We start from the raw sequence: 72089 nt of genomic DNA on the forward strand, positions 1-72089 counted from the left end.
ATGGTTTCCAGGTGTCCATTGATTGATGTTATAAGATCTTCTTCGATGAAGCTATTGTTTAAACTTTCTGCTGCACTTTCCCTTGACATGTCAGGAGAGGTAATTTACTCAGCAGGTTAGGTTGTATAGCACAAATAAAACGATACCCGGCAAGGACCGGCTTTGCAATAAGAGTTATGATCAGGGCTAAAACTTGCCACAGCAGCGGCTTAAGCAACTAGTGTGACGTCTGAGGTAGTTGAGAGGCGCTGAACGGCGACCTCACGCCGAATGGCTAGGACTTCCACGTGGCTGAGAACAATGCTCTTTGTTCGGTGCGGGATTTTGAGCGGCAATGATGTGGCTCTTAATTAATGGATTACCACGATATTTGCATGGTATATTAACTTCATATCAGAGCATACAATATCAGTCGTAGAAGAATGTAATCCAGTACGATCACGCGTAACGGCGACAAAGTCCAAAGACGCGTGCGACGATGGCCACTCAGTGCAACGTTCGATTCGAAGAGAAAAATAATAAGACAAGTGTACTCACAGAAACCAGGCTTTTTACACGTCCCAATGATATATAATTTATCGGTGTCTACCTCACCAATTATCCAAGTTTTCGATCAAAACACGGAGCACGTTAATCCAACACCACGGAACGACGAAGACTTTATTATTTATATTCAGCATTTATATAATATAATTAATATCTCGAATAATAATTCTGCATAATTTGAATTGCATTCCTATCTTTAATACGAATTATCTTTTCATTTAATCTACTTGTCGTTCGAATAGAAAAGAAGATAATTTACAAAAAGTTGAAGATCAGAGCATTATAACTAGGCTTAGAGTGGTTTCTTTTATTTTATTTTATTTTTTTCCTTTGAAATTTTACACAAGCGATAGAAGATTGTCAAAATCCGTAACTTTTTTTTATGCCAGTACATTTATTACCGTAAAGTCTTATCAAAATATAGTTCTATAATCTGGGTATTATACAAAACCGAAATATCCGTTTCCTTGCTGTTTATACGAAGAAAAGTATTTAAAATAGACGAAAAGTTCCTTACACTATTATACCTGGGTTTAGGGAGGAGTGCATTACGCCTTAGTAACATTACAGCTGATGAACTAATCCATTAGAAAGGAGGCTCGCTCCAGTTTTTTACACGCTCCGGTTCCTCAGGTTTTTCTTGAAGTATGTTGGACTGAGGTACTTGTTTGGCAAAGAAGCTTGTCCAGAAATCCATTTTCTCTGCAGCTATGAACTCCATCTGCTTCTGAAGACAATTTAGTGATAAAATGTCATTTAGAAAATTCAACATTTAATAATTCTTGGATCCCGAAGAGTTCTATGATATTCATAAAGACGTTCCATTTAATCGCGCTTTATGAGGATGACACTCTTGGAAGGAAAACGATATATAGAGGTTTGACTGTATGTAAATCCTTAAAAGAGTGCGGAAATGAATTATACAAGCTATTTAAATTACGATTTTTATCTAAATACTTAAAGGATTAATTTAAACATAAATTTCCTAGAATAATTTGTAATTAATAAAATTTTTTAACAACGTTAATTTAAAATATCTAAAATAAGAGAGAAAACTCAGCCTCTGCCGACTTCAGAATTGATAATAAACAACATTGAAACAACACTTAAATCAGGAAAAAACTATTTTAAATATCATACTTCATCATACAATTATAAGTTACCTATCAGATTTATTTCGTCAAAGTGACGATGCTTCGACCTCTTCAGTGACAATACAATTCAATCTCGTGCAGTGTATTTATAGTGTGCAAATCTATCCCAACAGGCATCGTTTAAATTGATATTACTTTTTAATTTAAATGATTGTATTAGGGTTGATGCAGGGGCCGAAGCATCGTCACTCTGACGAAATGAATTTGATAGGTAACTTATAATTGTATGATGAAGTATGAGATTTAAAATAGTTTTTTCCTGATTTAAGTGTTGTTTAAATGTCATCATCACCTCTGAAGTCGGAAGAGGCTGAGAGTATATATACTTTAAATTTAAGAATTTCCGATCATATTGAATGGTTTTTGAACTTTTATCATTTTATTATAATTAACGTTATTTATACAAGAATTTTTTTTAAAATAAAGAAAAATTGTGTTATATGTAATTAGGACTACAGGAAATAATCGTAAATTATTATAATTATTTATTTTAATTACATCTAATATAATATTTCAAAAAATTTATTCATTATGTATATTACTAATTTAACCGTCTGTATAGACGGTCAAAGACCTTTTGCGAGGAAGGCTCCACGTTGTGATAACTTACGGCAGTTATGTAATTATTTCAAGGAACATTTTATAAATCTTACCTACTTCATACACAAACATCATTATTACCGAAACACCTTCAAGCATTTAGATGGAAGATTTCACAGGGTAACTCTTTGCTTTTTATTTTTGTAAATTTAAAATAATCTGAAAATTTCTATGGTATATAAATTTTCTTTAGAGAAGAATCAGAAGATTTGGCTTATACTTTGTACGGTGACGAAGATAACAGTGGAAGTTCTCTTAACACACCAATTGTGATTTTTCACGGTTTATTCGACAATAAAGAAAATTGGAAAGAAATTGCTATCTCTCTAGCAAATACTTTATCCACTAAGGTAAACGAATTTTGTTTTATTTGGACTTCTTGGAAACTAAAAGAACTTTTTAAATCATATCAGTTCGGTCAAACTCACAATGGTATGGGGTGGCTCGACATACCCGGAGAGTCCATTCTCATAAAGTTGCTGGGTTATTTGACTTATTAATCGCTTCGGCCATCTGAAATTATCTAGAATGGAATGTTTTACACCTCAAAATAATTTTCTGAATGTTGAGAAAGTAATATTTTGCAATTAAGATCCGTTTCTTTAGGTAAATGTATAATTAGATAAAAATAAGAGCATTTTAGGACGAAGTAGTACTCTTTAATTACAAAGTAGAAGATTAAAGTATATTAAAGTATCATTTTCTCTTCATAATGGATTTCTGAATTCAAAAAATAAAAATGAATTTGTTTTATATAGGTCTATGCTGTTGACATGCGAAATCACGGAGATAGCCCGAAAATGTCGACGATTAACCACGAGGATAATATCGAAGACTTGAATAATTTTCTGCAGAAAATTGGCCAACAAGTTATCTTAATTGGACATAATTTTGGAGGAACGGCAGCTATTGATTTGGCTTTCAAGAGAGTGCGTACAAATATCAATTGTAATTTTTTAACTCTTTCCATTAATTTACTCTGAAGTGATTGAAGTTTAATATAACATAGGGTAAAAAATTAATATTTTGATATTAAATAATGTTATAATTTTAAATACTGTGTAAGTAATAATGTGCTTACAATCAGAGCCAATCAATGCATTTGTCCGCATTTGCATAAATGTTTGCGCCTCTTGAAAACATTTATGCGCTGTGGACTAGAAAACGAAAAATATCAGAAGTCCTTTGCCATCTCCTTTGTGCCTCCCGAATGTGTCACTGTTGCGATTTCCTGTCAGTCCCCTTTTAAACCAATAGTTAAAATGGCGATGCGCATCGGTTTGATGAACGAATCCAAGAACTGGACTGGGAATCTTTATTTTCTTATGAATATTTAATTATATAATTGTGGCTTCATCTATATCTGAATATAGGAGTTGCAGGCTCATCCTGTGTATATTGAATATTTTATTTTTAATTTATGTTTTTTTCTTCTATAATAAGTTCTTATTTGTAATAAAATTATTTTTTATAATACATATATTCATAATTTTGCTAACTAAAATAAGTTTGAAAAAAGCTGCATTTATGTATTTGCCAAGGGCGACAAAAGCATTGTTACGTCTCTGCTTTCAACAATAGTTGAGTATATTAGTAGGTAATCAGCACTAAAGTGTAATTTGTTGCATAAATTTTAGTATGACAAATATTGCTTCGACGTTTCATTATTTGCAAATTTATTAATTTAATTTTTTATTGTATTTAGTCGCAACTGATTAAACAATTGATACTGATTGAGGCATCTCCATTGAGATATCCAGAAAACGAAATTAATAGAGTCGGCCTTATTATATGTCATATGTATCGAGTTATGCTTTTCGTTCGAAAAACTAACTCTTTTAGAAAGGCTAGAGAGATATTTGAAGAATATTTTCAAGAAAAAATAGAGGTAAGGTTTATTCTCTAAGATATACAGTACTTGGAGAATGCAATTTTTCGTTTTAAAAATCGAATTATTTGAATAAATGATAGAATTTACAGATTATTCTTAATGCACATTTTTTATTATGCAGAAGAGCGGAAGGTAGACTTCCTTTTTGTCCTTTATAGGGCTCTTTTTTCCATTTTTTCCAACAAATAAATTATATATAATGATTCTTTATTAAAGAAAGACAATTTTAAAGCTTTTATTTTCAACATTAATTTACGGAAACAAGAATCACTACGAGTTCCTGAGTTTTTTCTAGATCTGGAAAAAATGTCCTAGCTCTCATCTCTCAACGAACCTGTTATAGTGTATTAATATATACTGCATTATATATATATATTCTTACTTGTTCATTAATTATCACCTGTCTTATATGAAAGTTTATGAACATAATTCGTGAAAATACTTATTTAAAAAACACTTTAATATACTTTATGTAAATCGAGTGTATACACAAATATTTTGACGCTCTTAAGGGATCTAATCATACAACGAGTTACTCACTGTTTAAGAAGTTTCTTTAGTGTTCTGTGGTTTTGTAAAGATGCATTTCGGGCTTAAGCCCCTCATCACTTTGTCAGATTATAGACAGGTAAAGTAATTAACCAGTAATGTTACGGTGTGATTGGATGACATACAAAATGACATGAATAGTGAAATCTTTAAAAATATAAGCGTGTATATAATCATTGGATTCAACGAGTGAGATGACGAAAATGGAAAAGTGGTAAAGATGTTTGTTGGTTAGTTATTAATGTCACTTTAAATTAATATGTTAACGAGTCAAAAAATAAACATTTTGTAAAATATTATGAATGTCTCTTTCGTTTTCTAATTTTAGATTCCAGCACTTCGTGATATAATCCTGTCGAATCTACGAGAAGATACTTTTGGGATAAACTGGAAAGTAAATTTGAAGGTGGTGGAAATGTCTGTAATTCTGGATAAAATTTTTGAAAAAATCTATCCTTTACACGGCGTTTATCACGGTAGAACTTTAGTGATTCACACCTCTTCCTCTGAATCAATCGCGTAAGTATTCTTCTTGTTTTACTCATGTAATAATGATTAATTTATTCCAGTATGATCACGAATTATGTCATTGCATTTGATTTATTGTTATATTTATTCCGTATCACTTTTAAGCAATTTAATAACACAAAGGTATTTTTTTCTGACATAAAAGTAACAAAAGAAATACAATACTAATTCAATGAATGAAGAAAGAAGACGAAAGAAAGTCATTTTCAAATCTAGTGAAACTCTGCATGGGCAACCGCAAAAAATTTTTCACGGTTGAAAGTTTGTTGACAAATAATTGTATGAATAAATTTTAATATATTCGATTTTATCACAAGTAGATAATACAGGAAAATTCAGTATTGATCAAAACTCGCATAATCAACGGTGTAAAGTTACATATTTCAATAACTTTTACGATTATAATTTGTGGAACACTTCACTCGATCCCAGCAGAGGACAAGTGCTACGTTTGCTCTTTCTTCAGAAGCTCATAAAACCCCGATTATCCGAGGTAATGGGAACAGATGCTACTTAAGATAACAGAAAACGCGAACGCCACAGAAATTTCGCATTCAAAATTAAGATTACTGTATGAAAGATATATAAGATCACTTTCAAGCTCTGTTCATACGTTAATGATGATATAAAAATAGTTATTTTTATATCATCATTAACGTATGAACAGAGCTTGATAAGTTAATGATGATATAATTATTTTTATATCATCATTAGTTATATAGTTGATGATTACGTTAGCTTTAGTAATAAAAATTAGTATTATTATAGTTACATTTCAATATGACTTGTTTGATTCACTTAGAAGTTAAATGATACAAGTTGATCGAAACGGTCTGACCCGGATATTCCTCAATAGACTTAGAAAAATGTTTTCGTAGTACCTGCAGGGCTGAAAGAGTAAAAAAAGATCAGAAATATACAATTTTTATTAATAATAATCCAATAATAATTAGTAAAAAATGCGCGAAATCTCTAAAAAATTTTGTATATTGAAATATTTGTTACTGATTATGTATTAGCGATATCAGCCAGTCGATTAGCTCGTATTTATCGAATGAAAATATTGTTAATAACATAATTATCACTCAAAAGTATAACCCTTTGAACAGACATAAATAGACAGGGTTAATGTTACCTATGCACATGGCAGCTCGTCTCTGAAACAGTGGGGACGCAAGTTCTAACCTAACTTAACCTAACCTATTTTAATAAATTACCATAATTATTGCCAGCCAAATTATTACAATAGGGGTAATTTATTAAAATAGGTTAGGTTAGGTTTGGATTTCTAAAAAATCAGATTCGTTAGTCTTACTGTCGCATTGTGTTACAGGTGAGCAAATTGTTTCTTCCGACAATATTCGTTTTTGTTTTTAATGGGTCCTCTGGCCATATTTTTGGATGATATAGTTAAATTTTATAACTAGTTATGTTTAAATCTACTAACTATTCGTATTTCTTGAATTTAACAATTAACATGGTTAATTTATATTTATTTTTCAGATCGGATGATTATGGAAGTTTGAAAAAACACTTTCCCAATGCTTCTTTTAAATGCATAGAAAATTGCAGCAATTGGATTCACATGGACAAACCGGATGAACTCAGAAATATTATTTCTGAATACACATGTATTTAGTGGTCTATGGAAGCTATAAAATTGGGGCATTGACATGTGAAAGGTAGCAAGTGCCAAAATTGAAACTTTTTCGGGAAAGAAAAAAGGATTTGCTATCACCTTGTCCGTAAGAAAGTGATCGCAAACACTAGCAAATTGAAACCTTACACTCTATGTTCAAAATTTAATTTTAAATATTAGGAACCATTTTTTACTGTAAATATCTTCATCATAGGAAATCCAATACGGAAACAAGTAGCGGCAACATGTTCAATTTTTTCTGTATTACTGCTAGACTAACTACTTTTATCAGCGCTACTAGCATTGTCATTTACTATTTTTTTCACACAAAAAAAGTGAAAAGTAGAATTTCATCGCTACTTTCCAATGTCAACACCTCAGTTATTTATAGAAATACAATGTATAGATTTTACTCAAGAAATTTATATAAATATGTAAACTTTAAAATTAAAATAAAGTATTATTTTTATTTTATAAGATATGAGAAAAATCGTATAAATTCTTATCCCAATTCTAAAATATTTTGAGACACACCATGGCCGAATGGATAACGCCACTGAACACTTAGTAGCACCTGACTAACGCACTCTAGTTCGGGATCTCAAAAAATGCAAGACCCATTATTTATCAATTTTTAATTAAACAAATATCAAATTTAGTTTTAAACTGACGACTTTATGAATGTACTTCATAGTTTGTACTTAAACAAGTCGATCTGCGAAGAGAATAAATGTGGCGAAGCGTTAAAAAACCGAAATTCTAGTGAAAAAGAAGTAATTTTCAAAATCCACTTTTAATGAATCAGATAAGTGATTTCACTTTAAGTGCCGCACTCGTCACTTTCACTTTAAACTTGATTCTTGTTGCGGAAGCGATGCAATTTTCGAATAAACCACGATCTCCTCCCAACAAATACAAGCTTCCTTGTGATGTATGGAATTGAAATCACCAAGAGTCTGTGAAGATCTCTATTCGTTTACTTTCGAAATATTTTTTTAGTTAAAATCTCGCGATATTTTTGAAATTTGTATTTGCTTCTTTTGAAAGATGGCCGATAAGAAACTATGTATGCTCCATGACTAAATAACCGCGAAATAAGATATAGTGGATTATCATGACATATGAAACCAGTGTTAAAAATTTCCTTCGTCATATTTTCCCAAAAACTTCAAATACTTGACTGATAACATTTCGAATAATGCTATTTCTGCCTTTATTAAATTTCAAAAATATCTCCGAAAGTTAGTACAAAAATGGTAGATTCTAATAGAAAAAATAATGACAATAAAACAAGAATAAACATAATACATTAAAAACGAAACCTTTGAATAAAGTAATATGCAACGGAAACGTAAAAACCTTTTATTTGAATTTGGATGATAAAAAATCCAGCAACGAGTTGCTCAATTTCAAAGCTTAATTTTTAGGTTAGGGATGGGGTTTATAAAAAAATTGTAAATGCTGATAACGAGTAAAATCGTCATTAATCCGACCTTATTCGAGATGTGACACATGACCCCCTTTATCTCTCCACCCGGTCGATCTTTAATCAGCAGTATTTAACATCAATCCCCTAATAAACAAACCTCCCTGAAAAAGTTTAGAAGTTTTTGATAAAAAGCACAAGAGTTATTAAGCTTTAAAGAGGGTGAACAAAATCGTGCCACACGAACACACAACACACGTGTACACACTAACATTCATACATACAGAAAAAATCCTGGAATATTTTTGCACTTTCGACGTTTCACGGTTCTCCGAATCCAAAAATGTAAAAATCTTTGGAGGTCATTTTTTAGTCGATCTTATACTTTTTCTCTGTTATATATAACGGCCAGGAAAGTAAAAATGAAATATCTATATATGAATTCTTGTTAGTTTTTTGGTTTGTCCTTTATACAGATCTTTATTCTTAAACCGATTTGGACCAAAATTTGTGTAGGAATTACTTAGACCCTACAGTCGACATTATGCCATATACTACTCCAATATAGTATAGTAATATATATCTTCCGCATCCGACTTTTTGCCTTTATATGTAGCACTATCTGTTGGCAAAAATCTATATATGTATATAAAAGATTATTATTGGTTTGTTGAATAATAGATATATATAGATTTAGTAATAATCTATTAATGACTGAATTTTAACCGATTTTAAAAATGCTCTCAAAATAACGAGAATTAATTCTCCAAAGGAGTGCAAAAGCGAAAAAATAGGTCATTAAGAAATAGTGAAAGTATTGAAGATTTGAAGCCCGTCTTGAACAAAACTGCTTGAGAATGTCTCAATTGAGGGTAAATCAGATATTCTCAAGCGATTAATGTAACCGGGGGAGTTTTTAAATTCTTTGGAACCAGCTGGATTACCACCTCATAATCAAGAGATAAAGGTTGAAGCATTAGACAACCAGTAATACTTTTGGGAAATTTGCACCCACCAAAGTTATGTAATGGGACGAGAATAACCGCATAAAATTGATGCCGAATATCATCGAGGCAAAAATATTAACAGGAAGTGCAGCGGGAAGTATATTAATTAAATCCAAGAATACCATTAATTTGCATGGAAATGCCATTTCAGTTTAAGCGGATGCAATTTTCAATCGAATTAGCCTTTGTGATGACTATAAACAAAGCACAAGGACAAGCATTAAACTGGTTAGTGTAAACTTGGAAAGTCCATGTTTTTGTCTTGGCCAGTTATACGTTATTAACAATGATAATGGAAGAGATTTATAATAATAATTCCTGTAGAAAGGAGCTTTCAGATATATTTGATTTGTTCTTAAGAAATAATTATCCAAGATCTATACACTTAAATTAAATATTACTTAAAGAACCGACAAAATTTACATTTTTGTTAATTTTGAACTGCTGTGTATATAACATAGGCCTACATAAAATATTCTATAACATTCTGAACAAAATATTAATACAATATAAAAAGTGTTATTTTTTCTTGAGAAGGTAAGTGTTCAGGCACCTAATGTCTCTGGTCCTATTGCACTGCACTGCTAATAGGTACTAAGAAATGTGAATTAGCTTAATTTAAAAAATTCTATGATAAAGTTTGCTCCCAGAGATGTTTAATATTAACAATTTATTAGTATTATAAATTTATAGTATGAAAATTTCGAATTTTGATATTTATTAAATTGATTTTCATCTTTTAATGTTTATATTTATTAACTCGTTAAGAATATTTACGTATAAGTAGAGTGAAATTTTATTATGCAATCATTCGTAATTCACAAAATAATATCCACATGTTCATTTAACATATTGATACAGTCCTGCCACTCATAGGCTTGTGTTTTATGTAGTGTGATTGAAAGATGTACACCGCTAAATGGTTCGTGTTTTGTATCTTCATCTGGTATGTTATGACCTTTGAGTCTCCAGAAATAAAAATCAAATGAAGACTTGAGTCCAGAGAGCTAAAAAACCATTTTATGATACCATCACAGTCATTATTGCAACCTTTGACTCATATTCATATAATTGTTAATAACAATGTAGAATCTGTATTGTTATAAATTTATTATTGCTGTTTGTATATTTTACTGGAAAAGCCACATTTTTAAAATAATTTTAGACTTTCACATTTATCCAGTTAAACAGAAGAAATCTGACATTAGTAAAATGGAAAAAAGAAAAGGAAAACATTTCAACCGAAATAATGAAAGTGAAAGGAAAAATAAATATCTAAAGTAAGTTAAATGATAGACCATTTAAATTCACAAATAAAAACTATATAAACATAGATCAATAAACTACATTTGCACTTAACAAAAATACGATATTTATCTAGAAAAAGGGATGTGCAAGTATCCCTTGATTGATGTGTGAAATTAATTGCGGCAATCCCTTTATATATGTGGCGAAGTTTTAATTAACGCGGCTTTATCAGCTGTTTTTACTTAACATGGATACCGTATTTGATTAACGCGGATTTTGATATACGCGGTAGCATCGAAGGCTTATTTAACCGTTAAACACTGGATACCCGTACCTGTAATGAGCTTTTTACATCTGGTCTCGATTTTCATGTGCCTAACTCCGTTCTCGAGAAAATTTTGCATTGAAATCATATAACCTTTGGTCCAAATGGAAAATTCATATATAGTTAGTCGGAGACTCCGTCTGAATTTTCCACATCTGATCTTGAGTGTCATCCACCTAACTCAGTTCTCGAGATTAACAAAGGACAAACGGATAGACAGACGACAGCGGAAATGTATAGGCCTGCAATTTGAAAATTTCAGCTCAATTAGTATTGTTAATTATTCAGTTTGGCAACGGTAGTTTTTGCTGAACACACTGATTCTTGTCAGCTCACTTACATTAAGTAGCAAACAGTTCAGACAATACTTGAAGACACTGTAGAATTGCCAGATTCTGATTTCTAACACCCACTTTTAAACTTGGTGACTATGGTCACACCTGTCAAAAAAAAAAAAAAAAAAAAAAAAAAAAATCAGTTGGCCAATAGTTGCACACTTGTGATTTTGGCAATTGTACTTGATACTTCCAAATTAATTTCACGGCACTATCAGATCGTAAGGCAGAAATTTCTATACTTGTGTTATTTACGTGGTATTTTAGTTTTATGATAATGGGCTATTTTTCGCAGGTGCCATGTTCTGTTTTATGGTAGTCGGCACCTAATTCAATTATGCTTCAAAGAAAACAATTTCTTTCTTACTTAAGTGCGTTACTACGAATTTATACTTCATTCGTATACAGGTACTCCTCACTTTACGACCGAGTTCCGTTCCGACGACTATGTTGTTAAGCAAATTGGTCGATAAGCGAGGAGCTTGTGCCGGGAATATAGGATCGTTGTAAAATTATACAAATTATGCAACAAACTTCAAATTTATTCATAAAAAGATTATTATAGTACGTTATTAGCCTATTATAGTACGCTTAGTGCGCATGTCACCATTCGCCACTGACCGACACTCAAGCTGAGAAAGGAGATTCCCCGAATTGCAGGTCGAAACTCGATTGGTCGTAAGTGCGAGTGGTCGTTAAGCAGATAGGTCGTAAAGTGAGGAGTACCTGTATTGAATTCACCTTCGACACGCACGTAATGATTGTTCTGCTTACTGCAATAGAACATGAATAATTTTGCTAAACTGTGTTTGGATTATTATATTAATTTTAATTACAGTGAGTAACAGTTAGTTGATTAACTTGGAAGTGTCCAATGCTTGCTGTAATATGCTCGATTCTGACCTGTAAATTTTTATGCGTGTTTTAAATTAAAATTTTACCTTTTGTGAAATACACATTTTTGTGTATCCGTGAAATTAAATCTCCAAATGAAAAACTACGCAAAAAAACGAAAACGTCGTTTTTCACTCGTTGCTATGGCCAAAGTTTTCGTTTTCTAACGAATAACGAAAGTAACAAGGCCTTGGATTAGCATTATCGACGTCGGTTTCATTCTTCTCGATCTTAAGAAAAGAAAAAAGCCAGCAGAGTTGCTTAACTTTCCCGACAACATTTGGTGGCTCCATCTGTTATTTCATTTTTTAAAACTTTTTATATTTTTAACTATTAAAATATGGCAAAACACTTAATTTTCAAGCTAGAAATTTTATAAAAAATTGTAAATGCTAATAACGCCTATAATTGTAAATTGTAAATGCTAATAATTGTATAATGCTAATAAATCATTAAGTCCGATCCTATTCGAGATATGACACACGACCCCTTTTATCTCCCCACTCCTCGACTTTTAACTGCATCAGTTCTCCCTGAAAAATTTCAGAAATTTTCGACAGAAAGCCCAGGAGTTATTAAGTTTCAAACAGGGTGAACAAAATCGTGCTCCCACACACAGAAAAAAAACCCAATTTTTTTTTTTTTTCATTTTTCCACGTTTCAAGGTGTCCTGAGCCAAAGAAATGTAAAAATCTTGGAGAGATCGTTTTCTGGCCGATCGCCATGCTTTCCCTCTTATGTATAACATCCGGAAAAGTAATAAGAACCGTCTTGTTTAGAAAACGTTGTTATCATTGGTAACAATTGTCTCGATTATAAAAAAGGAATAACAGTATCCGTTTACTACTGCGTTTCCGGATTGAAATCTATGAAACGACAAAGTTAAATGAAAGGGAAAAAATTAAAACTTTAGCAGAGAGTGGTTTCGATCCACTGACCTCTGGGTTATGGGCCCAGCACGCTCCCACTGCGCCACTCTGCTTTCGTAAAAAAAAGAAGCTGTCGAGTTTTTATAGTTTCTATTTAAAGTACAGAAATTAATTCTCTTCTATTAATATAAATAATACCTGATGATGAATATCTTCGAAACGTTACACAACGAAATGACTGAAAGTAACAGCAGCTCTCAGTAGCATAACTCGATTTTTCTAATTTAAATTTTTTAAAACTTAGATGAAAAACAACGTGTAACTTTACTAATTTGTTCCTCATCATTCTGTCATACTGAAGCATTTACCTCACTTTCGTCTGCGCTATGAATGTTTGCTCTCATCTAACAAAAATTTATGAAAAATTCAAGCGCAAATAAGAAAATCATACAAAATGAAACATTGAAACTAAAAAAAAATCGAAATTATACAAACTGAGTATTGCAACATTACAGATATAATGTAAGGAAAAGGTTATATTAAAAATTCTGTGAGTGTTTAATTTAAAAAAAAAAAAAATTAAAATTAAACATCTTATGAAATGATACCGCCATAAAAAGTTTTCAGAAAAGTGCAATGGTTCAGGTGTGGTGGAATGGCAAAGACACAATGGATGCGTTCAGCAGAGTCAACAGTTGTAACTGAGCAAAGGTGTTTCAATCGATAGCTGTTATGTAGTTTCATCTGTTGAACGATGAGTGCATTATTAGTTAAAAATGAAAATAAGTTAAATTTTCAGATAGACACCTTACTTATGAATGAATAATTTTTCAATAAATAAAAAATACAATAATGTTTAGAATGGAATGCTCTAACTCGTAAGATCATAAGGTGAAATTATGAATAAAATAAATAAAAAAAGACGACTTAAAAGTTGATATTTTCTCACTCTAAAAATGCTTCTGGAAATCTTTTCAGGCTACAAACTTCTACAATTCCAAAGTTATGCAAGTTATTCCAGTTTGATTTTAACAGCTTTATGGTGGCTCAGGTGTAATTTTTTAATAAATCATTTATTGAGAAAAAGCAAAAATGTTCGAAAAATAACTACACGATAACTACAAGGCAGACAAATCCCTATATCAATTTTTATTAGTCGCTTAGATCATAATTAATAGGCTTATAAATGCAAGAATATCGAACACATTTCCCATCCCTTGTAGTAGCTAGCAAATCGTCTTCGTAACTCGGCATTCGAACTCTGCTTAAACCGACCTTCACCCACTCTTCCGTTCATAACAAGTTTCATTTTTCTTTGTCGTTCTTCTGCCCACGTGGCTTTTTTTATGAATTAATCAATGTACGAGTATTTACGTTTTATCGTAATTTTTATATTTAAAAGTGTCTTGTCCAATCCGTTTGCTATTTAGAATTCAATTAACATGAGATTTTTACACCCGAAAAGATAAATAATATACTGTATATTCCCTGTATTTTAATTATATATGCTACGTATAATGTCTGATGGACATTAAGAAACTGTTCTCTTTTGTGATAGGTAGGTAAACACAACTTGCACTCAAATACTTTAATATTTTCTCGTCGCTGTCGTCGTCTTTTATGTACTTGCTTGCCTTAATATGCCTGTTTAAATTTTGTCTATGACTATATTTTAAACCACACTCCTTACATTCCATTTTATTTAACGTATAACGAATTCCTCAATGTTGACGGCATGATAAACAGCCCTCTAGTTTTACTCTTTGGATCGAACTAAAAAGCTGACGTTGGCCACCAGTTCCGTTCCCTGAACACTAGTGGTTCGGTCGTGGGTTCGCGCCTCGCCTCGACGGACTGGCAACGTAGAGTTTTTCGGGTTTCTCCATGTCTCTAATGCCTAAATAGGGACCGTTATCCTTAACGCTCGCTCAGGGGCTAGACGTTTGTCATAATGTCGGACAGCCATAAGAATGCTAAATTGTCACCCTGGGACCTGGATGCAAAATTGAAAGAAGCCATTGAGAGAGTTCCAATGGGAGTAAAACGGTACCAGAAAACAGGTAGACGCGAGTCACCTGAAAACACTTGATGCATTTATGATTTTTGTGTAAAACCAAATTTTAAATCTATTTGTATTTTATCAAATTTTAATTGAATAAAACGTTTGATTCTTGACAGGTTCCTGCTAGTTTTATTATTTTACTAGCAGATAGGCCCGGCGTTGCTGGGACAAAAAGTAACGATAGCCAAGATTAAGATTATTACGTTATAGTCAATCCTACCCGTTTTCACAGAATGCAAGAATTAGGTCTCCCTGTTTCCAGACTAATTAGAGAATTTTTAGATGGGTCTATAAATATGTTCGATTTCCCGCAAAAACGAAAAAAATTTCATTTGTGTCTGTAAACCTTGCACGTCGCCAGTGCCGTCTTTAGGGGAGGGCCTACGGGGCCCGGGCCCAGGACCCCGAGGTCGTAGGGGCCCCTGAATCCGAAAGTAATAAAGTTACAAAGAAAACAAATAGGTTACTTGAAATGAAGAAACCATTAATAATACGATTGAAATTACTCCTCCAACACGTAGTGTGAAGTGTTGAGTACAGGGTGAAAAATCTCACTGGCTAAAAAAGGTCAACAGAATTTTTGAGATATGTTAAAAGGGTGATAGCACGATATCCGTAACCGGTCTCGCCCGTGCTAGCTACACCAGCGACCCCTAGGTCTGTAATCTAGTATTGATTCTGTTTCTTCATGGGGACCCCCAACATTTTTCTGGCCCAGGGCCCCTTACGTTCTAAAGACGGCACTGCACGTCGCTTTTTCTTAACACTTCCATTGTTGACATTCCATTGTTGCTTAACACTTCCAAGCCTTAATCCTGCCCCTCTTCCCCGTGGGGGGAATTTCGAAAATCCTTTTTTAGTGTACGTTCTCGTGACGTACCCTAACTGTGTACCAAATTTCAACTTTCAACTCCTAACCGTTTGGGCTCTGCGTTGATTATTATCAACCCGTCTCAATTATATATGTAGATAAAACTAATTATAAATAATATTTTCAGAACTACTCAAGATAAAGCAATTTCGTTTGACAGTATTGATAAAGATCATTTCGATTTGTCTCAAGGAAAACCTGGAAATTCTTCAAATAATACTTCTGTTAGATCAGGACAGCAAACAAAGTAGGATATATATTTAAAATATAGAAATACTTATTCAGATATAATTTTGTTTTAAAATAAGTTATAGTCAAACCGCAATACAGCATGTACAGTACCATCTCGTAGAGCAGTGGTCTCCAAAGTGAGGTACGCGTACCCCAAGTGATACTTGGGGGTACGCGATCAAAAAAGTTTGAAGATCACTGTCGTAGAGCCCAATGAATACTCATGAATGGTTCTTCCTCATAAATAAGGTCAGTGCAGGTAATTGCGCCACTTCTACAGTGCTAATTATGCTACATAAGTATATTACGGTTAGTATATGAAATTGTTGATAGAGGCTGCTGTACCTTAAGGCATAGCTACTGAATTTCATCCATAGAAACAAATCATCTTGAAGTGTTTTGTTTAGTTTTGTAGCTATCAATGTCATTTTGTCCCGTCGAAACTTCCTCTGATATAATTTGCAGGTTTGTTTGACTGTGGGTTACATAGAATTCTTTTGGACTTTACGTCCGCTTTTTACATATATTCATTTTTAAGTAAAGTTAATGTACTGTACTTTAAAAGTTTATCATCAGTTCTTGTTGATAAATATTCCGAAAGAACAGAAAAATTGATTATTTATGAAATGAAAAACGTTGATTCAAATTACACAATGTTATCGATAAGTTTATTGATGTAAAAATTCTTTTCTTACTTATTTGTTTAATTTCTTAAAATATAGTGAATATTTTTTATGTTCTGTACTATCATAAATTAGGATAAACTCTTTAGCATGTTTTATTTAAACATTTTAAACAGTGGCCTTATTTGCACTTCTCAAAATTAATTGAAAATAATTTATTTAGCTGGAGTATTTGCCTGCAATGCTTGATAAGTACGACATATTGCCGAATTTTGGAAAAATATAAGATTGGAAAAAAGAATCAATTGCTGAAATATTTGTTTCTTATTGATAAAGCATACTTCTTGGTGGTACCCATTTTTATTTTCCCTAATCTCACAAAACTTTAAAAAAAATTCAGAAAGCTTATAGTGGCCTAATTATCTTCACTTACCTAATTTAACAGCGAATCTTTGGATATCTGTAGATTTCTAAATGTATAATTTTGCATCTTGCAAACAATATTGATATGTCTTAACTCTTAGTCTTATGTCTTATTAAACTTATGCATAAACTTTGTTATTACATATAAATCTTAAGTTACTTCAGTTTAATGTCACTTTCAGAGATATTTACAAATACATAGAAAAAATCCAAATACAGTCAAACCTCCATTTAGCACCACCATTTGATAGTGCTAAATGGAGGTTTGACTGTATTTGAAAGGATTGCGCAGTATTTTTGACCTTTGGCTTTACATATTCCAATATTAAAGATTTTAAAAACAAAATTAAATTTATAGATTCCTCTTTAAAGAAATGAGACATTAATTATTTATTTTAATTTCGAATTATCTATTAAATATTAATTAAAATAAAAGATAGTTTTTAATTTTTGAATACAGCAGAGCTCCTGATTAACCAAGGTTCCACATTATCCAACACAAATCTATATGTGAATACATTACTTTTCATATAGTGTAATTAATAAAAGTTTAAAGCGATAACACATATTACAAAATGATTTGTTTCCGTTACGATTTATTATTTAACTTCAATGTGAGACAAATGTAGCATACAATAAGAATAAAAATGTACATTGAATGTATTTGCTGTATAATAAATGCAAAAATTGTTTTTTACATACAGTGTGATTAAATTTACTAAGGTATAAAAATGTTTCAATCATTTTTTTTATAATTAAATTAGATACTTAATAATAGCATTTAGCAGATAATAATAACCTGAAAATACTAACAATTTATATATAAAATACAGAAGATACAAAAACGTCTTCACTTTCTCCCTTTACAACACCGGGAACTAATAGTCTTTCTTTGCAGAGACTAATTTTTATCGTAGGCTATGACACTGCTACAATATACAAAATAGTTTAAAATGTCTATTGATGATAAGCCATTGTGTTGGAAAAGGCAGAAATGAAGACGTTTTTGTATCTGTATTTTATATTGTAAATATAGTCTTCCATTTTAAAATTAAGTATACAAATTTTCAATATACTAAATTTGAATGTCAAATGTCATTCCAATTGAGTATATTCAGGATATATGCCATTGATAAAAATAAATAATCAAGTATATTTTTCTTCTTTTATGTCGAGTTATTGCATATTTTAATTTAAAAAAATACTTTACTGTTTTACTTTAATATTTTTAGTCAAATAACCAATGTGGTAGCGATGGATTGTGAAATGGTAGGGGTATACAAAGGTTCAATGCTTGCCAGAGTGTCAATAGTAAATTCTATGGGATGCTGTATATACGACAAATATGTGAAACCAAAGAAAACTATTACTGACTACAGAACTGCCGTTAGCGGAATCAGACCAAAAGATTTAATAAATGGTAAATTTCTTTTATAATGTTCTTACATTATCATACATCACTGAAAGTCGACAGATTAAAATTTATCTAATTGTGTGATCAAAATTTTTTGATTATGGAATTTAATATATTAGATTCCATAGACTCAAAGCATTATTAAAGTCCTCAAAAGACAGCAGTTATTAAAGTTTCATATGTCCAAAATTTGAATATTTGTCCAGAATAGATTTTAATTTGTGACTTTTCATTTGAACTATAAATATGTTGCCAGTTAAGTTCCATAGTTCTGACGTTACAGTAATTAAATATTGTTTTAAAATAGTATGCAGACTCTTAAATTATAAATTATATACTGTAATTAAATTTTAAATTGTATTTTGCAAATTCTGAATTGAGTTTGATTAGAACCTCGTAATTTATGGTTAGTATTGTTTGATTTGGTGTTTCCAGTAGTGGATCCAGAAGTCCTTAAGGAAAACTCAAAAATTAAAAATATTTGTATTAATAATAAGTATCTTTTTATCAACATGTGCTCAACAATTGGTTACAAATGGTCTGATATACTATATATATCCATTATATACACGTTGATGCATTATCTTGACAGTAGACTTCATTCAACAGTAGACTTTATTCAGTTGGAGTAGAATTTCCGAGTTTTAGTAAAAATACATATATATATATACAAGTCAAATGTCTGAAAGTATACAGTTGGACTTTCAGAATAAAATTTATTGGAGTAAAAACTTTTGTGTGTGTATGCAACTGTTAGTCAATTAGAATTTGTTAATTTTACAAAGGAAGCATTTAACTTCGTTTAATTATGCCCCTGTCATAGCAAAGCAGCGAATTGTCAAAGTGTAATGTGCAAGTTGTTTGAAAGTTAAGGACCACTTTATATATTCATTACAAAACAAACAGTTGCAATCAATTGTATTTATTTGCTATGTTATTTATGTAAGATATTTTTATGAACACTTCATAATATATATATATATAGGCCTATTAGTTTTGTTTCATAATAACATTTCATAATAATAATTATTTTATAATAATTTATTATTATTGAATTTTGAATGTACTAAATGTTTTGCAACAGGTGAAGAATTTGAAGTCGTACAGAAAGAAGTACGTGATATTTTAAAACAAAGGATTCTTGTTGGACATGCTATACATAATGATTTAAAGGTGAAACGATATAGTTGATTATAAAGAAAATTTCTGACAACATGATTTTAATTGGTTAACGTCTCAACTAACTGTTTAAATAACAATAATTACAGATTGTTAAATTTTTAACAAGCTATAATATTAATTATTTTCTTGAATTAATTTTTATGAAAGTTTTGTGTATAGTGTATTTGTAATGTATAATGCAACTATTATTAAGTGAATTATATTTTGTAATGTAAGTTTCAAAGAATTATATTATCATATTGTAATGCAGATTCTTCGTTTGAGCCATCCTAAAAACAAAATTCGAGACACAAGTAGATATGAGTATTTCTGTTCATTGACAAGAGGTAAGACGCCATCTTTAAAAACTTTGGCAATGAAAATATTAAAAATAAAAATTCAAGAAGGGGAACATGATTCTGTAAGTTTGATTTTAATTTTTTCTTTCTTTTATATCATTTTTATGAATAAAATATTGTGTATAGTTCTTACCGCTTTTGCTAAATACATTCGTCATGAAATTATTTGAATAAATATACATCAAATAGGTATTTATAATACATTATACAGGATAAGAAATTAATTTATGAATATAACGTTAATAAAATAAAAATGCATTCTATTCCTGAAAAATTATTTGAATCATGTAATTGGGCTGCAATGTACAATTTACTATACATTTACACTGTTATCTGTCTGTTTGTCTGGCCTTTGTTAATCTCGTGAACCGAGTTAGTAGCTGAAAATAGAGACCAGATATTAAAAGCTTAGGTACTCGAATAACTATATACGTGGTTTGGATTATTTGATTATTTGAGGACTTTCTGTGGGAAATTGACTCATATTTAGGTATTACTAACGTGAAGAAAACTCGGAAAACTCCACATCGCCAGCCCGTTGATGAGGCGCGACCAGTGTTCAATGATATTATCCACTCGGTCACAGGTGGGTCCCGGAAATCACGTGATATTTTTAATTAAAGATAATTAACAATTGCAGCGATGTCAGAATAAATAATTGCTCTTGCGAAATGTATTAATATCTATCTATATTCGGTTTATAGCGTCTGACGTTGCCTTCCGATCTAAATGTATTAGTATTGAGCACATAAATGATGAATGTTACTGTATTTTCTCACATAGAACAACATACCGGTTTACCTCAGGAGTTAACCGGCATAAGGGTTTCTAAGATAATCAATGCAGCATTTAATTTGCTCTTGATGATTTTTAGGCTGCTCTGTTGATAAACTTCCCGAGAAGTACGGTACATACATATACAAAAGATGTGACTTTTTCATATTTCTCCAGTATATTTCTATACCAATTTTGAACATAACTTATATTTATCTGAACACATTAAAATTTAAACAAATACGGGTGGAACAGATCAATTAAGACATATCTATGTGAATATATCTAAAATTACTTTAACACATGTCTATCTTAGGTATGTTTAAAAAACACATTCACATAGGTGAAGAGTTTGAAGCGACATAAAATGAAGTAAAGTGAGGCTAATATACATCAAACAAAGCAGTTTCGGGCCCAAATTCTGTTCGTAATACTGGTAACTAGCCAACAAAATGAATTAATTCTATATAAGAAAGGTTACAATATTACAACGCATAATTAATTTGTCGTTATAATATTCACTTAAACCTGCATGCCAACTTCCTAGGGATTATATACCGCACACTAACTAGGACAATCTTCACCCCCATTATCCGAGTTAGTGGGGTTTTACTATATTCTCATATTGATGAATTTTTTGTTAAGTAATCAATATATATGAAAAGTTAGGCTAAAATGCACATGATTAAATGAAATTCTTTCAAGTGCAAGAAAACTTAACTAAATTTTGAGGATGTATATAATGGACAAGATGAGGAAATAGTGGTTTAAATTATTGTATGTTTCTAAGACAGTTAAAAAAATTCATTTTTTATTAGGTACAGGATGCTCAGACGGCCATGCGACTCTATATCATGTACCGCGAGAAGTGGGAAGACGAACTAATTAAAACAAAAAAAGCTGTCAAGAAAGAGTTCGAACAAAGAAGATAAATAAGTTATAAATTAATTTATGCATATGTATTTCTTGTAATAAATGATTTCAATATACTTCTTGGGATTTTATTATGATAAAAATAAAAAATGACAAAAATACTAACATTTTTGAATTGTCATATATATTTCAGGAAAAGAACGAAATAAGCACTTTAAATTTAATTTTAACTATATAATATCATAAACTTTTAATTCTTGTCAGGATATGTAATAGTTAAGATTAAAATAGTTTAATAGATCAAAATTTAAATAGTTAAGTAATTAAATATGTTCCAAAAAAAGACAAAAATCTGTTTTTTGTATTGGAAGTTAGTTGATTAGATTAGTAAATTAAATGCTATTAAATATTATCTGATACTTAAGTGATGTTAATTCACACCCAATCCGTTTTGCAAATGTTAGAATTTTGTATATTCAGTTCTTTTGTAGAGAGAATAAAACTTTCTTCGGCTATTTAGATAAACATGTCAGCATTTTATTTACTTTCATGATAGAAGAATACATTAAGAAATATGTAAGTAAAGAAGACCAGTGCATGACCTGATGCAACAACTTTATTTAATTTATTAACAACTAAAGAAAGGTTTCCACGCATTTCTTTAAGCTTAAAATGATAATTGTATATTTTACCATTTCAAATATTTGAAGCAGAATAAAATCATAATAGTATACATTATGAATAAATGTAAATAAGCATTTTGTTAACATTTAGTGTGAAGGGAGAATAGACGAAAATTTTATCTTAAACTTTAATCACTCTAAATTTCAACCGTTTAAAATTCCATCATTTTATCAAAGAGCAAAGCTAAAATCCATAAAAATTAATTCCCACGGACTTGTTTCCTTGCTGAAGAAGACCCATCTAGTGTGTCACCCGGAACCTTCTATATAACTTCAACTATTGGAGACCAGACTCTTTACAACCCTCTCCTGACCTCATAGAAAAAACCCAAGAGAAGGTCCAAATAAAAAGGTGGCGATGACAAACCCAGGCAGTCGTCATCTAATCGTTCAAATCGTGTTCCTATCTGATAGGAAAAATTCATCGCGAAATCTCCGTAAAACTCAACCGTATTCCAGTTACCCACCTAGTGAGCCGTTGGATATTTCTCTGTGGACTATCCTGTGGACTACTCCATCGGACTATTAATCGGACTCGTCTGCCATACCTCCAATCAAGAAATCCAGTCTCTCCCCGTCAAATCTCTTAATCAGGCGATTCGTTTGTAAACTCTCTCTCGGAATGGTCTCGCTCACCGGTCTCGCTAAGACCATTGGAAACGGTCACCATGTTTAATACCACCTTTTGTATTTACTTTTGTTATTGATAATATTAAATCATTATTACTAGTTAAAAGGGATCCCGAGTGAATCACTTTCTCGTTTCTCTCTTCTCACCTCTACTCCGAATTTAACCGCTTACCCGCGACCGCTCGCGTGACGTAATAACTCGCCGTCTCGGTTTCCGGGTCATCGGAGACTCGGTGGTGTCACATCCTAACGTGGTGTCAACGAGACACCGATCCTAAAGTCACATTTAGTGCTATATTTATTATCTTTTGCAGATTTTAATTATATTAGCTAAAATGTAAACTGATATTTTAAGCTAACTTTTACAATAATTCCAATAGTTTTGAAAGTAATTTGATCTATTTTTAGAATGTGATAGAACTTTAGTGAATAAATTCTAGAGCAAATATCAGCTTTTCATGTTAGGCAATTAATCTAAAATCCATTAATAATGGTGATGTCCATATCGCGAAACACATTTCTGGCATTTTAATAAAGGATTTCGATTGCGTATTTGGGTCTCTTAGCGTTCATATTTATTGTTTAGAGCCGTCTATTAATTACGTGTACAATTTTTCAGCCGCTTCAAACCTTCTTCCTTCCTGTCGTGTACAATGATGTACTTTTCGCAACTCCCTTCCTTCCTTCCTTAAACTGTACACAGAGTGATTGCAATTATAGAACATTTTACATTATAGTAAATTATGCTTAATTATATAAAGTTTGACGATCAAATTCACATCGAAGCAACATTGCATTATAATACTTTCAAGGTATTCAGTAATCTATCATGTCTGATCCACTTCATTACAACATACCTCATAAATATATTCAACTTCTAACCGATATAAGACGAAAGAATAATCCTAAACATGTAAATATCGATTAAAATTAATTAAACTGCTCTACGAAAATGGAAAAAATTACAACTTCTTCAAGTAATGCTGGAATCAATTAAAATTCCATATACTGTATTATCAACTAAAAGCTACAAATATTTTAGGAAGAGCGACATTTTCACAGCTAAATAATGCTAACAATTTACAGTATTTGATACGTCATCTTACTTTATCCTATAATTAGTAAGCATTTTCCTGTAATTATTTTCAATAGAACGCATTAAACTTTCGGTGTCTTGTAGTCGCTTATAACTTGAGCACTTCTATTCTACGTAATAAAGTCAAGTTTAAATATGAAAATCATTTTAAAAGCCTTTCGAAACGATAATAAAGTCAATAATTAATAATTATTAAAACTTGTCCGAGCGAAATACTTTTAAAGTATATTTAAAACTCTGAGAAATAAGCTGGTTATTTCAATCAAGTATTCTTCCTCAGCAAATATGTAATAAAAATGGATATTGAAACTTACAATGGATGTCCCGTATGTTTGATGTACGCGAGTTTACAATCTTGCAAAGTTTTTGGAATTAATATTGTAGCGGATTGCAGATGTTTCAATGATTTTTATGGCCTGGAGAAAGAAAAGAAGAAAATTTCATTCCGTTTCTACCATGTCTACACGAATCTAATCGAAGTAGTTTGGTGTTTGGCTATCTTTAGATTCACTCTGGATATCTTCGAGACTGACGTAATTTGCAGCGATTGGTTGCTGCTATTCGGAGAAAACTTAATACTGAAATACATATTCTTCTTGTTCTTTCTGCACGCTGCTATTCAATTTAGCCTTTGTAAGAGAAAAAAACTCAATTTCTGTTACAAGGAGAGTAGTTACAACAATGAAATTAATTTATCAAAAACTCTTGAAATTATATCAATTGTTGCATTTTTTGTTTTAGCCTGTATGTTCTTTTTATTTATTACTATTGCAGACGTTTTCCTATTTCCTGTATTCAAAATTAGCGAATCAGACTCGGTTGCATTATTATGCACGGTATTAAGCTTGTGGGAAGCAATTGAAGGTGTAGTCATAGTTGCATTACTAATGGTTCAAATGTATTTGATCGGTACAATCCTTTATTACAGATTGGATTACTTGACAGGAATTGTTAGAGATGCAATTAAAAATTCTAGAAATAAAAAGTTTTTACTGGATGAAATAATAGTCAAGCATACAGAAATTTTGGACTGTTTTGATCAGATGAACGACACATGGGAATATGTTCTGCTATTTTTATACGCAATATTTATTTACCTACCATCTTTTTTTATGTATAGTATTTTATTTACGAACATGAAGATGAAAATTTTAGTCGCAGTGTTATGTTGGTTTTCCTTTTTAAATTTCATCGTGATTTGCTTTCTTTCTTCTCGACTGATAGCCAAGGTGAGTCATATTTGATATTTATTTTAATATTTATTTATTTTAATTTTGACTACTGATTTACTCTATTGTATCCTTTGTAAAGAGAATTTTGTAATAGTCAAAATGCAGCATGAAGCATGGCGTGTTTCTATCAGATGAAACTGACGTACAGGATGTCAATATATGATCTACTTGTGTTTATTAACATATCAACATACGGTACATTGTCTACGTTATTCATATTATTTGGGATTAATATTTGTAATTCTGTATGTCTTTCGTACATGACTACGTTCTGATTATTAAAACATAATTAGAGATTTAAATGACAATTAGCAAACCAAATTTCCAGATCATTCAGTAACTTATTTAACAGTTTTATTTGTACTGCTATCATATAAATCTTCGTTTAGAATATATTTATCTAATTATTGAAATGAATAGTATAAGCAATGAATTGATAATATATTTATATTATAAATTCATTTCCTTATACTAATTAATAAGGACATTACTTTTACTTTTCGGAGTTATAACAGACGGGAAAGTAAAAGTAATGCTCTTTACCTTCCGAGATTTCTGCAAATCTTCACATATTGAGCCTCTCTAACAATGCCGTCTTCAAAGCAGGGCCTGCGGGGCCCTGCTCAGGGCCCCCAGGCCGTAGGGGCTCCCTAATCCGAAAGTAATAAAATTACAAATAAAAAATAGGTTAATTGAAATAAACAAATTATTAAAAATCTCAAATACTTTATTTCTCTTATACATAGTTAAAAATGATCTTAAAACTACGCAAACTTACAATTTTTTTTTTTTTTTTTTTTTTTTTGATTTTTTGCTGCAGTGAAATTTATAATTAATTTATCGAAATTTACTTTATTAATTATATCCGATTCTATATTCGTAATAGAAAGATGATTTAATCTCGATTGAGACATCGTATTACGATGATCATTTTTTATAAATTTCCAATAGAAAATGAATGTTTACCACAACAATTTGTAATCACTAAAGCTAAAAATATTCTAAGACTGATCTCTATACTAGGAAATGTACACGATAGCAAATCCTGCTTTATTAAAAAATACATATCTGAGATCGGCATATGTTTGTTATTCTTATAGTAAGAAAACTTAAAAAAAATTTTGATACTTCTTTTTCACCACACCTCGACCGAAAACGGTACTTTCTTTCTTAAGCGCAGAAAGAAAATTCTACTTCCTGGACGAGGGAGGTGAAAAATCGTATATACTCCACGGGAGGAAACGAAACAATGCATTCCTAGATCTGTAATATACTATTGTTTCTGTTTTCTTAAGGGGGCCCCATCTTGGTCCTGGCCCAGGGCCCCTTACGTTCTAAAAATGGCACTGCCCTCTAAACCGAAAATAGTCAAAAAACAGGAAAATATTCCGGGTATGTGTGTGTGTGAGTGTTTGGCGTCTATTTTGATTAATATTTTAGAACGGAGAAAACATACGAAGTTTGTCATGGAAAGCAATGAATTAATTGACAATTAATTGAATCAATTATGGAAGGCATATAGCAATTTGTATATAAGGGGCATTAATGCTATTAAATTTTGAAGTACGAACTCAAGGAATAGAGAGCTACAGGGGTGTCATGTGTCAGATCTCGAGAAACCTTTTGATTTCGATTATACTAAATTTTCTCGAGGGAAATATTGTACACAAGTTAGCTTTCTGCGTATTTAATCTAAGTAGGGTTCAGTTCCTCTTAGAAAGAAAAATGAAGCTGAAAAATTTGCTACATATTTTTTTGGTTAACTTTCAAACATTAGAAGTAGAAATAGAAAGAGGAATTAAGAAATTAAAATAAACAGTGAACATACACATTGACGCAAAAAATAATAATCAAAACTATTGACTGTAGTATTATCGGAAGAAAATACTCGAATTGTCCCGACAATTAAAACATAAATTTACAGGGTTGTGTAATTAAAGCTACTTTTAAATAAGTTTTATATTATTAATTATTATAACAAGGTAAAAAATGCTCAATTTTGAGGATTTAGATGAGTGTTTAAAAATTTTGTAAATGCCAATGAAGAGGAAAATTTTCACTAATAAGTCCAACCGCACTCGAGATACGACACATCCCACCCATTTGACTTGTAACCAGCAAAACATAATACTGTACCATCGATGTTTCATGTATAGAAATAACACTGCCAGTTCCAAAAGTGATTCTTTATACAATCCTGAAATATAATGCAAAATAGATGCCGACACACAGAGACTTTAGAAAGGATTTTTTTATACATTTTTTCGCTCCAGGTGTGCTAAATCTCCGGAAAAGGTCAAAATTTAGCCTATCACCATGCTAACCCTGTTATATTCTATAACATCAACGAAAGTAAATAGAACAAAGTATAAAATGTTGCATGTAGTAATGGAATTCTTCCATGTAATTAACTGTAAAACATTCTGATATTTTAAAGCGATTAATTACAGTCGTCATCAATATCATCTCAATAAATTAATTAAAACCAATAATCTTATGTGATGATTTCATTTAAATCAATCGTATGTTTTAATTTATAGCTTTATGGAAATTTTATAGAAGTAAACATGGCCTCTTCTGCATACAGAACTTTACCGGATAAATTAAAGGTGATAAATGATTAAATTTTTTTTTCCTGAAAATAATATCTTCAAACTTTTAACTTTTTAATTGCATTATTAAATTAATTTTCATTTTTAGCTGTTAAACTTTATGAAAAGATTCGGAAAGCGCCCAATTGGGTTATACGTAGGAGGGTTCTTTTACGTTAAGAAGCATTTTGTCATAAGAGTAAGTTTTTAAATTTTTATCCAATTTAAATAAGAAAAATGAAATTCTTAAACGTCATTAACTCCGTAACCTTATAAGTAAATTACAAAGAAATGATCATTTATCGTAGAAACTACTCAAAGCAAATTACTGTAAATATGCTTTGTATGTTTAATTTAATGACGTAAGACAAAGTTTGATAGGAATTATATAAACTGGATAATTTATTATATTTTGAATTTATTTGAAATTTTTATTATCAGGTAATAAGTGCATTTTATTCGATGTCATCCGCTATTCTTAAACTAGGAACTACTTCAGCATCGACTACGAGGTGCAATATACAAACTAACAATACTTTCAGCAATACATATTTATTAAAAAACATATTTAACAGATAATGGAAAATTACGAAAATAATTTTATAAAAATGGATAAAAAATCACGAATACTTTTTATTTTAATGTACAGATATCTTTAATAACGTTTCATATATATATATTTCAAAAATGAATATTTGCATTTAAAGGAATTTTTGCTTGAAGAATAATTCCAAAAAATATTTATTAAACTATAAAAGTTGCATCGTGAAATGTAAAAGTTGCTACGAAACGCTAAAAGAAATGCAGACATAATGCAGGTAAAAAGCAACAAATATATCAAAATTTTCCATTTCTAAAAGGTACATATAATATATTAAATACTTTTAAAAGAAACGTAATGGATTTTTAGTTCTAGATAATAAAAAATATTACAAAATTTTATGGTGACGGGTAAGTTAATTTAAAAAATAATGATGATAAAAAATATTGATATAAAAGAGGTGAAGTCAGTAATTAGGTATCATTCACTTTGTTTATCAAATCTTGTAAACATGCTCCATAAAAGTTTGTTAATTGAATCATGCACGAGTCGTTGTTTAAAATTTATTTATTGATTCAAGAATACAACTGGCTTCCAAATGTAAAAAAAAAAAAAAATTACGATCGTTAATTAATCATTGTTTTGGGAATTTCGACTCAGCTTCGTTGCTTATTGAGTGAAAAAGCAACAACAGAAGTATTGTTTTTGAGAGTCGACACTAAAGATATTTCAGAGGAGGTTCTCAGAATTTTCAAGTACACTAAAAATAAATTTGTAATATATCACCAAAAATAAAATATACGAGTTTCATCAGCTCAACGGTTTATAGCATTCTTTAGTTCAACGTACTATACATCATTAGGAATTCTTTGTTTAGAAAATATAATTTCGTTCGACGTCATCGTGTCTCTATTTCGGGGAAGATTCAACGCAAATATCAAACACTTCAGCATAACTTCCGAGAACAATAACAAAAACTTCGCTCAATATTCAGCAAGAATGCTCAAACTATGGCTCCCGGCCCAAACGTGGCCCGCGAACGTATTTGACATATTACTTGAAAGAAACAATAGAATGAATAAGGTAACTTATAGAACTAGACGTACTTGCATATATGTGAAATATCAAAAATATATGAGCCCTGCCTACTTATTCAGTTATGTTAAATTTGAGTCACCAAGCGAAAATTTGGGCATCACTGTTTTACATTGCTTAACTTACTTTTAACGTAAGGAATCATATTACAATAATGAATTGTGATTTTAGGTAAACATACGATATATTAAATTATGCTTAATGATATGAAGTATGACAAAGAAACCGAAGCAATGTTATAGTTTAATCTATCTATCTATCTATTATATTTATCTTTCATCTTCACTTTAACATATTTTTAAGTTGTAATCAATATAACATTACAGATCAGAATAACAAACTACCTGAAACATGAAAATATCGATTAAAATTCATTAATCTATTCTAAGAGTATGGGAAACTTTCCAACTTCATTTGAATGCCGCAACAAATTGAAATTTAATATTTTATGGACTAAAAGTATTTAATGTTTTTAAAGAGCGATAGTTTCGAAATTAAATAATGTATACAATTTACAGCGCTTAATAATCTTACTTCATCCATGAATTAGTACTTGCCGGTAGTTTTTTTTTTTGTAAGCAAAATCAGACATTATCTACTAATGCAGCCGTATTCAACGCTATGTGGAAAAGTATTTAGCAGTACAAATGCAACAAATCTGGTATCAGCACATACAAAAGATATTTTCGTAAAAATGAATTAGTTACAAAACACACTAAAGCACTTTTGGCTCTGCAAGCAATAAGCATTTTACTTGTACGGGACATTCATGCTACACCACACTCGAAATGTCCACCAGTGGCCGAGTGGATGAAATCACTGAACACTGATAGTTGGGCGTGGGTTCGCGCCTCGCCATCGGGCTGGCCACATGGAATTTTCCGGATTATCTTTACGTTTATAACACCTAAACAGTACGATTTGTCCATAGAAGTCCTCTCGGGAGGCATATCTCTCGGCAGAGCACTCACGTATAGCGTGGCAGTAACTAAATCAACCAAATCACATTCGCAATTGAAGAAATATTTTGCTCAATGTGTCCCCATTCTGAAGAAGTAAAACCTGAAGGCGAGGAACAGTGATCTTAATTGATTTTCCCTGATGCTTCCCACATGCAATGTGAAAGTCTTTCATTGCAGCCAATGTGATTTCTGTGTGATTTACACAGTTTAAGTGTTCCCCATAAATGAAATTGTTTTCCCCCCTCACTTGCAGACACAACAATAGCATAATAGCGAGTTTTATTAATAAGTTTTCTTACGGATTTAACTTCTGCTTGTCCTGAAATGTTACCAATTCACAAATTTCATTGCATTTCGACTGCTCTCTAGATACCGTTGAATAAGATATTGTGTGATTAAAAAGTTATTGCACGATTAATTATAACGTGGGATAAAAGTTTTTCCCGATTTACGGTATTTCCGTCTTCTCACGGGTCCGATAAATAAAGAACGTGTAAACATAAAGTTAAACTGTCCACGATCGTTCAAAATCGTCAACACTACCCAGTTGTTGACGCATGGTAGTTAAAACAATTCCACGACGAAAAAAGACAACATAGAGAAACGAGACCGAATTTTCACACCTGACGAGGATACGTAACGGCCGCATACCCGATCTTTGAAGCGGACATCCCCAGAAGAAAGAGCCCTAGACTACGGTTTGTCTCGCCATACTTCCAGCGGACCCACAACTAAGTACGGACACTCTCCCAGAGCGATCGTTCACCGAGAAGTGTTTGTTACATTGTGACTAGCAACCAGAAATTATCGTCCAGATAGTCTCTTCGTTCCCCCGAATGTTTGCCACCCTGACTTCTGAAACAACTATAAAGAGATACACGGTCGTCTTGCCGACATCGTATGAACGGATCACGAAACATCGACGTATTGTACTTAGAATTGTACTTACAATTGTAAACTCTCTACCTTAAAAGTAGATAGTAACTCGGAAACTGTATCCCTAGGACTGCGTGGCCGAGCATACGTTTATTAGCTGTTTTTGTAATCCGTTTTATTTTTATATTAAAATTGTTGTTTTGTTAAAATTGGCGTCGATTCAGTTATTAGTGGAAACACGGACCCCTATCGACTTACCCGCCTCACTCCCCACTCGACAAATTGCCCCACTCGACTATTTAAAGCCATCCAGTGACCATTGAGCGTGACTTACCGTTCTGACGTCAGGAAAGGGTTTAGAGCAGTGGTTCTTAACCTGGGTTCGACCGAACCCCTGGGGTTCGGCGAGTCAGTCTCAGGGATTCGGCGGAGGTCAACCACCTGACGTCATCGTGACGTAGAAACCGTATTGGTTTCGAAAACTAATGCTACATAACGTGTGTTCTATTGGGAAACTAACTTCTCTTACTCTCTAACTGAAACGAAGTGAAGAGGTCCCAATCGAATACACGTATAAACGACCTGCAAGACGGTCAAGCACACACCCGACTCATACGTTCGTGATGACACGCCCCACTCGGCTATCATTGGCTGCGGGTGATCACGCAACATCGCTTGGCCTTTCTATGCTGCAGGAAATTTGGTGCGCCCAGTATTCAAATTGTGACTGTCGTGATTGTACGTCGTGTGATTTCTTTTTTAATATTTTAATCCCTTCATACTATGTCGAGCAAAAAAAAAAGTGGTCGGACGAATATGTACAGTACAATATGGATTTACATGTATAACGAAACGTGATGGGAGTCAGCGTCCTTGTTGCATGATTTGCAATGCCAAGTTGAGCAATTCTAGTCTAGCACCGGCAAAACTAAGAGAACACTTCTTTAATCTGCATGGAAATTACAAAAATACAACACTCGCTGAATTCAAGGTGAAGAGGGCCAGATTTGATGAAAAGGGTAGTCTGCCTGTCCTCGGCTTTGTACCCATCGATAAACCGATCCTTACAGCATCGTACGAAGTCGCTTACCTTATCGCAAAGCAGGGCAAACCACACAATATTGGTGAAAAACTCATAAAACCAGCCGTGTTGAAGATGGCGAATATCATGCTGGGAAAAGCGGCTGAAGTTAAATTATCCCAAATTCCTCTTTCAAATGACACCATCAGTGACAGAATAAACGACATGAGCAAAGATATCTTGGTCCAAGTAGTTGCAGATCTGATTTCAAGCCCGGCAAAATTCAGCCTTCAACTCGACGAAACTACAGACGTTTCCAATCTAAGTCAGCTTGCAGTATTTGTGCGCTATGTGAAAGACGACGTTATAAAGGAAGATTTTTTATTATGTAAGCCTCTTACAACAACAACTAAGGCAGCCGATGTAAAGAAACTTGTGGATGACTTCTTCAAAGAAAATAATCTTTCGTGGGATATGGTTTCTGCGTTTAAAAACAATAATCTTTAAAAAATTGTAAATTTTTTAAAAATAAACGAGTTTTAAAAAACAACTCTTTTTTATCCGATTTCGAAATGAGCGAAGAACTGAGATGGACACCTTAAAAATTAACAAATATTTCTTACTTTATTGTTCATTATCCATACGTTATTATCCAAATTATCCAAAATAATAACGATAATTTAATATATATGCAATATCCGATAATAATGGATAATTTGGATAATAACGTATGGATAATGAACAATAAAGTAAGAAATATTTGTTAATTTTTAAGGTGTCCATCTCAGTTCTTCGCTCATTTCGAAATCGGATAAAAAAAGAGTTGTTTTTTAAAACTCGTTTATTTTTAAAAAATTTACAATTTTTTAAAGATTATTGTTTTTAACGTATACAATAACCGATCCCATTGCTTGATATTTGTTTATTATTTAATAGGTTTCTGCAGTTTGTTCGGACGGAGCCCCAGCCATGCTGGGAAGAAAGTCTGGTTTTGGTGCGCTAGTGAAAGCCGATGCACCACACATCGTCGTTACACGTTGTATTCTACACAGGCATGCGTTGGCAACAAAAACCATGCCTCCAAAACTGGCAGAAGTCTTAAAAATTGTAGTGGAATGCGTGAACTATGTGCGAAATAGTGCTCTGAGGCACCGCATCTTCAAGGAGTTGTGTAAAGAAATGGGGTCTGAATTCGAGGTACTTCTGTACCATTCAAACGTTCGGTGGTTATCCCGGGGACAGGTTCTGAATCGTGTTTTTGCCCTACGTGAGGAATTAGCCCTGTTTTTGCAAGAGCACCAACATGGTCATGCAGATTGCTTCAAAAATTCTGAATTTATTCTCATGCTTGCGTACATGGCTGATATCTTCGCAGCTCTCAATCATCTGAATCAACAGATGCAGGGCGGTGGTGTCAACATCATCGAAGCGGAAGAAGCCCTGAAGGCGTTTCAAAAAAAGCTACCGTTGTGGAAACGACGAATAGAAAACGGTAACTTTGCAAACTTTACCCTGCTAGACGAATGTGTAAATAAGAATTATGATGTGCCTGGAATCGGAGATATTTCTGTATCGGGGGAACTGAAGCACGCAATTTCCATGCACTTAGACGAGCTTGCAAAGTCTCTTGAAGGGTACTTCCCTTCAAGAGAGTTATATCCAGCATGGGTGAGGCAGCCGTTTACGTTTGATGTTGAGAAAACAGATGTCAATGATACATACCTGGATGAAATCATTGAAATTCAGCAGAGCCAGGTTCAACAGCAACTCTTCAAAACAACAACGCTCTCATCGTTTTGGTGCCACCAAATAGTAACGTACTCTGCTATTGCGAAGAAAGCTCTGGAGATTTTGATACCGTTTGTGACAACATATCTTTGCGAGCAATCCTTTTCGAGGATGCTGGACATTAAAACGAAGAAAAGGAACAGACATAGTTGCGAAAATGACATGCGAGTGGCACTTTCCAAGGTAAAGCCTCGCATTTCCGAACTGGTGTCTAAAAGGCAACAGCAGCAGTCACACTGATTTTAAATTTTGTTCTTTGTTCTTAATGTTTTGTTCTTTGTTCGTAATGTTCTGTTCTATAATGGTTTTGTTTATTTTGTGGACCAATAAAATATATACGTATGTTTTGAATTTGAAAAATTATATTTTATTTTTCCAATTAAAAGGGGTTCGGTGAATGCTCATATGAAACTGATGGAGTTCGGTACCTCCAGCAAGGTTAAGAACCATTGGTGTAGAGCTTTAGTCTCTAACCTCCGGTTTCTCACAATACATATGATTTCCTGGAGTTTTGGAATTTAGGAAATAATTTTTATTATTTTTTTCCTTCGCTTGTTATTAACCAAAAAAAATTATATATTTATTACAAAATATATATATGTTGCATTAAATACATTATAACAAAATTTTTTATTACTGATAAAGCATATACGTATATAGAATATTCTGTTTTGGTTGCTTCTACAGACCATCAAATACTTGCAACGTATTCGGAAATAATATCGCAGAGTTCATCCGGTTGGTCCATGTGAATCCAATTGCTGCAATTTTCTATGCATTTAAAAGATGCATTGGGAAAATGTTTCTTCAAACTTCCGTATTCATCCGTTCTGAAAATTCGACAAAAATTAATCATTCTAATTGTTAAATTCGAGAAATACAAAGGAGTTAAAAGTTAATAAGAGAGATGAAATCAGGGCGGGGTAAGGTTTCCAGGTTTCGTGATACTCTATATTTTCCTCAGATTCCGAGTTACACAAGAATAATTTGAAGCAGATCAATCAGAAAACAAAGAACAGGAAGAGAAACATTTTATATCTTATATAAAACCGACGAGGGCCGTATAGTCAGTCTCTGTCCAACAGACTGAGCAATTCTGACCTTAGGTAGTGATTCCGAGGTACTGTACCTTCTAGTCTAACTGTTCCGAGGAATACCTAGCTTAAGGATCTGACCGAACCATCTAGACCAACCGTTCCCACGAAACCATCAATATCGGTTCAATAGCTCCAGTTTCAGCCGCTTAACTGCATCATTAGCGAGATTGAGGCCGAAGTTTTAAACGCGAAAACGTGTACGTCGGACGTTCAGCGCCGCTTTAGTGTTAGCCTAGAAGTTTGACAATGGCGTTTGGAATGTCGAGCATGATTCCACTCACTTTCCAAAGGCCATTGTCAAACTTCTAGGCTTACACTAAAGCGGCGCTGAACGTCCGACGTACACGTTTTCGCGTTTAAAACTTCGGCATCAACCTCGCTATTCACCTTTAGAATAGACAAATGGCAACTCGCATGCAAACGATTGATAGTGTTGCCAGATTAAAATTAAAGCGATCCTATATTATACCAAATATGAAGTCGAGCGTGTCCGAAAATAGTAGGGAAAAATAAGAGTGCCAAATCCGAAATCATCGTGTTATAATTGGTTAGGAACACGTTCACTTTCAGGAATAAAGTTGCTCTTCTTTTGTATTGTTGGCTTTCTTAAATATAGATTTAAAACAAAAATTCTAGTAAATATTTTGAGAAAATATAATTTTACTAAATTAATAAAATAATGTTAAAATTAAAATTATGCTGTATATAAAAAAAACTCATTACCAAAACAAATTAAGCTGATAATATTGTTAATGCCGAATATAAATATTTTTTACTATCGACTGAGCTAAATGAAGAGAAACTCGGCCTGTATATAATTAAATACTGAAGACATTTTCATAATATTCTTTAATAAATATTCTTCGTGTTTATTAATAAAAAACATGATATATTCAAAATATAACACTGATTTACAATAATCTGGTTATTTGCAGTTATTAAAAAAAGCTTTTCTAACTGAATGTGTAATGAGCAAAGATTAAAAATTAATAAATAAAATCACAACAGAACCCCGATTATCCGAGCTCCGATTAACCGAGGTTCCGTACTTTCCCAGGCGAATCTCTAAGTGGATTCGCAACTTTTCTTACATTGTAATTCTTAAAACAAAGTCTAAATCGGTAACACACACTACAAAATGGTTTGTTTCTATCGACCTGTATAATTTAACTACAATTTGAAACAAACCATTAAATATTAAGATGTAACCATAATAATACTCAGTTTTCTTCTTAAAACTATTGTACTTATCAGCTGAATAATAAATGGCGCAGAAATATACTGTATGTATTCACATATGATTAAATTTACTAATGTACAATACCATAAAGGTACAAATACCATATAAATCTTTTATGTTCGTAATTTTTAATCCCAAGTGGAACGTTTTATCCGCGTTTTCGATTAACCGAGTAACACAGTCCACATTACCTCGGATAGTCGGGGCTCTACTGTATTTAAAAATGACTTAGTCATCTTTCGTCTTTCTTCTGCATTAATTGTATTATTATTATAATTCTTCCTTTTACTTTCATGTTAGAAAAAATTATTTTTGTCTTATTAAATTACTTAAAAGTGATACGAAATAAATATAATATTAATCAAATTAAATGCAATTACTTATTATTCGTGGTTATACTAGAATGAATTAATTATTGTTACATCAGTAAAACAAGAATACTTACGAGATTGATTCAGAGGTAGAGGTGTGAATCACTAAAGTTCTACCGGGATAAACGCCGTGTAAAGGATAGATGTTTTCAAAAATTTTATCCTGCACTACACCCATTTCTATCGCCTTCAAGTTTACTTTCCAGTTTATCCCAAAAGTATCTTCTCGTAGATTCGACAGGATTATATCACGAAGTGCCGGAATCTAAAATTAGAAAACGAGAGAAACTTCCATAGGGTTTCAAACTTTCTAACTTGTTAAATTGATTTATAAATAAGCATTTTCACAAAATATTTTCTTAAATTTCTAAAAGATACTTGTGATAGTTCATGAACATGTAAGATTATTACGTTATAGTCAACCTTACCCGTTTTCTCAGAATGCAAGAATTGGGTCCCCCTGTTTCCAGACTAATTAGAGAATTTTTAGATGGGTCTAAAAATATGTTCGATTTCCCGCAAAAACGAAAAAAACTGCATCTGCGTCTGTAAATCTTGCACGTCGCTTTTTCTTAACACTCCCATTGTACGTAACACTTCCATTGTTGACACTTCCATTGTTACTTAACACTTCCATTGTTGATGGAAGTGTTAAGCCTTAATCCTGTCCCTCTCCCCCGTGGGGAGGAATTTCGAAAAATGCCTTCTTAGTGTGCGTTCTCGTGACGTACCCTAACTGTGTACCAAATTTCAACTGTCAACTCCTAACCGTTTGGGCTCTGCGCTGATTATTATTATTATTATGTTGGGTTTAGTGGGTTATACTCGGTTGGCACGGTGGCTGTCTACTATGACGAACCAGAGACAAGACATAGCAACCAAAACAAAAATTAAGTAAGCGTATCAGTGTCTGTATTCAGGAATTTCCTAACAATATGGCATGTATTTAATATAGTGGCCTTCTGTAGTGTGATGTATGTATTTCTATTCAATTGTAATGTTCCCAGGCTTTTGTGTAGTGTGTGTGGTATCATACCTGTAGAGGAGAGAACAACAGCTATGATTAGCGCCCTGTCCATCCTCCACAGATGCCTTATTTCCTGGGCAAGTCCTGTATACTTGCTGATTTTTTCAGTGAATGTATTTTGTATATTGCGAGTGTTTGGAATGGATATGTCTATAATGTATGTGATTTTATTGTGTTTGTCAATGAATGATATCTGGTCTGTTGTGGTAAATTGTTTTATTTGTGATTATGGCTTTGTCGTAGTACATTTTGTGCGTGTTGTTTTCCAATACTGTCAAATAATAATTTGTGTTTCTTTGCAAGTTCTTGGTGTATTATTATTATTATTATTATTATCAACTCGTCTCGATTATATATATAGATTAATGCGATTTTTAAGTGTGGACTTTCACAAAATATGTTCTTAAAGTTTCATAAGAGTCGTGTGATAGTTTATAAAGATGTAAAAATATATACATATAGACTATAACACGTTCGTCGAGAAGGGAGAGCTAGGGAATTTTTCCAAGATCCCTAACTCCCACCTCTCGATTTAAGAACCTGTGCTGGTTCCTATTTCTGTAAGGCTTGCCGACTGTGTGCGATTGTCGATACGGTCGCGGGATCGAGACAATCGTGTATGGGCGTGAAATACTCACTGAGACAGGCTTACCTTCATTTTACCGTTTAATTAATTATAAAAGGTTTTTACAAAAGTTTCTAATTCTCTGTTGACACAATTCTCAAGGAGAGAGTGCAGTATATATTCCGTAGAGTTTCTTCTCCGGTCCCTCGTTTACGGCTTCAGCATCGACGGCCCCAGGGCTCACTGTACAGACTTGAACAGAATAGTCTTTGTAGTAAAGATGCATTTTGAAGGGCGCGAACAACTCCAGGAGAGCGAACATATCTCGTAGATAGATCAAAGGATTAACAACGGATTTGCATGACAAAAGAAATTTTTGAAGCAAAGAACGTCGTGTCCTTAAAATACGCGTTTTTATAGTGTCAAGGAGGCCTATCGAGTAGGGACAAGATAATTCAAGTTTTCACTCGTGAAAAGACGTTTTCCGGAAAAGGTCGGTTAGCGAGTCGTCCTGGACAAGTTGAGACAGGTATGCGAACAGGTAGTTGGCATACCTGTCTCAACTTGAGGACCCATCGAGCTCTGGATTGATTGGCCAACGGATCTAAAAACTAGATATAAGGCAACGGGAAGGTTGGAACCAGCAGAAACAAGCCTGGCCTAAGACTGTTGCGAGAAGCAAGCAAGAATTATTGCTGTACATGTTGTAAATAGTTGTCAAATAAAGGGATTTAAACTGACTTCAAAGAATCTTAAGGGGTTCTTTCTGACGGATCACAGATCCGGAAATCGGAAGATACGATTTGAAATTTACTTATAGGTTGTTCTCCTCGATCTAGCGTTCAGATTACTCTTCCCTCGTCTCCCGATGACAATTCGAAACCTTTCGGGACGCGGGAGAGGTCATTTTCGAGACTTAACCCAATTTTCGCTCATCTAAAATTCCTGCGATCTATGATATTCTCCTCGCAATTCAAACCTTTTGATTTCCGTTTTTGATAGAAAGAACTTTTATTGTTTAAGATACAGTTTAAGTCTTACTCTGTTTTAATTTTGAAAGGTGAGAGCTTAACTGTCGCGCCGATTTTCATCATTTATAACATATAATTTCGATTTTCGTCCGGGACCTCACATTTCCATACGTTAATGTTAAAAAAATACAACTTATAAAATTGTCTTTCATTAATAAAGAAACATTCTACGTAATTTTTTTTTGTTTAGGAAAAGGAACCCGATAAAGGATAAGAGGACACGTTCGACCCCGCTCCATAGACTGCCCTTTCTTATTAATAAATGTGCATCGAGTATAATCTGTAAATCTTATCATTTATTGATATAATTTGATTTTTTTTAAAGAAAAATTCGCATTATCGAAGGATATCTTACAAAATTAACCTTACCTCTATTTTATCTTGAAGATATTCTTCAAATATCTCTCTAGCCTTTCTGAAAGAATTAGTTTTACGAACGAAAAGCATAACGTGAATCATATGTTGTACAGCACGTTCAAGTTCATTAATATAGTTTTCTGAACATCTCAATGGAGATGCCTCAATCAGTACCAATTGTTTAATTAGTTGAGGCTAAACATAAAATACGAAAATTATGAAATTCCAATTAGTGAAAAGTCGAAGCAATATTTGCTGTACGAAAATTTAGAATAAAACTCCACATTAGTGCTGAATACCTACAGATACTCAACTGATTATTGCATCATTAGTTAAACAATATTTAAAATTATAACATTGTTTAATATTAAAATACTAATTTCCCACCATGCATCAATTACTTTACGGTAAATTAATATTAGACAATTATAACAGACATTTGTACGCACTCTCATGAAAGCTAAATCAATAGCTGCCGTTCCTCCAAAACTGTGCCCAATTAAGATAACTTGTTTGCCAATTTTCTGCAGCAAATTATTTAAATCTTCGATATTATCGTCGTGGTTAATCGTCAACGTCTTCAAGCTATCTCCATGATTACGCAAGTCAACAGCATAGACCTACATATAAATTATGATTTAATTAGTCTCTCAAAATCTTCATAAAACGTAACGTTTTTCATATAAATAATAATACTTTAATGTAACAAATTAAATTTGTATACAAAAAATTAAAGTTGAAATCTCAGAAAGAGCGAACTGAACAGAAATGGGAACAATGGTTATTTTTTGTAACTTTTTTAATGCCATCTTGGTAAATATGCAGCTCTTTGTTTTATCTGGTGAACATTATAATTTATCTATTTAATCTAATTTAAAACGATAATCGTAATTACATCGTAAAATATAATTTCCAGTCTTCAGAATACTTACTTTGTAATGTACAAATCATAAATTACTCTAAAATAGTTGTAATGTATGTAGATTTTACAACTATTATTATATATATTATGTACCGGTACTGTACATTATATTATATATGCGGTATATACATATACAGTCGACTCCGCATAAGTCGACACTCCAAGGGGAAGAGGAAATGTGTCGAGTTATCCAATGTGACAACTAAAGCCAAGTCGGAAAAAAATCACAAAACTACAATTAGGAAAATACAGTAATGCGTTATACAGTAGTATAGGTTTATAATACATTGTGTCCTTCATTTACAATTACTCTGTAGATGAAAAACTGAAAATTTCGTTTAGTGTTGTTTGTTTTGAGTACTTAACTGTCTCAACTTTGCAGCTCTTCAACGATCATGAACGCCTTGAAAACATCATCTTCGCAACTGTCAACTGTTGGCATGTAACATCTAAGGATTCTTAATGCCTCTAGGGTGAAAAAATGCAAACTTGGATTCTGGTGTGACGTTTATGTAGATTGTATATTTTCTTTTTGTTTATCTGTTATTATTTTATACATAAAAATACATAAAATGTTAAGGCATTTTTTTCAGGAGGGGGGAGTCGATTTAATAAATAAATTGACTCCCCCTCCTGAAAAAAATGAGTTCGCACCAAACGTGCGGAGTGAATTAATTTTTTCAGGAGGGGGTGACGACTTATCAGTGTGTGGAACAGCAAAAGTATGTCGACTTATCCAGTAGTGACGAGTTAAACGGTGTCGAGTAAACCGGAGTTTTTTAACATTAATGCCTATGTAAGTCGGCCGGGACCACAGAAAACTGACTACTTAACCGATAGTGTCGAGTTATCCGGGTGACGACTTATGCGGAGTCGACTGTATATAAAGTACAGTACAGTACATATAAATATAGGTATGCACATTTATATATAAACATGTAAATTTAAGTGAAAACTCCATATTACTTATTGTGGCATTGTGCTGCAATTTTTAATATTTTAAACAAAAATTTTGAATTAAAATCACTTGACTTCCAGTTCGGACCGGAAGTTCGTTTATAGTTAATCGGGGTCTCGGCTCGTAAGCTTCCCATGCCTAGTGTCGATTTTCGTTAATCACGAGAACGGAGTTCTCGTGATTAACGAAGAACAGATAGACTGACGAACGACAGTGTGAATATATAGGTCTACAATTTAAAAATTGCAGCCGAATGATATACAAGTTGCTTAAATTATATAAATAAGTACAAAGTACCTTAGTAGATAACGTATTTGCCAGAGAGGTAGCAATTCCTTTCCAATTTTCTTTATTGTCGAGTAAACCGTGAAAAATCACAATTGGTGTGCTAAGAGAACTTCCATTGTTATCTTCGTCACCGTACAAAGTATAAGCCAAACCTTCTGATTCTTCTCTAAAAAAAGTAAAAGTAAATTTATACATAAAGATTTTTTAGATGATTTTAAGTAAAAAGAGAAACGAAATTTACCGTCCGAAATCTTCCATCTTAACTAAGACAATACTGACAGAAACTGGGAAAGTATCTTTGGTAATGATTAATAATGATGACGCTTATTAATTATAATGTACGCTTATATAAAAATTACGTTTGTCGTTGATAAGCATTTCCTGCTGTTGCAGATAAATCGAAAATTTATTGAAAATCGAAATATTTCTTAAAACTCTTGTTCAAATTTCGACCATTTATTCAAACAACTTTTATTAAAAGCCCATATTTTTAATTTATTTAATAAAAAAATTGCCAGGACAAAAAATTTTAAAATTTGCAAAATTTAAGAAAATTCTTAAAAAGGACAATAGAAAAATGTGTCTTCTCATCTGTCCTTTCACACGCATATGAGCAAAATAACAGCTATACGGCGGAATAGACCTTCTGGCCCATCAGTGGCCGAGCGGTTCCGTTCCCTGATAACTACGAGTTCAGTTGTAGGTTTGCGCCGCACTCGGACAGGCTGGCCAAGTGAAAATTTCCGGTTTTTCTCCACGTCTGTAACGCGTAAATACGGGCCAGTTCCCCATAAAGGCATTTACCTGCGACATTTTCCCGCGCTCAGGTATGGCCTAGCAGACACGTAAGCGTCGGTCCTGTTCATCGGACGCATGCTTCCATCATCATTTCGTCGGCATCATAGCCTCAGGTGCTATGAACAGAGAACAAATAGAATAGTCGCCCTTTCATCTGAGGCTACTCAAATGAAAGGTCTATTCCGCCGTAGAACTGTTACTTTGCTCATGTGCGTGTGAAAGGACAAGTGAGAAGACACATTTTTCTATTGTTTTTTTTTAAGAATTTTCTTAAATGTTGTAAATTTAATTAATTTATTAAATGTCTATAAGAATAGAAGCATTCTTTGTAGATAGATAGCTTATAAATGACTAAAAAATATGAAGTAATTTATACAAAAACGTGTCAATTCTTCACCAAAAGAAAACTGTCGAAAAATTTAAGCATTTATATACACTGCTGTTTGTGGACATTGCAACACCGTAAAAGAATCATGATAGTAGCTTAAAACTTCCAGGATATGTAAATAATCAGGATATAGTTTGCAGATGGTAAAAACTGTAGAGTGATGCACATGTTTTAGGCTCAGTGGTGCCTTCTTAGCTGTCAAGTTTGGGATATAAATACAGGGCTGCTTACTTCTGTATTTATATACCAACCTCTTAAGTTGTAAAGGCAGAAGTCATATCCTTTCTTCAGAACACTCCTGGTGATATATTCCATCCGGACATATGCCCTACTACACATTGCCAGAAATGTTTATGACCTCTTCCAGGCACGGCAGATGCCGCTTTTTTCCTAGCCTGCCCGTTCGCCAGACACGTCTTCTATTGAATATGTCTGCGATATGGTCACTCGGTAGCTGATCCATCAAAGTCCTCCAGCGGTTAGTACCAATGAACTATGGATACGCATACAAGTCGACTGGCAAGCAATTTCTCAGGACACCATTCAAAGCTTTTCAAAATTTATTGCCACGACGTGTAGCAGGTGTTATTAAAGTTCGCTTAGTCTTTACAAGATACTGATTTTATCAAGTAATAATTGTCGTATTGTTATGATAATTTAATTACTTATGTATTCATATGAGTAATGTGTTGTATGAATGTCATTCTAATAGAAAAATTCCTTCACAGAGTTGCTATTTTCAGAAACTGCAGTGTAGGCTAATATTTATATATTTAAATGATGTATAATAACATTTATATAGTGTAAAATTTACATCATTAAACTTAAATGATAGCATATATATATATCCACAACAACGTGTGGCCGGGTCAGCTAGTATATATATACAAACAAGTATACAAACAAGCAATTTTTTATTATGATATCGCTACAATGTCGGGCTGCAATTTTTAATAATCATATTTTTAATTTATTTAATTAAAAATATATGCTTTTCACCTGAAATTAGTAATGTCTTTTTTCTTGTACATCATACTTTACGGCTATCAAAAGTCGTGCGGGCCATCTATCTAACTCTTTCGGAGTAAATTTTTAATGGAAATAACGTGACTTCCGGTTTATAGTGGAAGTTCGTATATAGGTCATCGAGGCCTTTTGCCCCTAATGTATTCATATCTGTTCTTTTATTTCATTTATCTAACTTCGTTCTCGAGATTAAGGAAGGACAGGCAAATGGACGGATGTCAGTGGGAATTTATAGGTCTACAATTTTTTCAAATTGCTGCCCAATAACCTCCAAACAACGATAACTTTTATGTTCTCGTCAGTGTCCGTTGTTGAAAAATTTGACTATATATATAAATTTTGTCTGTATAATTTTTTAAACAATGAAACCTCTATTAAATACTCAAAAACATTTTGAAGCTAAACTTAATATTTTTTATGCCAGTTTTTAAAATTGCCAGGAAAAAATATTTTAAAGAAAAATAAACTAAACTTCTTAAAGTATTTACAAAAATAAATCTTCAACGCTCTGTAATTTTATGACACGGAAAAAGTTACGAGTTGTATCATACCAGGAAATTTGTGTATAAAAAGAAAGGACGAATAAAGGTTCTTCTTCAAAATATAATATTAAAATGAAAATAATGGCAAAGAAAGTGTAAAAATCAGAATTATATCATTAATAATAATTATTATTATGAGTATATTAATATTTATCAGACACTTAATTGTTATAATAAATATAATCATTAATAAATTCATGATATGTTCTAAAGCAATTTTCTTGGATATTAATGTTTAAACATTAATATTAGCAAAAGATGGAGGAAATACAAACTTTGTTAATAATGAGCGATACCTGCAAAACACGGGAAGTAAATTTAATGACATTTTTCTTTTCTAATAAAATATATATATTAAATACATCAATAACACTGCGAAAAGGAAATCAAATAAAATTATAATTTAAGATTATAAAAAATAATTATAGTTTAATTTTATAATTTTATCAAAATACATTTTGCTTTTAAAATACGTTGAAGAAACAGAGAACAATAACTGGAAAACAGAGTAAAACGAAACGTCGATATTGCGCGATCATTTCACTTCACAAATCAATTTTTCATACTATTCTATTTCAGACTACCAACGTCAAATTCATTCCAAAAAAAGTACACCACTAATACAGCCATTAGATAAAAATTTGTCGAAATATCTTAAATTTACTATTAAAATGTTTCTCATTTAAACGCAACTACAATTTCTAGACATGGAAGTTCTCGCCCGAAAATTTTGTTAGAATGTTTTCATTAATTTATAATAAACTTTGCTTATCTTTGGTAATGCATTGAAATATGAAAATATGAGTAATTAATTAAGAAGAGCGTCTTGGAAATATGTAGCTATATTGATAACAATATTGTAATTGAATCGAAGGTGAAGACATTTATTTTACTCATTAAATCAGAAATGTTCTGTTTCGAATTTGTGAAAATTTGGGATTTATTGTTTGCTCATTTCGTTCGCTTCCATTCTGCTATGTACTGTACATTTCTTTGGTAATTTTGAAACCTCTGTCAATGATTTCCATTATCATTTTGACCAATAACATCCTGTAAAACATACCCACTCCCTGAGTATTTTACCCTAAATTTAGTCATCTCTACGTATTTTCTTGAGAATAATTTTAATATCATTTTTTCCTTGTCGAATGAACTATATTTTATAGATGGTAAGGGTACGACGTCCCGAAATACCCAGTTGTAAGCATAATACCAATCATTGTTCAAAGTAACGCTAGGTCAGTACGGCACAATGTGATGTAGTGGCATCGTAGCATAAAAATTACCAACTGGAAATTTTAGATGTTATGTTGTATTACTTTGTATTTTGCTTCAAATATAAAATATTATATATTTCAAGCTGTGAACCTCCCGTGTTATCCGTACTCTCTGCTTGCCTTCTCGCCACTACTATATTCTTTTCGTTGGCACTTTCCCTTCTTCCAAGAACTGTCATGTTCCTGCTTTTTTTTTACCTCTGTATTCTCTCCATTCTGTCAAAGCTCACGTTCTCTTTTTCGTTGCCTATGTCCTTGCTCTCCAGTAGCGCATAATGCAAGAACTTGACAGATTGAAAGAACAGGTGAACATTCCATCTATGGGAAGATTTTAAACAATTTTTAAACCCCTTTTCATGACAGTATATTGAATGTTTACCCCGGGTGGTATAACTTTAAACTGCTCCAGGAATTACCAACAACTGGCATCTCCTTCTCCATTTCCATCGAAATTATCTGTTTCACGAAGTAAATAATATATTCAAGTAAATACAGTAAAATTTTACTTTTTAAGTACAGTACATTATTTCTTTATTACTGCTGTGTAGCAGATATTACAGTTCAGTCAGTCGTAGGTTCGCGCCGCGCTCGGACGGGCTGGCCACGTGGAGTTTTCCGGTTTTTCTCCACGTCTGTAACGCGTAAATACTGGCCAGTTTCCTATAAAGACTTCCCATAAAAGGCATTTCCCCGCGCTCAGGTTTGGCCAAGCAGACACGAAAGCGTCGGTCCGTTTCATCGGACGCATGCGTCCATCATCGTTTCTTTGGAGTTATAGCCTCAGGTGATGTATACTCCATATGAACAGAGAACAATAGAATAGTCGATCTTTCTCCACCGTAGAACTGTTATTTTGCTTATGTGCGTGTGAAAGGACAAGTGAAAAGACACATTCTTCTATTGTCTTTTTTAAGAATTTTCTTAAATTTTGTAAATTTAAAAGTTTTTTGACCTGGCAATTTTTTATTAAATAAATTAAAAATATGAATTTTTAACAAAAGTTGTTTGAATAAATGTTCGAAATTTGAACAAGAATTTTAAGAAATATTTCGATTTTCAATAAATTTTCTTTCCAATAAGCACATTCGCTATCTCACATCCTTAAACTTTAATGGAATTTTTTGAAAGATTCGGCGTTTCTGCTCGTTGACTATTAGCGAAATTGAGGCCGAAGTTTTCAACACGAAAACGTGTACGTCGGACGTTCGGCGCCGCTTTCCTGTAAGCATAGAAGTTTGACAATGGTGTTTGGAAAGTCAGTGAAATCATTCTCGACATTCCAAAGGCCATTACCAAACTTCTAGGCTTACAGGAAAGCGGCGCCGAACGTCCGACGTACACGTTTTTGTGTTGAAAACTTCGGCCTCAACCTCGCTATTAAATTACAGAAACTGCGAGCATTGACAAAAATATACTGGAAAAAGTGTGACAAAAATTTGATTAGTGCATTGATCTGTGCAAGATTACACTTGGATTCTATATTGAAAGATTGTAAATTACTGTTTAAAGTTTTGATGTTTATGCTTTTATTTGATAATATTTGTGAAAATTAACTATGTATTTAATATGATATAAGTGGGCGCTTAGAAAATTGATTTTCTCTTATAATTTTCTGTAAATTAAAACTTTTAAGGGAGAATTAAATTACCATTCGGTTTCTGAAATGAAGTATTTAGACGCATTCGTTCAAGAAATACTTCGAAAACGAAGTCAGGTAATTTTCATACATTTCATATTTTAATGTAATATTATAATTTTTGTAATTGATTATTCTATTATACATGATTAACTAACAAGCAATTTGTAATATTATTATTTTTCTCTTGATTTTATATATTTAACAAAGTACAGGGTGTTCCAAATTAAACATGTCATTTCCCAGCTGGCTACAGCAAAATCTATTCAACAGAAAGTCGTGAAAATTTGAGAACGCATTAATGACACGATGAGAATATTTTCTAGAGCAAAAAAAATTGGTTTTAAAAACCACCAGTAGAAGGAGCTTTCAAGCGGAAATTGTGGCATACATGCAGTAGAGCATCGTTATCCGACTCAATTGGGGACTGGGGTAGGTCGGATAACTGAAAAAAAGGATAACCGAAAAGTATGAAAAAAATACATTATTAGTATAGTATATTAGTATATCCCATGTAATTAGCAGTGCCGTAACTAGGATTTTGGACGCCTATGGCAAAGAATAAAAAAGGCGCCTTTTTAATTTTTGTTATTAAATAAAAATAAAAATGGTGGTTTATTTTTGAAATATGTGTTTGTAGAAATTACAGATCATAAATACTATATAAATATAGACTTTTTTTGTGTTATTAATTTCGAATACATCTTATTCCTAAACCTCGTTGGCGCCTTTATTAAATCGGCGCCTATGCGGGAGCCTCGTTGGCCCTGCCCTAGTTACAGCTCTGGTAATTAGTATATTAGTATATCGCTATTAACCTACTTCGCGTTGAATTTTCATTGATGTTAAGCCTAACAAAATTTTTTTTAAAATAATAATCGTCGCTATTGTATCGTTAAAAATTATTTTTTTATTTTCCTCAAAATAAATACAGTACCGTACTGTATATTGAAAAATACAGTATAAAACAAAAAAATATATATTCAGGTTACATATTTTACATAAAGTAGGCCTATACATTAGAAAAAGAGGTTAATGTTACCTTAGGATCCAAGATGGTGACCGGAGAAATTTTTCCCTACGTTGGAGACTGCGACGGGGAAAAAATTTTTTTCCTAGAGTCGAGAAGTTGTCGACGTGGGGATTTTTCCCCCCTTTGGTTTCTACTCTGCGTTCGACGTGGCCGAATTTCGTGTAACCTCGAAACGGAGACGGTAGAGGGAGCTTTTTCGTAACGTCGTGCAAGAGTAAACTCGGCGGGAAATACGTAGGGGTGTTACGAACGAATATGCAAATGCATGATCTACGACGTGATTTCTGTTCCTTTCCGGGCAATTTTATGCAAATCGACTAGTTTCCAGTTGGAATTGTTCGCTGCAGTGTTGCGACGAATTGCGTATTGGTATAATTGCTGTGTTTTTTTTTCGTTGCGATATTTCATTTTCGCACAATTTACTGTCGGTAAATATATTTATTATTATTTTCTCCAGTTTTAGTAATTATCGTTATTTCTTTTATTACAATTTAATCTTAAAAGTTAGAGAAAAAAGTAATTAGAAATTAAGAAAAACCCGTGTTTTTTTCCTCCCCACTTCCCCATGTTCAGTTTACTGCTAATTGTTCGATAATGAGCAGTATTGCCGATTTGAGTTGCAACGACGAATTTTGGTCGAGATTCACCACCCATGATTTCTACAAGTTAATGGAAGACGACTTTTTGGAGCTAGCCTCCCCGCATCGATAACGCATTGAAATTTGCTGTAAAATTAGGTTTACAGCCGACCGAGTCCGTTTGCATTCATTGCGATTCTATACGCAAATTATACTATTGGAGTAATAGAGAAAGCTGTTTCTTGCGATGGAGTACGTGCGGAACAAAGACTCCTGCCTTTGAAGGAACAATTAAAAGTAAATTTGGCCAAATTTTTTGGGGTTGCATTCTGACGTTTATATGGCACTATCTGTGTCTGGAATGTACGGCGACGACCTCGGCGATTGCGGCGGGCACATCCAGAAAAACGGGAGTCGATTGGTCCAATCACATACGGTTGGTAAAAATTATAGCTTCGAGTAATTTGACATCGTTTAAAATAGGAGGGCCGAATAAAACGGTGGAAATCGACGAGACCGTAATATGTAAAAGAAAGTACGAGAAAGGGTGTATATTAAAAAGTACGTTCGGAAAGGAAAAAAAAGATAGGAAGAAGCAGGCAACCACCATCGAAATGTGAGTAAAAAAATACTTTTTTTTATTGTTTATTTCGGTTAAAATCCGCGGAGTCTGCAGAGAAATTCAAGATGGCGGCCGGAAAAGCGGCCATCTTGAATCGAGGAAAAAAATTTTTTCCCCGTCGCAGTCTCCGAAGTAGGGAAAAATTCCCCCCGCCGCCATATTGGATCCTAGGGTAACATTAACCGAAAAAGAAGTCCAAAATTTTCTTTTGCTTCACAGCTGACTTTCGTTTCTTTTGCCACTAAATCTCGCACACATTTTAAAAACAGCAATTGGATAGCGTCGTTAAATAAAATTAAGCCTCGTTTAAATACTGGTCTCCCATTCATGATCGAACAGTGTTGCCAGCTAAAACACGCAAAAATTTTACAAAAATAATATTAAAGTAGCCAAGATATAGCCAAATATTGTAGCGCCACATCACTAGCGGACATTTGAATTTGCCGACTAGAACGCGGTCTGTTAACCGATGGGACGGTTAATCGGGAGTCGGATAATCGATGTTCTACTGTATTTGCATGCAAGATCACCAGAGTTGAATCCATGCGATTTTTGGCTCTGGGGCTATCTCAAAAACTTGGTCTCGCGTGATCCCATGATATCAAACATGATATGAAACAAAATGATATGATATGAAACAAAATGTGTGATGTCAGACCTTAAAGACAAAATAGATGCCATATGCGTAGCATTCCAAGGCATACACTGTATACGTGCTATTTTATGCTTTCAGATGGTAGCAGACAATGGTGATTATGCTTTGAACATGTTTTGTTCACATTAGATAGATAACTTGTGTAATTCATTATGTTCTGTATAAAGTTATAATACTGCATCTAGTGGTGGTTTTGAACGTTTTTTTGCTCTAAAAAAAATTCCCATCATCTCATTAATATATGGTGACATTTATCTATACAGAATTACTAAAAATTATTATTTTGACAAATTTGTGTTCACTTTAAAATCCCAGTTAATGGCGTCTGATGCAATAATTTTTTTCATTTCCTCTCGTCACTACAGCATTCTTTTCTCATCTCTCTTCCCTGCTATTATACTTTTTATATCGATAAGAATCGTTTTCATTTCTTAGGTGTTTTGAGAAAAGGGAGGTAATTTGGTTTGTGCAAATACCTTACAGAACAACATAGAATTGCGATGTATATATATGGTATCAGTGGCGTGCGGTGACATTTGATGATAGGGAAGCTGTGTTTCTGTAAGAAGCCGACTTACAGGGGCAATCAATTAATTGCGCGTCAGGTCCCGTTCGTATTCGTTTGTTCGATAAGCCAGTAAAACCGTATACTTTTTTAAATGTATTTTTAATAGATTATCCGACGTACTTAATAAATAAGAATGCCAATTGTCGCTTTGAGAAAAAAACATATAACATCTATTAATCGTAATTATCTTGTTATAATTTTTAATATTTATTTTATATTGTCTACCAATGTTAAATTCTATTCTATTTTGATTTCCAAATTGCTTCAATTTTACGAAAGAATCGTCATTCGTCATAAATTTTATCGTCAAAATGTCGAAATTTTTTGTTGACGTATTTATATTTAATTTAGACATTGGTCTTTCTCTTTTAATAATGTTTTCTTTTTCATTATATGGTCTTGAGCTAAAACTTTTTTAAAATAAATTTTTGAATCACTAGCCACGATATAAGGGCTAAAATTAAAATTATAAAAAAAACTTACTTGGTAAAACAAAATGTGTGATGAATATACATACCTAGTACAAAAAATTCTTCAATTGTATGAATATACTTTTAAAGAAACTTATAATTAAATATAATTTTGTGAAGAAACGTACATAAAAATAACAAAATATTCTTTACTTTTTAAATCTTAAAACAATCCACTTACTTGTTAGTGAAATAGCTCTCTACGAGTGGCTAATGAATGGAATCAGAGACGGTCCAGGTAGGTGTGTGCATGCCAAATCCCGAGGGTGCTGATACCGGTCAATGTCAAATGCCTCTTTTGTCGCATCACTAGTATATCTCAAAGGACGCCACAGGGCTGTTGTAAATTTTAAACGTTTTCTCACCATAGCTGTAAAAATCTAAATATGTTAAACTGAATAGTCATTTGTTTTCTAACTAATTCGTTTTAATACGATGTGTACATGGAAATCAGTTCCCCATTGTACTGAGCTAGTGATTGGTTTGGTTAAGCTTTTGTTTAAATAAAATTCTGACTCTTTCAGCAGAGTTTTATTTATGTCCCCATTCCCTAATCTCTTAATTATTTAACTACTTCTTAGTAGAAATAAGTCGAAACCAGTTACTTTGTACTTGAATATCTGTAGTCTTGGAAAAACAGCGGAAAGACAAATTCTTACGACAACGGATACTTAAATCGTAAATTTAAGGAAAATAAATTGTGGAGCTTTTTTGTACCTTGTCGTTTCATTCATTAAATTTGGTTGTAAATGATGATGCCAAAGTAACAGTTAATTTTTTAACATTGTACAAGAATTACACGCGTTTTTTCTGCATTCCCTTACAGATGGGACATCACTATAATCGTAATATCACTGGTTTAACATTGAAATCCGTAAGTAATATAAGATGGGAGACAGAATAAACGCAGAATAAATATATCAACTACTTTAATAGTTTTTTTTTAAACTCCTGTCAACTGTACAGAACTATCATAAAAACATGCCAGTAAATTCCTGTCGGTTGGGTTAAGTTATAAATCTAGTCTAGGGTAGGCAACCTTTTTTATAACATGGGCCAGAATAAATTTTACGTTTTTTCCGCGGGTCGTAGGAGTTAATTGACGCCTTCTTGTGACTCGTAATTTTTTTAGTCTGCAAATATGAAATAAATTAATAAAAAAGATAATTACTACATTTATTTCTCTTATCGTTTTCGAAAATTACAAAAAATTGGAAAAATAACTATTAATTAGTTATTTTTCCAATTTAATAATCTATTAAAGATCTCGCGGGCCGGATAGAAACTTTTCGCGAGCCATAGCTGGCCCGCGGGCCGGGGGTTGCCCGCCGTTGATCTAGTCTACTCATAATTCACATAATCGGGCGAGGGCGGCCGAATATCTAGCAGGCAGGCGGCTAACAGCCCACAACCGGTCCGGGATATAAAATTGGATGCTTTATGCGTGTGTTGCTTCTACCAGCTAAACCGGGTGAGGTTGGTGCTCTGTAAACCGCATGTGCCAATGCCTATATAATCTGGCTGATTGGAAACTGACCCGGTTTCGACATTCCTTCCGCCAGTAAATTATTCGAATATACATTAGCAATCTTATCGTTTTTTTCACATGTAGTATAGAAATTTGTAAAAGATACATAATGCAGTTATAATAAAATATTAATTTTAATTAATTAAAAGTACGTTAAAATATGGAAATTTATATTTTATAAAATACAAGGGAAGGTCATTGGAAGGTGGAAGCAGCGCTTCCATTGCTTCCAATGACGGCACGCCACTGTATGGTATATGTTAGACGATAGGGTTTTTCTTCAAAACTTAAGCAAGAAAAAATTTATTAGCTGCAATGTTTACAACTGGATTCCAATGTTTACAATTGATACGGATGGTGCTAACCTTCGGAAATTGTTTTCTTAAACAATTGTAGTTAAAAGTTCTGAAAAATAAGAATAATATTTTGCAATTTTCGTTGGACAAATGCCAAACAGAAATTGCTTACGTGCTTACGAAACATAATTTAGATTTTGTCACATCAACACGGAAAAATTGACATAATTAATCAAAGTATTCGTATCAACTATGAACATGTAAGCGGAAAAATACAGCGTAAATAAAATGACATAACTGTATATAAACTATTGTATTGATATTATTTTTCGTTTGACGAAAATTGCAAAATATTATTCTTATTTTTAAACTAAACTAACATATTGCAATTTGCTTACGAAATATAATTTGAATTTCCGTGTATCAACAGTGTTTTGAATTCTATAAGTATTAGATATTGCGGTCAAAGCGGTCAAGTCGTGGGCTTGGCATGCGTGACAAGGGTGACATGATGTCCTGTATTCAAGTGTAGGAACAATTTTGAATGGCTTGATTATAAGATATATAGGTATTTTATTGATTATAGTTTAAATAGAAATTGGATTAAATTGAGTGTAAGTAATTTATCTTCTAAATAAATCAACACTAATTGATAAAATAAATACTCAAAAATGAGGACAAATTTCTCTAATTATCGATAATTTTTTCGTTATTTAAATTAATTTTATTAAAATTTGCGTAATTTAATTTTCCTGCTGACAAAGTTGAAAAATAGCTTGAACTAAATTTAAAAACAGTCTGACATTTACGACAAATTTATACTTAATTTTGTAGTTTTTGTCTGCTAAAGTAGTCATGCGTATTCTTTATCACTCGTGCATTACCCGAGGATAATTTAGATTTTGTCACATCAACACAGAAAAATTGACATAATTAATCAAAATAAGTTTATAATCGTAATTTTATGAAGCTTTAACTTAATAGCATTTAAATAGTTTTGTTTTTTTTCCTAATATCTACGTTTAATAAGTGTGAATCTTTGAGTTAGTTGAATTAATTCCTGCATTAACAACCGAGTTAAAAGATTCATGTAGGATTGGTGGCAGGACTTATGTTTTTATAGACAGAAATACTGAATTATAATGTGAACACCTCTATGAAAATATCAATCCTGCCGTTCGCAAGTTATGAAGTCAATGTACAATTATTATAGTGGACGAAACCACGTGTCTAAAACCTAAATAGAGGCCAGGTTCCCATAACAGTCCTCCCGCGACACACCTCCTCTCGGCAGATCGCTCAAGAGTTCGTTGCTTTATTCTATCAATCTCTTTAATTTAATGATAAATTATAACAATTACAGCGCACTAAGCACCCTAAATACATTTTTATTTTATTATTATAATATATAGTATACGTAAATTAATATATTGTACTAAAAGTGATGTGAGATAACTATAGATAGGAAAACTAGAGTAATCATACGAATAAATAATATATTAAAAGACATTATTTATTAGTCATTCAAGATAAATCATGTCAAGCGTTGATTTAACTTATAAGGAAATATTTCAAAAGTTTATTTATATTTTAAAATTAAACCAGACTTTTTACATCAGACTGAACTTTTGCTAAGTCAAAGAAGTTAGTGCACTGCTTCGTTTCTAAAATGGATCTCTGGGAGAGGTACATTTTTTTCATAGATATAATTTATACAAATTGACTTGTATTGTGCTATAAGATTCTAAGTAATGTTTTAGTGATAAATATGCAAAATTATCTTACGATCTATACGACGGTTCGGACGAGGACATGATGGTTGCTGCACGCCCTCCTGTCGTTATCTTTCATGGTCTGTTCGACCATAAACGAAACTGGGCAGACATTGCAAAATCTATTGCTGATAAATCGGTTAGAAAGGTAACATTTTTACATTTTATCGCTTTCTTTTTAATATCGAAATATATAGGATGAAACAGGTATGATTTAGGTATACGTACTTGATATTGAGAAATCACGGCGACAGTCCCAAAATGACAAGTATGACTCACGATGCAAATGTTAATGACTTGGATATGTTTCTGAAGAACATTAACGAGCCAGTAATACTTATTGGTCATAGTTTGGGAGGAACAGCAGCAATGGAGATAGCCTTTAAGAAGGTAAGAATTATGATTAGTATCGGAGTCAACTTTTTAGGCTAAATATATTATTTGTATTATTGATTATTGAATGAATATAAGACATTATAGGTGCCTACCAGTGGCCGAGTGGATAAGATCACTGAATACTGGTCGCGGGTTCGCTTCTGACCAACGGGCTGGTCACTTGGAGGTTTTCGTGTTTACTTTATATATCTTAACCCCTAAATAGAGGCTGCTTTCCAAAGAAAGTCTTTCTCTTGGCAGATCTCCCATGTGTGCGTTACCATATTCTATCGAAATATGGTAACGCAACACTTTGGTAATAAAATATTTTAAAAATTATGTACAAATATTTGATCACTAATGTAATATTACAGCATATTTTAAAAATTATGTACAAATATTTTAAAAATTATGTACAAATATTTTAAAAATTATGTACAAATATTTTAAAAATTATGTACAAATATTTTAAAAATTATGTACAAATATTTTAAAAATTATGTAAAATTTAATCACATAATTCATTCAAGCAATTAACTTTCATGAATTTTTTATAGGTATGCCGTTACATATATTTAATATTTTCTATCATTATTCGTAGTTTTAATAAATTAGTTATTTAGGCTAACAAGAATTAAGATTAAAAATTATTCGAACGCGTACAATATTCTAACTTAGTGTATACCAATTTTTAAAAACTAAATTGTTATTCTCTCTAACAGAGATCCAAATATGCTTATCAAATACCGTATTTTACGGACTATAAGACGCACTTTTTTCTTCGAAAAATTGCCTCCAAAATTCAGGTGCGTCTTATACTCCGTAGCGTCTTATAGGTATTTTTTTTTTAAAAATTGCTTAAAAATTAAGGTGCGTCTTATAGTCCGTAAAATACGGTACATCTTTTAACAAGATTAAAGCCCTCTTTCATGAATAAATACGTAAATCTAACTGCTTCTTTAAATCCTAACAACCCACCGCCCCCCTTTTTTGAGCCTGGCCCATGCTGGGTATGATTACAAAGGTGCTATTACTTGTTAGTGCCCACAAGAGCATGAAACTGTGAAAAGATTATTCAAATACGTATTAAATTAAGAGTAAAATTCGTTTCTTGAAGAATTTCAATTGATTAATAACCAAAATTAATTAAAATAGTTGAGGAGAAGATTATGAACTGAAATTTCGTCTATTCTTTGTTTCAGCCTCACTTGGTTAAACAGTTGGCTCTGATTGATATTTCGCCATTGGGATATCCTGCTAATGAAGAGACTGAAGTGAGTTACCTCATAAACCAAATAAGAACTGTACTGAACATCATTAATTCCACAGAAGAATTTTGCGAATTAAATTCCGTTTTGGAAAAGTATTTCCAGAAATATATCAAAGTAAGTTAGTTGGAATTTAAAATTTCATATGCATATTAAAAAGTCAATTTCGATTCATTAACCAGTAGAACTAAGTATTAGTTCTACTGGTTAATGAATCATTTGATTTGGGGTGCCCACCACTAATCAAGTGGATAAAACCACTAAACACTGGTAGTTGGTCGTGGGCTCGCGCCTTACCAACGGATGGCCACGTGGAGTTTTCCGGGTTTTCATTACACTTGAAGCAACTAAATAGGGGCTAATTTCTTGTAGGAAGTCCTCCCGAGAGGTATCGTCAATCGGCAGATTGCCCACGTGTCACGTTGACTTAAACAAATAAACCAAGTATTAGATATGATGATGTTGTGTAGCACTTAAGCGTATGAAATGCATAACCCATTTTTGTCCAGTATAGAAGTTTTAACCCATTGTTTCGACCAATGTGAGAGAAAAATGGGAAATGACTCGTAAATCCAAACAGCTAATGATAAATTACGAGATCGGGAATAAATTTGACTCCATATTAGCAAAATGATACAGTACAGTAGGAATACCAAAGGGGACTAACTCAAAAATTAGAAATATTCGAATAATTAGTAAATAATTTTTATTAATATGCACACAAAAATTATATTTCAAATGGTTCAATAAATCATATTTGCCATCATAAGCGTTTCTAAAAACCGCGTTTTAATGTCCGAACAAATAAATTTTAATGTTTTTATGCCAATAGGAAGATTTTAAGCTTCTGTAGTTAACAATTGAATGTGATGTCATTGTGTAATCATGGAACAAATAGCCCATTTTTTCCGTCATAGAAGAATCGACCGATTTGAGAGAGAAATTAAAAGTGACTCATCGATCCAAACAACTACTGATAAATTTCAAGATCTGGAATCAAAATTCGACCTTCGACTCCATATTTTTACATTGTATCTTACTATGCAACTATCTAACGAATTTCTCTTTATTTTCAGAACGTTACTCTGTGTAAAATGATCTTATCCAATGTAAAGAAAGAAAATGACAAATTTATATTGAATATCAATTTGAATTCAATAGAGGTGGATCTATGCCAAAAGAAGAAAATGAAAGAAGTCTATCCGTTGCGAGGTTCTTATCAAGGCAAAACACTATTGATACACGGAAATTCAGATTATGTTTCGTATGCAAATCGCAATATGTTAGTTTAATTTTACATTCGTCAAACGAAAATTGCAAAATATTATTATTATTTTTCAGAACTTCTGACTACAATTATTTAAGAAAACAATTTCCGAAGATGAGCATCATCCGTATGAAGAGTGGACATTGGATTCACATGGAGGAACCACAGGAATTGGCGGAATCCATCGTTGAATTTCTATCGAGGAATTCGTGATTTCGCTTGAATAACAATTACTTGTTCATAAATGAGCATCAGCCTTTCATTATTTAATATTATATGCAAGCTTGGTAATGATTACTTTGGTCGATTCGTTAAACTTTGTGAACAAAATATTGAAATTTTATGAATTTCCGTAAGAACACGAAGGCATTTGTTCTATATTTTATTATTTTCAGAATGTGTTTACTCAGATGTTGTAATAAATGAAATTCATTGTATATTTTTGTTTACTATATTATGCAACACTGTATGCAAATAGTTACTAACCAAAAAATATATACATGATAAATCATGTCTTAATTTTTTGTTAGTAATTACTTTTGCAACAAATTTTACACCGCTGTTCTGGTGATTATATAATTTACAATATACAGTACATATATATAAATATATAGCGTATATTCAAAAATCAGTTTATTTCCATTCATATTAATTAAATTCATATTAAGTTATTACATTTCAAAACAAACTTTATACGTACTTCGAAAATGTCTTAAAGTTAACACTAATTAACAAATCTATATATATAATCGAGATGGGTTGATGATGATAAACGCAGAGCCCAAACGGTTAGGAGTTGAAAGTTGAAACTTGGTACACAGTTAGGGTACGTCACGAGAACGTACTTTACACTAAGAAGGGATTTTTCGAAATTCCCCCCCCCCACGAATGAGAGGGAAAGAATTAAGGCTTATCCTAAAGAACTCAGCTTCTACTGTACTATTTTAGATGCAATTTTTTGCTTTTAACTGCGTTTTAGTAGGGTACCACATTTAGTTAAGTATCACGTGGGGATGAAAGAAGTGTATTCCTTATCAATGGAAGTGTTGAGTAACAAAAGAAGTGTTAAGAGAAAGCGACGTGCAAGATTTACAGGCGCAGATGCGGTTTTTTGCGTTTTTGCCGGAAATCGAACATATTTTTAGACCCATCTAAAAATTCTCTAATTAGTCTGGAAACAGGAGGGACCTAATTCTTGCATTCTGTGAAAACGGATAAGGTTGACTATAACGTAATAATCTTAATCTTCGCTATCTTTACTTTTGCCCGAGCAATGCCGGGCTTATCTGCTAGATAAATATATTTTAAAATAAAGTATTAAAATTCTGAACATAAAGTCAAAGTGGAAGCCTATCGCTATGGGTGGACCTGGCCGAACCCATAATGGGCTTGCTAAAAGAGACCCTCCTAGTGCCCAAAGAAAGAAAAGAATTAAAAAAAGAAAAAAAAAGAAACACGGATAGTTGCAAAAGTAACAGCTTTGCGCTACTTGAATATTAATAAAAATCGCAGATGTAATTGCAACTTATATCAAGAAAATTCTTTACTAATTAGAATTGAATACGAGAATTTAAAATACATGGACTGTTACCACTTCGTCCGATGTGTGATCCGGGATTTCGAATTTAAGACTTGTTGATACAATTACGTGCTTGACACGACGTTGATTAGTATAGGATTGGTAGGTATTTACCAGTAGGCCCTACCACAAATTCATCTGCTTCAGTCCGAATGCAGTGACAGGGCCTAGGCCTGCACTGAATCGAATATCCTCATTTTATTCACCGCAAACCTCGGCGTCAGGTAAGGATATATAATTTAATGCATCAATCAGCACGAATTTCACCAATCGAAGATCCTACGATTTCGCGTAGGCTAAATAAGCGAAAGAAAGTTAAATAAAACGGCTGTACTATTGATTACTCCTATGGAATTTCGGGACTTTGAGTGTATATTTGAACTCAGGGGCCCGAGACAAGTTCAACGGTACCCTACTTTTGGATCGGAGACAAAAAATAAGAAAGTCATCATACTTTTTAAATGCTATCATGCAGACGACACCGTAGTTGCTAGTGCCGCCATCTTGCGGCAAAGTCTGCAAACCATGACGTCGGACTACGGTCATCTTCCGGAAGGATAGGTTAGGTTTGTTGGACAAGCCGCGATAGCGACGCGTAGTACTAGCCGACCGCGAGCGATCCAACAATCCAAAAGCTCACTTAGCAAGCCTTGAGAAGTACATAATACGGACAGGCCGCTTCTCGTAGGGAGGTGGCGCCGTCTATCGGAGAAAAGGCGAATCAAGGCCAGAATCTCCATATAAACCGGAGGAGATGGCAACGTCGGTCGGAGAAAGAGCCGCAAAGGCTATAATCTCCATATTAAATTAAATTTAAAAGAAAAGAAAAAGAAAAAAAGTACATGTTAGAGTTAGACCGTGAGCGACAGCGAACGTGTCGGTGGCTGAGGGGCCGTAGGCAGTGCCGTCTTTAGGACAGGGCCTACGGGGCCCTGGCCCAGGGCTCCCAGGCGGTAGGGGCCCCCTAATCCGAAAGTAATAAAGTTACAAATAAAAAATAGGTTAACTGAAATAGGTTAATTGAAGTTTGATTAAAATTAAAAACTTAATGATTAATATATTAACTTAATTTTTAAAATAATAATTTTTTTATTCTTACTAAAACATTACATGAATAAGCAAAATATTATTTATTCGATTTATTTATTTTTTTTCGTTTAGAAACATTTGGTTCAGAATTGATAATTGTAGATAAAAGTTCGTGTTACTGACATGAATATATTCTGTTTTTAACTTTAAAGATTGAATTAATTGTAATTTTTTTTAATAATGTCGTCCAGAATTTTTTTTAATGTACAAAAAAGATTTTGTGAGTCTGAAAATAATTTGTGATAAATTCATGTAACTTTCATTACTTTGACAAAAGTATAACTGCCTTTTCTTCCATCAATTCTAAATACGCGTGGCCACTGTAGTAAAATTATTTCGTATATACTGTAATTTGGAAAATAATTTTCTTTTCGGATACAGGAGTTTAAAGTAATATAAATTTATAATTCATTTACATTTAAATTCAATGTAACAAATGTAATCTAAACAAATGAGATCAGCATGATAACAAATATTTTATAAAAATATTAAAATAATCTCATTGTTACTATCAAAACTATTCTTACTAAAATAATTGCAGATTTTTTGGTGCTGCTCGGGCGAAAAGTAATAAGAACAAACGTTAAAACATAAATATGAATGCAATTTTTCATAGCTGCTATACCTATTCGTTGTGTGGATTAATATGGAAGCATTTAGCTTCAAGTGCTTTTCTCTCCAATGCTGCGATCATACGATCCGTTTTTTTCTTGGCCATACGTAGGGAGCGGGAAATAATGCCTTCCGAAAGGGCTTTTACGGGTAACTGGCATTTATTCAGGCTTTACAAACGCGGAGAAAACCCGGAAAACTCCACGTTACCAGCTCTCCGGGCGATGTGCGAACCCACGACCGAACTCCCAGTGTTTTGGAAACGGAACCGCTTGGCCACTGGTGGGCCTTTTCATAGTTACTCTCTAGGATCTCGTGAAAAGTTTTGGACAAATTTAACATTGAATAATAATTAATTATTACGCAATAGTAATTAATTACGATTGCATCATTAAGAGCAGGATTGACAATTAAGAAAAAATTGGATTTGTGTAACAATTAAATTTCTGTTAATAATTATAAACCTCTTTGTTTCTTGAGTAATTTTAACTCTCAAATTACCTAGCAATAATACTAGCGTTGTTTGACCGAAAAAATAAGCACAGCAGAAAGATTAAAATAAAAACGATATTGAAAGTTTAACTATATTCGCAGTAAACATAACAATGGTATGCTAATTGTCAAGAGGATGAAATCAAAAAATTTATATGATCGCATTTTGCAGAAGATATTGGCTAAGGAGTAACTACAAAAACATTTGATGTAAATCGGTCAAAGTTTTTACAAGTTAGAGATTGTTCATGTTCTAGTAGGATTTGCTTATGGATTGATCGTGCTGTTAACAGTGAAACGTTGAATACATTTGTTAGTCTTCTCTTCAACGCTTCTGAAATTCGTAAGCCCATCAAATGTAGAATGCAATGCGCTGGCCATCTGAAATTTTTAAAATATTTTTAATCACTAAATAATTGTAAATAAACATTTCAACTATAATTACCTTGATAGGAAATTTTTTGGTGATTTCTATAAATCCACACATTGACATTCTTAAAGCAATTTTTCCAAATCTTTTCATAAAGTTTAAAATCTTTTGCAGATCGGAAATTTCACAGTTTATTAATATTTAACAATTCCGGTTTATTTAAAAGCAAAATTAAACTTACCTTCATTTTTTTTTCAAGTTTAAGTTTACATTCCGCAAACCTTCTAATGTCTTGAAACGTATTTTCCGTCTACACGCAAAGAAATATTTTACTTTATTATAACATTACCAAATTTAAAAGGTATTTAATAGAACTTACCAGTGCAACACTAGAAGAAACAAGAGAAGCAGAGACAATGCAACTAATGCTTAAAACTGCAGATATTAGAAATGCAAGGTATTTCATATACATATCCATTTCTACAAACAGTAATGAGTAGTAGCAAAGACTCGTTTCAAGCAAGATACAAAAGTAAATAATCGTCATTACAACACCTAGAACGGAGTTAGCGGTTTCCTTGATTGTCCAAAGATCTGCGTGTTGAGTCATCAGCATTTCTAATTTACATTCGATATGCGAATCGTTAGGACGAAGAAGAAATAACCTTTCCCTTAATCTGACAAACTCTCCTCTTAAGATCGAATGAAGAAATATCAAAATTAAAAAGAAATGAAAGCCTACTCCAAGAACGTACATGAAAAATACACCAGACGAAATTGTACAGAATAATCCTTGATATGGATACCGTGAGTTTTTTTCGTAACTACTATAGAAAACCAATATATTTGTAAGTTGAAAGATAATTAAGAAACCGAATATAAATAATAAGAACAAGAGCCAGATTTTACGAAATTTAATGAAAAGGTTAACTTCTTCCAAATGAGTCAACTTTCTTAATTTTAAGACTGGATTCATCTTAGATCTTTTTATCCAACTGAAAATAAATGAAATAATAAATGCAACAATAGCCCATGCCAATCTTAGAAAAATAACATTTTGACCGAATAATGAAAAAACTCCCTCGCACGGAACATAATCTTTAATATTGGAGATCATCATTGAAGTTAATATAAAAAATACCAACCATAAAAATAATTCGATAAACGGAAAATATATCTTTGTTAGGAATGTGTGAAAACTACCATAGAATTTACAATCCTTACAAAGACAAGGATCGAGAGGATCTACACCCCATATTAAGGAAGTAGAATAATAATCTCTTAAAAAACATCTCAGACAAATAACCGTATTTGAAAGATCGAGCGACTCTACATGAATTATCGTCTCCATTTTCTTGCATTAGAGCTCAAAACTTCAGAAATTCTTGAAAATCTCTAAATAGAATAATCATTTATTTAAAATTATTTATTGATTATATACTAGCAGTTGAGCCCGGCGTTGCTCAGGCAAAAATTAACATTATGATTTTTAGATTCTTTCGTACTTTTTACCATTATATTATAGAATTTGATTTATATAACTACGAAGGTTATTTTACGTAAGATTTTAAAACACCAAGTGCCCAATGTCACGCATTTTAAAAAGTTTTTAAATTTTGTAAGTAGAGGAATAAAGAATTTTGAAAATGTGTTAGATTGTTCATTTGGACAAAAACACTTCTACTTGATCTTCCGTGTTATATAAAAATACATAAATTCAAAAATAAAAGCCGCTATTATATGTATATATAACTTTTAATATGTAGATAGAATTGAATATAGTCGAATACAATAATAATGATACTTTTATACTTAGACAATTTGAATGAAAGGAAAGTTATTTCTAAACAGATATTACGTAAGTGGGCGTAACCTATCGCTAAATATAATTTACTGTGTATGAAACGACTAACAGATTCAACGGCAATGAACTCAAATACAGATTCGTCGTATGTGTAAATACCCCTGGAAACAGAACTGATCTGTTTCCAGGGGTATTTTTCTGATTTGAGGAGTGACAAATGCAATTAGTAGGTTAATTTACACACATATAAACACACGTATATATATGTATATATAAACACACGTATAGACATATATATATACGTGATATATGATTATATGATATACTCTATGATATACTATGATATTATATGATATATATGTATATATGATTACTATGAACGTGTGTATATACGTAGGCTATTTTTTTTCAACCTCCGATAGTCCGATAGTACATAAAAGAAGACAAGTGTAAATAAAATAAATTTGTTACCAAAAATTATGTACAAACATGGTTACTTTTCGATATAATCACCGTGTAGATTGAGGCATTTGTCATATCTATGGACGAGCTTTTCCATAACCTTGTCATAGAATGTTGCCCCAATGACTTGAGATGGACGCTGACGTTGTTTTGAAGATCGTCATTAGTTTCGAAACTCTGCCCTCCTAGCAACTTTTTCTGTTCAGAAAAGAGGTGGAAGTCGCTCGGCGCTAAATTGGGGCCATATGCTGTGTGTTTACAGGCGGTGAAGACTTCCACAGAGCTTGGAACTTTTTAAATGTGTGAAGACTTCTACCTCTTTCTTGAACTGAAAACGTAGCTGGCAGGGCAGAATTTTGAGACTAATGACGATCTTCAAAACAACGTTGTTAAGGCCATCTCAATTCACTGGCGACAACATTCGTGACCAGGGGATGGAAAAGCTCGTCCATGAATATGACAAATGCCTCAATCTTCATGGTGATTATGTGGAAAAGTAACCATGTTTGTACCTAACTTTTGGTAATAAATTGATTTTGTTATTTACACTTGCCTTTTTTTAGTGGGACATCGGAGATTGAAAAAAGACAGCCCTCATATATATACATATATATATTTAAATATATATATATATATATACACATAATTACGATGAATGTGTATATATGAGAATCATAATAAACATGATAATAGTAGGCTAAAATAGCCAAATTCTTTATATGGTTTTCATTTTAATATTTTTTATATTATAGTAGTATTTGATTTATATAACTACAAACGTTATCTTATGCGAGAATTTTTCACACTGAGTGACATTGGTCACTCAGTGTAAAAACATTTTTAAAATTTTATTCTTCTATTATACACAATTTAAAGAATTTTAAAAATGTGTTAGATTGGCCACTCTGCGTGATAAATCTTTGTGTAAGATGATGTTTATGGTTATATAAATCAAATACTATAATATAATATAATAGAAGTGTTAAAGGTATGAACTAATCTAATAATCTTAGTGTTAATACTTATTTTATGCCCGAACAGCGCTTCGGCTTACCTGCTAGTTCTTCAGTAAATAAGCTTATATTACTTCAAATAAAAATTTATTTGAAGTTATATAAGCTTATTCATTGATTCTAAGCGCAAGTATATAAAATGTATACTTATTGATTATATGTGTACCGAATAGCTTCTTATCCGCTGTTTTATTTAATTAATTCTCAATAGCAATTATAAAATTTATCTTTATTCATGATTTTATAAAAAAAAATTAATATATTTTATGTAAATATGTTATGAATTTTAAAGGGAAAGAAAATATTTAAGTCGTATATATCCTATATCATGAACATCGTGTCTTTTTATTTAAATTTACAAAATATTCGAATTTTATAAGTGATTATATAGTATAAACTATTCTCATAACATTACTCATCAATGACATAAGATAGTGTACAATTTTATTGTACAAGATTTATTTATTTTTTTAATTTTAGTAGATTTTCGTATAGTTAAACTTGTGTATTGAATTGAATCCTACAATAATTCATTTAAAAACATTTTCACGTAAAAAATAGTTTCTGCTTTATGGGCAGTAAGAGAGGCTCTTTAGCAAGCTCATTATGGGTTGGGTCAGGCCTACAAGGTTTAATAAAACTTGAAAACATGACCCAATAAAAAAACTGTATATCCTTTTATACGAATAATTTCCTCATAAAAGTAAAGAAACACAAAGTGAATAATTTATTCATATCAATACTGAAATTTTAAATTAAATTATAAAATAAAATTTATACTACTTTTATGATTTATTTTTAAGTTATTAAATAATTTAAATTAGATGACAGTCATCGAATTTAACAATAATTTTGTCTGTAATTTACGTAGTTTATATCGACTTTAATTTAAAATAATAATTTTAAAATTATTTATTCATTTATTTTAACAAGTTCGAGTATAGAAATTATAATTTTACAAATTAAATTTCCAAGTTCTTCCCGTTATATAACACGTGAATCATTTCTTTTTGATTTCATTGGATATAAAAAGTATTTGTTCGTTACTTCGATTCTTATCATATCGCACAGATATGATAAGATTAATTAAAGTTGCCAAGTTATTATATAAATCATCTAAATATGGCTTACATCTTCGGTGTCTTTGATTATGTTTTAGTGTTTATCGGAATTTCGATATGTTTTTATTTATGAATGCAATATTTTTCTATCTTATAGTAAAATTTAAATGACAAGGAGTTTCTGTAGATCAAATATTACAGATTTTATATTAAATGAAACCTGTAATAAAAAATCTATTTTATGTAACCGATAGATGCAAAGAAGAAATTTTAAAATGTAAAATATAAATTGTTACTTTACATAACCCATAAAATGTAAAAAAAAATACATACTGTATTTTCATTATTAGATTTTTAAATATCATTTAAATTATATACTGCACAACTATTAATTATAATTATTAACAGTACTTTTAACATAATTAACATAACAATATTTAACAAAATAATTATTAAGATAACTTTTCAATCATTTGACAAGAGTTTGCTTCCACTTCTGCTTGTAAAACATCATCATCAAGAGACATTGGTCTTCCTGAATGAGGCAAATCACAAAGATCAAAATTACTTAACCTGAACTTAGCAAATCACCTTTGGCATTTATGGATTTTCGTCTAAAATATAATTTGTAGAACAAGATTATTACAAAACTCCAATTAAACGTTATCTAGAGAGAAAAATAAGATAAATAACTAAAATATTTGATTTAGCTTTGATTTTATTTCAAGCAAATCAAATTTACTTAAGTTTTAAGTTGTACTATAGTGTACATTGTACAAACTTATTTTAATAATGTTTTGTATAAATATCAAAATCTGTCAAACTCTTAGATATTTTACATATTAGCATTATTCTGGTTTTAGTATTATCCTACAAACAACATTGTAATATGATAGTTAATAATATATTTAATCTAGAATATTAATACTGTATTTAGTAATATATCTAATAAGTATATTATAATAAGTATAAATGGCGTTTTCATAAGTGAATTTCTTACATTGGAAATACAGGTATCCCTCGTATAACACGATAGTTATGTGACGAAAAAGTGCTGTATAATGCAAATCCCCAATTTTCAAATAGTGTTAGAGGGAAACCGTGTTGTACGAAAGATACCTGTAGATTCTAACTGAAAAATTTATATTCTGATTATTTATGTGCGTTATTACAAATAAAATTTAAAACGAATAAGATGAAATTTAATATAAAAATTTTTAAATCATTTTTATTTCTATTCTTACAACAATTGTTTAATTGTTAATAAACTTTTGTAAACTTTTTGACTGTGATTGGCAACTCAAATACACAAGTAGGCTTATTCATAATTTTATTAAAACACTTTAATGTAAAACAAATCATAAAAGATTTTAAAAATTTCTTTCATTTATAATCAATTTATAAAACCATTTAAAAAAATTTAACATCATGGATTATAACTGCATACAATTTACTAAAATATTTATATTTAATTCCAATATTAATGTTTACTTTGCACTTTTCACAGTTGATTATAAACTAATCTTAATAACAATAATGTGAAAAAAACCGATAAGAATCGATAAGAAAAACGATAAAAAGAATAAGAATCGATAAGAAAAACGATAATAAGAATCTTAAAAACGATACGTAAATAAGAAATACGTTTGCAGTTATACAAATCAAATACTATAATATAATATAATAGAAGAATTAGAAGTATGAAGTAATCTAATAATCTTAGTGTTAATACTTATTTTATGCCCGAACAGCGCTTCGGCTTACCTGCTAGTTCTTCGGTAAATAAGCTTATATTACTTCAAATAAAAATTTATTTGAAGTTATATAAGCTTATTCATTGATTCTAAGCGCAAGTATATAAAATGTATACTTATTGATTATATGTGTACCGAATAGCTTCTTATCCGCTGTTTTATTTAATTAATTCTCAATAGCAATTATAAAATTTATCTTTATTCATGATTTTATAAAAAAAATTAATATATTTTATGCAAATATGTTATGAATTTTAAAGGGAAAGAAAATATTTAAGTCGTATATATCCTATATCATGAACATCGTGTCTTTTTATTTAATTTTAGAAAATATTCGAATTTTATAAGTGATTATATAGTATAAACTATTCTCATAACATTACTCATCAATGACATAAGATAGTGTACAATTTTATTGTACAAGATTTATTTATTTTTTTAATTTTAGTAGATTTTCGTATACTTAAACTTGTGTATTGAATTGAATCCTACAATAATTCATTTAAAAACATTTTCACGTAAAAAATAGTTTCTGCTTTATGGGCAGTAAGAGAGGCTCTTTAGCAAGCTCATTATGGGTTGGGTCAGGCCTACAAGGTTTAATAAAACTTGAAAACATGACTCAATAAAAAAACTGTATATCCTTTTATACGAATAATTTCCTCATAAAAGTAAAGAAACACAAAGTGAATAATTTATTCATATCAATACTGAAATTTTAAATTAAATTATAAAATAAAATTTATACTACTTTTATGATTTATTTTTATGTTATTAAATAATTTAAATTAGATGACAGTCATCGAATTTAACAATAATTTTGTCTGTAATTTACGTAGTTTATATCGACTTTAATTTAAAATAATAATTTTAAAATTATTTATTCATTTATTTTAACAAGTTCGAGTATAGAAATTATAATTTTACAAATTAAATTTCCAAGTTCTTCCCGTTATATAACACGTGAATCATTTCTTTTTGATTTCATTGGATATAAAAAGTATTTGTTCGTTACTTCGATTCTTATCATATCGCACAGATATGATAAGATTAATTAAAGTTGCCAAGTTATTATATAAATCATCTAAATATGGCTTACATCTTCGGTGTCTTTGATTATGTTTTAGTGTTTATCGAATTTCGATATGTTTTTATTTATGAGTGCAATATTTTTCTATCTTATGAAGTTTCTGTAGATCAAATATTACAGATTTTATATTAAATGAAATCTATAATAAAAAATCTATTTTATGTAACCGATAGATGCAAAGAAGGAATTTTAAAATGTAAAATATAAATTTTTACTTTACATAACCCATAAAATGCAAAAAAATACATACTGTATTTTCATTATTAGATTTTCAAATATCATTTAAATTATATACTGCACAACTATTAATTATAATTATTAACAGTATTTTCTTATAAAATATAATTTGTAGAATAAGATTATTACAAAACTTCGATTAAACGTTATCTAGAGAGGAAAATAAGATAAATAACTAAAATATTTGATTTAGCTTTGATTTTATTTCAAGAAAATCAAATTTATTTAATTTCTAAGTTGTACTATAATGTGTATTGTACAAACTTATTTTAATAATGTTTTGTATAAACATCAAAATCTGTCAAACTCTTGCAAGATTTTTATTTCTTGATATTTTACATATTAGCATTATTTTGGTTTTAGTATTATCCTACAAACAACATTGTAATATGATAATTATTAAAATACTTAACCTAGAACATTAATACTGTATTTAGTAATATGTCTGATAAGTATATTATAATAAGTTAAAATTGCATTTTTATAAGTGCATTTCTTACATTGGAAATATAGGTATCCCTCGTATAACACGGTAGTTATGTGACGAAAAAGTGCTGTGTAATGCAAATCCCCAATTTTCAAACAGTGTTAGAGAGAAACCGTGTTGTACGAGGGATACCTGTAGATTCTAACTGAAAAATTTATAGTTAAATATCTGAAGACAAAGTCGGACTTTGTCTTCAGATATTTAACTATAATAATAGCCATTGGAAAAAAATCTGCAAATGAAAAAAATTTATTCTGATTATTTATGTGCGTTATTACAAATAAAATGTAAAATGAATAAGATGAAATTTAATATAAAAATTTTAAAATCCTTTTTATTGCTATTCTTTCAACAATTGTTTTAATTTTATAAATTTTTGGAAACTTTTTGACTGTGATTGGCAACTCAAATACACAAGTAGGCTTATTCGTAACTTTATTAAAACAGTTTTAATGTGAAACAAATCATCAAAGATTTCAAAAATTTAACATCTTGGATTATAACTGCATACAATTTACTAAAATATTTATATTTAATTCCAATATTAATGTTTACTTTGCACTTTTCACAGTTGATTATAAACTAATCTTAATAGCTTTAACAATAATGTCTATTATGCAATATCGTAGACAAGATTTTCGTTGATTATTTTATAATTAAATTGTAATAAATATATGTATATTTAATCTAATTCTATTATCTTTAAAACTAATTTTTTTTTTTTTTTTTTTTTTTACATTTAGCAATGATATAAAATTAGAACTCGTATAATTATTAAGAAATATATCAAGACACAATGTTCTTATTTTGAACAAAACTGATACTCGATAATTTATCAATCATTTATAGATATAAATGAATTTTAATTTTATAATAATTTAGTTTTTATTAAAGTTTATATTGCATGTATATTAATATATGACTAAAGACTTTGGTTATTGGAAAAAACGTGGAATTCCTGAAGTGCCTCCGTGATTCCTCGTTGGATCAATAGGATATAATTTTAAAAGGGTAAGATTAAGTTTCAAAGAATATTTTTAAAAGTTTTACCAATATTCGTTATGCAATATTAAAATTTGCATTTTTGCTTAGTATCAAGGTAAACAAAAACAAGAATGGTTCAACAAATACGGAAAAATATTCGGGATATTAAGATATAAATTTATTAGTTTTACAAGTAATAATATATTTCTAGTGATAATTAATTAAATATAATATAGGCCTTAATACATTAATATATCCGTAAATGTTTCAGAATATACGAAGGTTCTAATCCCGCTCTTGTTGTAGCAGATCCAGAATTAGTAGAAGATATTTTTGTCAAAGATTTCCCTATTTTTTCTGATCATTTTATTAAATTTATTAACTTGAAACTTATCTTACTTTTCTTATGCTGAAGAACATTTTAATTAATTAATCAAAGATTTAATTATTATCTTCTGTAATGGATATAATATATAAGAACTTCGATTCGGCGATCCAATTTTAGATGAAGAGTTATTTATGCAAAGTGGAGGAAGATGGAAAGCATTGAGGGCCATGATGTCGCCAAGTTTCATTTCTGGAAAATTAAGAATGGTCTGTACATTTAAATTAAGTTTAAAACATATTTTATTAAAATCAAATATTAAACCATTAAATCCTTTGTTGACTATAAATTTACAGATAAGAAAATTAATGGAAAAAATGTTGTCAGATTCTAATGAATAATTTAAAAGAAGCAGCAATGGAGAATAGAGAAATTGATATTACACTGTAGGTATAAAT

The 72089-nt window shown here is 31.6% G+C and overlaps 7 protein-coding genes across 16 annotated transcripts; 6 read left to right on the forward strand and 1 right to left on the reverse strand.

The window, feature by feature from the left end:
* Positions 1-2403: 2403 nt before the first annotated feature.
* On the forward strand, positions 2404-6970 carry LOC136985933 (sn-1-specific diacylglycerol lipase ABHD11-like). Its single transcript, XM_067283337.1, has 6 exons — positions 2404-2420; positions 2494-2650; positions 3059-3229; positions 4006-4188; positions 5069-5259; positions 6772-6970. Exons 1-6 carry the CDS (start codon positions 2404-2406, stop codon positions 6905-6907), a joined length of 855 nt encoding a protein of 284 aa, XP_067139438.1. The 3' UTR covers positions 6908-6970.
* Positions 6971-10281: 3311 nt separating this feature from the next.
* On the forward strand, positions 10282-21900 carry LOC136985934 (RNA exonuclease 4-like). 2 transcript variants are annotated; one of them, XM_067283339.1, is made up of 7 exons: positions 10282-10425; positions 10524-10620; positions 16072-16191; positions 18454-18641; positions 19720-19808; positions 20068-20217; positions 21748-21900. In XM_067283339.1, the coding sequence occupies exons 2-7, from the start codon at positions 10553-10555 to the stop codon at positions 21859-21861; spliced, it is 729 nt and encodes a 242-aa protein (XP_067139440.1). In that variant the 5' UTR covers positions 10282-10425; positions 10524-10552; the 3' UTR covers positions 21862-21900. The 2 variants fall into 2 exon arrangements, with proteins under 2 accessions (XP_067139440.1, XP_067139439.1); XM_067283338.1 differs by lacking the exon at positions 10282-10425 and having other exon boundaries at positions 10460-10620.
* Positions 21901-24996: 3096 nt separating this feature from the next.
* Positions 24997-28613, forward strand: LOC136985955 (uncharacterized). Its single transcript, XM_067283375.1, has 4 exons — positions 24997-25440; positions 28003-28052; positions 28144-28233; positions 28476-28613. Exons 1-4 carry the CDS (start codon positions 25377-25379, stop codon positions 28611-28613), a joined length of 342 nt encoding a protein of 113 aa, XP_067139476.1. The 5' UTR covers positions 24997-25376.
* Positions 28614-32388: 3775 nt separating this feature from the next.
* LOC136985956 (protein FAM200C-like) lies at positions 32389-33036 on the forward strand. The gene has a single exon (XM_067283376.1). It carries the CDS (start codon positions 32389-32391, stop codon positions 33034-33036), a length of 648 nt encoding a protein of 215 aa, XP_067139477.1.
* A 462-nt stretch (positions 33037-33498) lies between these two features.
* On the forward strand, positions 33499-34557 carry LOC136985957 (protein FAM200C-like). Its single transcript, XM_067283378.1, has one exon. The coding sequence runs from the start codon at positions 33499-33501 to the stop codon at positions 34555-34557; it is 1059 nt and encodes a 352-aa protein (XP_067139479.1).
* Positions 34558-34967: 410 nt separating this feature from the next.
* LOC136985935 (sn-1-specific diacylglycerol lipase ABHD11-like) lies at positions 34968-42452 on the reverse strand. Of its 3 annotated transcripts, XM_067283341.1 has the most exons (4): positions 42415-42452; positions 42183-42339; positions 37100-37290; positions 34968-35147 (listed from the first exon to the last, which is right to left on the reverse strand). In XM_067283341.1, exons 1-4 carry the CDS (start codon positions 42429-42431, stop codon positions 35009-35011), a joined length of 504 nt encoding a protein of 167 aa, XP_067139442.1. In that variant the 5' UTR covers positions 42432-42452; the 3' UTR covers positions 34968-35008. The 3 variants fall into 3 exon arrangements, with proteins under 3 accessions (XP_067139442.1, XP_067139441.1, XP_067139443.1); XM_067283340.1 differs by lacking the exon at positions 42415-42452 and having other exon boundaries at positions 42183-42372; XM_067283342.1 differs by lacking the exons at positions 42183-42339; positions 42415-42452 and adding an exon at positions 40018-40105.
* Positions 42453-54014: 11562 nt separating this feature from the next.
* Positions 54015-58677, forward strand: LOC136985937 (sn-1-specific diacylglycerol lipase ABHD11-like). 7 transcript variants are annotated; one of them, XM_067283344.1, is made up of 7 exons: positions 54015-54158; positions 55196-55276; positions 55351-55510; positions 55581-55752; positions 56940-57122; positions 58082-58269; positions 58347-58677. In XM_067283344.1, the coding sequence occupies exons 3-7, from the start codon at positions 55440-55442 to the stop codon at positions 58483-58485; spliced, it is 753 nt and encodes a 250-aa protein (XP_067139445.1). In that variant the 5' UTR covers positions 54015-54158; positions 55196-55276; positions 55351-55439; the 3' UTR covers positions 58486-58677. The 7 variants fall into 7 exon arrangements, with proteins under 7 accessions (XP_067139445.1, XP_067139447.1, XP_067139444.1 ...); XM_067283346.1 differs by having other exon boundaries at positions 55210-55276; XM_067283343.1 differs by having other exon boundaries at positions 54015-54118.
* The last annotated feature ends 13412 nt before the right edge of the window (positions 58678-72089 follow it).

The sequence above is a fragment of the Centruroides vittatus genome, unplaced genomic scaffold (assembly GCF_030686945.1).
Source record: "Centruroides vittatus isolate TY-2023 unplaced genomic scaffold, ASM3068694v2 contig_983, whole genome shotgun sequence".
Classification (NCBI taxonomy): Eukaryota; Metazoa; Arthropoda; class Arachnida; order Scorpiones; family Buthidae; genus Centruroides; species Centruroides vittatus.

Coding starts and splice junctions, on each gene's coding strand:
- LOC136985934 (XM_067283339.1), top strand. CDS start 10,553: ATGGAAAAAAGAAAAGGAAAACATTTCAACCGAAATAATGAAAGTGAA. Junction 18,642..19,719: donor ACCAAAAGATTTAATAAATG/GTAAATTTCTTT, acceptor GTTTTGCAACAG/GTGAAGAATTTGAAGTCGTA. Junction 19,809..20,067: donor CTATACATAATGATTTAAAG/GTGAAACGATAT, acceptor ATTGTAATGCAG/ATTCTTCGTTTGAGCCATCC.
- LOC136985956 (XM_067283376.1), top strand. CDS start 32,389: ATGATTTGCAATGCCAAGTTGAGCAATTCTAGTCTAGCACCGGCAAAA.
- LOC136985935 (XM_067283340.1), bottom strand. CDS start 42,368: ATGTATAAATTTACTTTTACTTTTTTTAGAGAAGAATCAGAAGGTTTG. Junction 37,291..42,182: donor CAAATACGTTATCTACTAAG/GTACTTTGTACT, acceptor TTCTAATTTTAG/ATTCCGGCACTTCGTGATAT. Junction 35,148..37,099: donor TCTACCTCTGAATCAATCTC/GTAAGTATTCTT, acceptor TCGAATTTTCAG/AACGGATGAATACGGAAGTT.
- LOC136985957 (XM_067283378.1), top strand. CDS start 33,499: ATGCTGGGAAGAAAGTCTGGTTTTGGTGCGCTAGTGAAAGCCGATGCA.
- LOC136985937 (XM_067283344.1), top strand. CDS start 55,440: ATGGTCTGTTCGACCATAAACGAAACTGGGCAGACATTGCAAAATCTA. Junction 55,753..56,939: donor TGGAGATAGCCTTTAAGAAG/GTAAGAATTATG, acceptor TCTTTGTTTCAG/CCTCACTTGGTTAAACAGTT. Junction 57,123..58,081: donor ATTTCCAGAAATATATCAAA/GTAAGTTAGTTG, acceptor CTTTATTTTCAG/AACGTTACTCTGTGTAAAAT.
- LOC136985955 (XM_067283375.1), top strand. CDS start 25,377: ATGTTGGTTTTCCTTTTTAAATTTCATCGTGATTTGCTTTCTTTCTTC. Junction 28,053..28,143: donor CTTTACCGGATAAATTAAAG/GTGATAAATGAT, acceptor TTTCATTTTTAG/CTGTTAAACTTTATGAAAAG. Junction 28,234..28,475: donor AGAAGCATTTTGTCATAAGA/GTAAGTTTTTAA, acceptor TTTTATTATCAG/GTAATAAGTGCATTTTATTC.
- LOC136985933 (XM_067283337.1), top strand. Junction 4,189..5,068: donor ATTTTCAAGAAAAAATAGAG/GTAAGGTTTATT, acceptor TTCTAATTTTAG/ATTCCAGCACTTCGTGATAT. Junction 5,260..6,771: donor TCTTCCTCTGAATCAATCGC/GTAAGTATTCTT, acceptor TTTATTTTTCAG/ATCGGATGATTATGGAAGTT.